The sequence below is a fragment of the Malus domestica genome, chromosome 15 (genome assembly GCF_042453785.1).
Source record: "Malus domestica chromosome 15, GDT2T_hap1".
Taxonomy (NCBI): domain Eukaryota; kingdom Viridiplantae; phylum Streptophyta; class Magnoliopsida; order Rosales; family Rosaceae; genus Malus; species Malus domestica.
In genome coordinates this window covers 26,214,946-26,282,159 of record NC_091675.1, presented here as the reverse complement: position 1 = coordinate 26,282,159, position 67,214 = coordinate 26,214,946, and the positions used below count along the sequence as shown (strand labels likewise).

The window sequence follows — 67,214 nt, the reverse complement described above, 5'->3', positions numbered from 1 at the left end:
TCTCTTTATTGCATGTTTTGCGGATTGTCACTTTGATGAGACAGTTTTCCTGTCATTAGGGGGAGATAAGCATGTTAACGTTCCTGGAGAACGCCGCGAATTGTCGTGGTATGCTCCCACTATGTCTCATTTAGATCTCCGCACTGCCCAGTCTGAAATTGTGGTGCGATAAATTATAGATCTTCATAGCATTGCTCAAAACATGCCGAATGCTTTTACTGATTTAGTTAAAGTGACAAGATCACATATACCTATTGCAAACGCACCTACAAGGATAGACATACCTCGTGTATGTGGTAATCTCACCTGGGAAGGCCGGACCATCCCCAAAGGTGTTAAGGCTGCACCTTCCACACGAACCTGTACATTGGCGGCTAGCCAATCATCTACTCCAACCCTGAAGCATGGCATACCCTTTGGTTCAAAGGATTCACAACCTCAAAAGCAGAAAACAGCACAAACTAGTGACCCTAGTCTAAATCCGACCACCATTCATTCATCTATTCCAACGCATGAGGTTATTCTAGATTACAGTGATGTCTTAGATGAGATAACCCTACCTCCAGAGAATCACGAGATTTTAGTCCACTACGCAGTATTAGATGAGGTTTGGAATCGGAATGAGATGATCGTCAACGATGCATTTGCGTACACAGTAGTTATTGACATCATGCTTAGCAATGACATTGAACCATGTTTCGTTGATGAATGTTGACGTAGAATGGATTGGTCAAATTGTAAACAACCAATCCAGGCCGAACTCGATTCGCTTGCGAAACGTAAGGTATTTAGACCTATAGCTCTTACTCCACCACATGTGAAGCCCATGGGCGACAAGTAGGTTTTCGTGAGGAATCGTAATGAGAAGAATGAAATATTGCAATACAAAGCATGCCTCGCAGCTCATGACTTCTCTCAGCACCCTGGGATTGATTACGAGGAGACGTATTCCCTCGTAATGGACATTATAACGTTTCGCTACCTAATTAGTTTGGTAGTTTTCAAAAAACGTAATATGCAGCTTATGGACGTGGTAACCACGTATCTCTATGGGGATCTAGATACGGAAATCTACATGAAAATTCCAAAAGGACTTCCATTGACTGGTTCAAATAGTTCTAAACCACGAAACACTCTCTTTATTAGATTGAGGAGATCACTCTATAGATTGAAACAATTCGGGCGGATGTGGTATTACCGTCTGAGTGAATATTTGACAAGTTAGGGTTATGTGAACAACGAATTATGCCCATACGTGTTCATAAAGAAGTCACATTCCGGATTTGTGATCGTTGCAGTTTATGTTAACGATATGAACTTCATTGGAACTCCTACAGAGCTTGAGGAAATTGCCGTTCACTTGAAATTAGAATTTAAGATGAAAGATCTTGGGAAAACTCTATATTGTCTCGGCTTGGAGATCGAGCATTGTTCATATGGAATCCAAGTACATTAATCAAACTACACCCAAAAGGTGTTGCGACATTTTAATAAGGATAAAGCGAAGCCTTCGAGCACTCCTATGGTCATTCAGACTCTAGATACTAAACGAGATCCTTTCCATCCCAAGGAGGATGAGGAAGATATTTTACAGCCTGAAGTTTCATACCTAAGTGCGATTGGGGCTTTATTGTACTTGGCTCAATACACTAGACTCGACATTTCCTTTGCTGTTAATATTTTGGCTAGATACAGCAATGCGCCCACACGCAGACACTGGAATGGTGTTAAAGACATTTTCTGCTACCTTAAGGCTATGACAGATTTGGGCTTGTTCTACACCCACGAATCCTCGAGATGAGCCGTCGCCCCCCTCGGTTCTTGGGTTGATTCCCTCCTTATTGGTTATGTAGATGCTGGATATTTGTCTTACCCACATAGGGCACGTTCTCAAACGGGCTATGTCTTTACCCAGTGTTCTAAAAATCGGCCTAGGTGGCCGCCTAGGCAGTGGGCGGTGGCTGGCCGTGGGATTAACTCATAATCGGGAGTGAAATCAGGACGGGGATTAGGCGGCTGCCGAGACGGCCTGGAAGGCCTAGGTGGGTGATTGAGTGGCCTAGGCGGTCCAGGAATTTCAATTTTGTTATGTTTTCAAGAATGCAGATGCCTTTCTGGGTTTCTGGTTCTCGGTTTGGCGAAGGGGAAAAGACGAAGACGATGACTTTCTCTCTTTTCCTTTCACACCACGTGACCACTCTACATATTTTCTTATTTAATTTTTTTGTTAGTTTCTCTCCAATCAAATTTGGACAACTAGCATCAAATTGCTTGCTTTTTGTAAAAAGCCATAGGCTGTCAGTCCTAGCATATTGATTTTTCTTATAAAAAATGATGGGGTGTCAGGCTGAAAATGTCATTACCATTAAGTATTGGTGCAGAGTCCCATCTTTATGCATCCTAGTGTGCCTTTTCCACATCCACATATTTGACACCTTTATTTCTCTTTAAATTCAACATAAATTAATATGATCTCTAAAAAATATTTTGTAAATTATTATGAACCACACATATTGACATCAGAATTTTCTCTTTATTATGATCCACCCAACCCACTACATAGGATTTTTACTTTTATTTTTTAAAAATTAGATATAATCATTCAAAATGTCTTAAGTTATATGGCATATATGCTTAATGTGTTTTTAAATTTTGGACTTGTTGGATACTCTTTTTGTATTTTATCATTCTTTTATTATCTTATCCATGAATTTCATACAAGTATAATTTTTTGTAAGTGTCAATATGCACTTATTTACAAGATATACAAGAAATTTACCTAAATCCACCTAGGCCGCTTAGACCCCGCCTAGCCGCCTAGGCGCTAGGCTTCAACCCGCCGCCCAACTAGCGCCTAGTGTTTTTTAGAACCTTGTCTTTACCGTTGGATACACCATTATATCTTTGAGGTCTACCAAACAAATGCTAGTTGCGACTTCTACGAACCATGCTGAGTTCCACGCCCTGCATGAAGCATCGCGTAAGTGCTTTTGGTTGAGAGCAGTCATGGAACATATTTGAAGCACCAGTGGTCTTACTTCCATCATTGACCTTCCTACGACGATCTTTGAAGACAATGCAGCATGTGTCGAGCAGTTAAATAAGGGATACATCAAGGGAGACAACACTAAGCACATAACGCCGAAGTTTTTTTAATTCTCACCAGCAACAATAGCATCAAAACATTGAAGTCAAGAAAATCCGTTCCTAGGAAAACCTGACCAATCTCTTTACCAAGTCATTGCCCAAGTTTGCTTTTCATATGCTTGTCCAAGGAATCAATATGCGTAAATTATTAAAGTTGAATTGCTTGTAGTTCTCTTATTTGGAAGTTATGTCTAACTCCGGGGGAGTATCCTGAAACATACTCTATTGATCTTAATGTACTCTTTTTCCTACGATTAGGAGCATTTTTCGCACTCTATTTTTGTTACCTAACAAGGTTTTGATGAGGCACCCATCCTGGGATGATTATACTCCATTGAGTTCACTACTTTCGTCCTATTTGACGTTTATCTTAGACATTATGCTTACTTCTCACTTTTCTCCTTAGTCTAAGGGTTTTCACTTATCTTAGGTTTTACCATAACGAGGTTTTGTGAGTTTTACTACCAATGCATACTTTTTTTAAATTTGAGAAGAGCTCAAAAGGACATGATGATGATGCCTACCCTAAGATGGAGCCTAGAACTGATCTGCTTTGGAACTATTTCACCCTAAAGAGGGTTGCCTGCACCGTTATTGATAAATACTATCTGCGAAGTTCTAGAACAACTGTCAAACTTTGGCATAACCCAAGGATAAGGGTTGCCTGTGCTAATGTTGCCCGATGAGGCACATGCTTGGTTGGATGAGTTTATGGACAACATTAGGGGCAAGGGGAAAGATCTACCTGGACCCAGCAACTTCCTCGTAAACATGACATATGTTTTATCAGCCATGTTTCGCGTCGAGCATGATCAACATCCCATGATGGAAGGTGATTACATGGTAGCAAAACCAATGATGGCGCATGTTAGTATCGAAGAAGTTGGACAAAAGTACCACCAGACAGGCCCGAGCAATCAGGAAGGAAGCCTGAGAGAATATACTCGGACAAAATGGTTTTTGTTCGCCCAAGTTTAACCCTTGCCAATCATCTCAAACCCATATACGTAATTGCTCACTTGGAAGGAGTACCTTTCAAGATGGCCTTAATCGATGGAGGGGCCGCGGTCAATGTGTTACCCTACAAGCAGATGAAGATAATGTGCAGAAGTGAGGAAGATCTTATTTCTACAAATCTTACAGTTTATAGTTTCTCAGGAGCCATCACCCGGACTCATGGAATACTGTCATTAGAGGTCGATTTGGGTTCAAAACAAATCATGTTGGCTTTTTTTGTTGTAAACAGTACTTCCATTTATGAAGCTTTACTGGGGAGAGATTGGTTTCATTAGAGTCTCTCTGTGCCATCTACTTTACATCAACAAGTGGCTGTCTACTATGAAGAAAGAGAAACAGAACCTAGGTTTTGGGAAATGGTGGAGGCCGAATCACGGCCATTCTTACCCACAGCCAACTTGTATGATCCCTATATTGGGATTCTTCGGTGTTCATGAGTTGATAAGAACGGTCGCCCAACAAAGGTGACGGCCCAAAAGCTTCTAGAACAAGGGTTATCCCTTACAAGAGAAGAATGAGATTAACCCTATGTCATCCCAAACCCCCAAAACCATTAATGTCAGAACAGAAAATGAAGGACTAAGTGGTTGCAGTCAGGTCATTAATAAAAAGAGTATTAGTGTAAGGGAGAGAGAAAAGATAAGAAAGGGAAAACTTAGCCATGGAAGAAGAATAGTGGAGCAGAGAGGCTTCAAGTAGCCAGAACAGAGAAGTAGAGTCTTTTGGGAAAGAGTTAGAAACAGCCATCCAAATGGCTGAATGTATATATGACTTAGATGGACCAGAGGATTTGCCCGAGAATCCAGAACTGGTTGAGTTTTTCTGTGCAGAACCAGACAAACCAGCTCCAGAAGTACAAGACCCCTTGGAGACCATTGATTTGGGAACTAAGGAGGATCCAAGACCAATACAGATCAGTGGTTTTTTGGAAACCGAGGATTAGGCAAGGATTGTCAACGTTCTACATGAATTCAAAGATTGTTTCGCTTGGCATTACACCGAGATGCCAGGTTTAGATCTAACCTTGGTAGAACATAGAATGCCTACTAAGGAGGGGTTTAAACCTGTCAAACAAGGCTCCACAGAGGATGTCCAAAGAAATTGAAGAGAAGGTCAAGGAAGAGATCGAAAGGCTGGTAAAGGCTAGATTTATTAGGCCTGCCAAATATGTTGAGTGGTTGGCCAACATTGTATATGCTTTGAAAGCTTTAATTAAGGCAGTTAGATGTTGTGTTGACTATAGAAACATTAATGAAGCTACGGTTGAAGACGAATACCCCATGCCCATGGCTGACCTATCCATAGATGCAGTAGCCAAGTACAAAGTTCTATCTTTTATGGATGGGAATGCAGGATACAATCAGATAAAAATGATTAAAGAAGATATACATAAAACACTTTTAGGTGCCCAAGCCATATAGAAGCATATGAATATTTAGTAATGTCATTCGGGCTAAAAAAATGTCGATGCAACTTATCAAAGAGTAATGAATGCCATTTTTCATAACTTAATCGGGCATAGTTTGGAAGTGTACATTGATGACATCATGGTAAAATCCAAAACTGAAGAGCATCATTTGATGGATCTTAGACAAGCCTTGACAAGAATGAGAATCCATAAGCTAAAAATGAACCCAAAGAAGTGTGCTTTTGGAGTAAGATCGGGCAACTTTTTGGGATTCCTCGTACATCAAAGAGGAGTGGAGGTTGACAAGAACAAAGCTCGGGCAATCATGGAAACGCCTCCCCCCACCAATAAGGTACAAATGCAAAGGTTATTGGGAAAAATCAACTTCTTGAGGAGGTTCATCGCGAATTTAGCGTGCAAGATTCAGCCACTAACCCTTTTACTCAAGTTAAAAAACAAGGAAGACTTTGAATAGGGCCCACCACACCAAGAGGCTTTCGACAATATAAAACTTACTTAGCCTCTCCACCAGTGCTCATGCCACCTCAAAGGGGGAAGCCGTTTAAGCTTTATATCTCTACCTCGGAGAGGTCAATTGGGAACCTGCTGGCCCAAAACAATGAAGGAGGAAAGAAACAAGCCATATACTATCTCAGTAGAATCCTTACTGAGGTGGAGACAAGATATACCTCGGTGGAGAAACTATGTTTGGCTTTGTACTTTATTACTTGCAAGTTAAGGCATTACATGGTGCCTTGCCACATCCATATCATTGCCAAGACCGACGTGATCAAATATATGCTGTCAAAACCAATGTTGACAGGAAAAATTGGAAAATGGATTCTGGCACTGTCCGAATTCAATTTTCAGTATGTGCCTCAAAAGGCAATCAAAGGGCAGGCAATTGCAAACTTCTTAACCGAGCACCAAGAGTCTCAAGAGGAAATGGTTAGTATCTCAGGAACTTTGGAAGTGGCAAATGTATGGATCCTGCCAAACATAGCATGTTCAGGCAATGAAGAATGGGTCCAGCAAGAAGTAAAAAGAATAACTAGCCTCTGGATCACTCCTTGGAGACTATATTTTGATGGATCTTGCACTCAGAATACTGCGGGAGCTGGGATTGTCATCATGGATCCCAAAGGCTCTCACCATTGTTATTCATTCCTCTTGGATTATCAAGAGATTACCAACAATCAGGCAGAATATGAGGCACTGATAATTGGCTTAGAAATTTTGATGGAGTTGGGGGCAACCGAGGTTGAAGTATTTGGCGACTCAGAATTGGTAATCAACCAGCTAAATGGAGAATACAAATGCAGACACATTACTATGGCTGGTTATTACTTGGCGACCAAGCAATTATTGAGATATTGGGGTGATGAAATTTCAGTCAGCCATATCCCCAAAGAATCAAATACAATAGCCAATGAAATGGCTCAATTGGCTGCTGGAGTGCAGATCCAAGAAAGAAGGTTCGAGATAGAAGTAGAAGTGTAAAAGAAAAATATCCCTTCTATCTTTAATAGAGGATTCAGCTTGGATGTAATGATCGAATATCCTAAGATAGAAGATTGGAGGTCACTCATTTTTCAATACTTGGAAGATCCTTCTTTTCCCACAAGTAAGAATAACAGACAACAAGCCACTAGATATGCGTTGTGGGAAAATAATCTGCTAAGAAAGACTCCGTATGGGTTGTTGCTGAAATGTTTAGGCCAAAAGGAGTCTATGAGAGTCATGGACGAAGTGCATAAAGGGATCTGTGGAGCCCACCAAGTCGAAACCAAGATGAGCTGGCTACTAAGAAGATATGGCTATTTTTGGCCTGAGATGGAGAAAGATTGCAAAGCTTATGCCTAAGGATGTGAAGAATGCCAAAGATATGAGCCACTCCAACATGTACCCTTAGTTCCTTTAAACCCCGTAGTCAAACCATGGCCTTTCAAATGATGGGCAATAGACTTCATTGGGCAAGTTCATCCAACTTCTAGCAAGGGACACATATTCATAATTGTGGCAACAGATTATTTCACCAAATGGGTAGAAACTTCAGCAGTAAAAACCCTAACCTTAGTTACTGTTAAAAAGTTCATTGAAACCAAGATCTTACACAGATTTGGGGTGCCCGAGACAATTGTCACAGACCGAGGACCATCTTTTATTTCAAGAGAGGTAGAAGAGTTCACAAGTAAGTTCAAGATAAAGATGATTCGGTATATGAAGGAAATCTTTTGGGAAAACATGTTCATTTGAGCAACATCATATAGCATGCAATTAACAATTAAAAGGCGGAATCATGCTTGTATGTACTCAAAAACAAAACATTACCAAGAAATTCAAAGCCTAGTAGATTGGTGAACCAATAAACAACTCAAAAACAAAGTGAGTTGAAATTTACCTTTGTAGATTCCTCTTTGCATAAACAAAGGCTAATCACCCAAAGAGATAGGGGCCTTCATTCCTTGCTTCTTATCACCATGGATTTGGATGGAAGAATAGGTTCTCCAAGTTCCCAAAATTGAGAACCTCTAATTCTCGACACCAAGGTTTGATTGAAGAAGAAATGAGTGACCTTGGAGTAGTAGGATTGCTAGATGTACCCTCCAAGGTGTTGGCCTATTTAGAGAGAAAATGGAGAGACAATTCTCACCAATTTTCCCCAAAAATAAACCCTTATTTTTCCTTAATGAATATTTGGCTATAAAGTCATTTATATAGTCACTTCTTTAAGTGACCTAAATAACCAAAACCCTAATTCATTCCATATGGCTGGCCATTTAGGGATTTTTGGGCTTTTGGGCTTTAATGAATCTTTATTCATTAAATTGTCATACAACTTAAGTTAATGGGCTTGACGTTCGAAGCCCATTGGGCCTTAAGGTCCAAAACTATCCCGAAGTCATTTAACGAACTTATTCGTTTGATTAATTAACATATTAATTAATCCTTACCATAAATAAATGATTAAACCATTTAATCATTCTTACTCATTTCCGTTTAATCTCCAATCTCTACCTTTTATGGTGTGCGATCCATTAGGTTCATTTTAGCGAGGTAGTGGGCGATTAAAACCATTTTACATCGATTGTGAATTGAAACTATTTTCAATTCTCCCTTTAGTGATTACACACGTTTAGGGCTTCCACAAACCATGAGTGACACCTAGCAGCATATCATGGTTACCCAAGCTAATCAGAAGAGGTGGAGAACCTATTCAGTTCGAGATTACAAATGCAATACGGTCTTTCTCTAATCTAATACTCTTGACCACATTGTTTGGTTTGATAGTTTATTTTCTCATGTCTACTATCCAATGTGTGTCTTGTGCTTATATGATTACCTTGAATGTGATTTGGAACGCATTCCCCAATCTCATTCATACTCTGGCCAGAGATTCAAATCATATCATAGAGTATTCTCCCTCAAACGGTTTGAAGGTTAGAGATCCCTTGTTGCGCATTCACTTGTCTCCATAGATAAGTGGCTTGACCCCAACGATGCCGTGGACACCCTCCTGATGGAGTGACTTTGACATAATCAAAGATCAAGGACTTAACCACAAGACAACTATGATGCCTCAGGTTAAAGGACTACTTTGCATTATCCCAACCATGAGTTCTCATGTGACATGGAATATGAGAACTCTTCGTTGATCGCGTTCAGTGAACTCATTCTCTATTGAGCACCTACCGTACTTGTCTTGATGTCACACACACAAATGACTCGAGACTAATCACTCTCCCTGAGAGAAGACATAGTACGTACTGATCTTAACGGACTGTCAACGCCCAATTGGCAATCCTATGATCAGGAACGTTTAGGATGTGTCTACGAAAGAATGGTCTCATGAATCTAACTTCATTAGATTACATTCTCCCAATCACATATTCCTTGGACTTTATCGTTTAAGCATATAACATTTATATGAGACGGCTCAAACAATAATCTTTGCCCTTTATATGTAAAACTAGATTAGTTTAACATGTGAAATGTCCGTAAAGTATCATCACATGATTGGCTTTAGGGCACATTTCCAACAGTATAGTCCTTACTACCCCCAGGCAAATGGTCAGGCAGAAGCCAGCAATAAGATCTTGGTTAACATTATCAAAAGAATAGTGGTAGATAGTCCAAAGAAGTGGCACAAGAAGTTATGAGACACATTGTGGGCCTGTAGAACTTCAAAGAGGGCAGGAACTGGGACTACACCTTACACTCTAACCTTTGGGCAAGATGCCGTGATTCCCATAAAGATTAACGTGAGCTCGGTCAGAATTCAGAACCAGTTCGGGCTACACAGTGAACAATACATTAAGGCTATGTGTCAAGGAATTGAAGATTTAGATGCAGCCCGAATTGAAGCCTTAGACAAGATTCAAGAAGGAAAAAGAGTTGTTGCCCGAGCATACAACAAAAGGGTAAAATTGAAGACTTCTGAGGAATGAGGCTTAGTATGGAAAGCGATCTTGCCCTTAGGAGCCCAAGTAAGAGGCTTCGGGAAATGAAGTCTGACTTGGAAAGGTCATTTCATTATTCATCAAGCACTGGATATGGGGTTATTATTTGACCGATTTAGAGGGAAACTTACAGAAACATCCAGTTAATGCTAAATTTCTGAAGAATTATCATCCAACCTTATGGGATGTTAGGGATTGTTATGTTGAAGAAGTTGAAATGATTTGAGTGATCTAAAGACAATTAACATCTTCATCACAGTTGATTACAAGTTAAAGTAAAGAAAAGAAGACATTTTCATTTCATTAAATGATGAAGTTACATGGAGATTCTACTCAGCTCCTCTGAAGCAACTATCTTAAGACGGTGTGCCGGCGTAAAAATAAAGATTCTACTCAGCTCATCTGAAGCAATAGAATCTTTTTGCATCCATGCTTAAAAGACCCATGAGGCTATATGGGTGCACTAAAGCCTCTTTGTGGAATGGAAAATTTAGGGGCAGCTATTGAGGCTGAGGCCCATTACCGATCTCATGGTTGAACCCGTCATTTGAATGAATGAGAAGCTGATGGATACTTTGACACTCAAGAAGAAGAAGGCTCATGCTAATGATGGTCATCCCAGAAACTTTGATATTGATCCCAAAGCATACAACTGTGATGATGAAGTGACCAAGAATGTAGAAGCTAGGATTAGCCTTAAGCATGTTGCTTTTTAAGGTTACTAAAGCCTGAGATATCCATGCAGGTCCCAAAGAAAACACTCATCCCTCATCAAAGAAAAACTCAGTACGTAGGTCAGACCAAAAGCGGTGAGGGCCACATGACAAGTGGCACATGGTGGAAATCTCCTCACCAATCTAACAAAAGGGCTGAGTTCAAACTCAAGGTGCTATCAAAAGCTGTGACAACCAGGGAGGATTTTCTGGAAAATATAAAGGTTCTGAAAATTTGGGAAGATTAGGAAATTAAAAGCTTGAAATTATTAAGGTGTTTAACCAAGTAGTCGAGAAGGAAATTTATAGTGGACAATCAACTTAGAGATATGATTCATGGGTTAGCGCAAGGGTCTAGAAGTGCAATAGCTGTTTTAATAAATGAAAGTTCCGAGGAAGACGCACACCGATTTAATCATTATTAGCGTCTCGAGGTGCCGACTTAACAAGGATTAAAGGGGGCACTGTTTGGGTTAACATTTGAACTTTGGACCGAAAGGAAGGAAAGCCCAAAAAGACTAAAGAAATGAGGCTTGCTCGAAGCCCAGCACCAAGCCTAGACCGTCCATCTGAAGACCAATTGGCGCTCCCCCATTAATGCAAAGATTAGGTGCTTACAAAGGAAGTGACAACCAATGGAAATCCACCAACTCTCGGCCCAAAAGCACTTTACGAATGGCATAGCATGTAAATTACTAATGGTTCCCTACCCTCCAAATTGCTTTCGAGTAAGAACAGAAACAGCATAAGTCAAGTTAATTCATTTATAAAAGGAAGAAGAGGACCCAGAGACAAAGACACTCAACCAATCAAACAAACAAACATACCCTTGTCTCTCAGCCAAGCAAATACCCAGAAAGCCATGCTTTGTCCATACTCTACACCTTTTTAGCCGTAGATTTCCTTAGAAAGACATATTTTGTCTATGTAAAAGCTCTGCTACCTTTTCCTAAATGTTGTAGTATCAATCCCTCTTGTATAAACTCTTTTCTAGTCGTCCCCTGTAGTATTCAATCCTTTGTAAACTGCAAAGAGAAAAGATCGCAAGTTGTTTAACCTTGCCCGACAAGGTGAAATCTTAATCGACTCTCTTTGTTTTTGTCTTTCAATTAACAGATCTGGTGTTATAATGTACTCCCTAGTTTATATTCAAGTTATTTCCAGTCCTTTATTGACTCAAACCCCTATCAGTTCTCAGATCTGGTTCACTTAGTGGTTTTATCAAGATTGGAATGAATTAAACTGATGCCTTGATCAGATCTAAACCTTCACCCCTCGAGCATGCAAGATAACTAAAAGTCTTTGATCTCAAGGCATAGAAAAGAACTTAATGTAGACTTAACATATCTACAACAATCCTTTGATAAACAAGAAGCCAGAAATAACTTAGGGCGCAAGTAATCGGCTTAAAACACACTTGTTCTACATCTGCCATACAGAGATGGCAATGGCACGCCTAAGCACCTAGTTGGTTTTGATTGCGAGCCTCAAGGCCTACACCTAAGGCCCCACAAAGGCACATTTCAGAACTAACTTTGTTCTTCTCTTGTAGTATTGTGACAAGCAGGAGCCCGACAGTCAACCAAAGTGCCAACTCCTCGGGGAGCTGTGTGCTCGAGCCAAGAATGCCCGCCAGCCAGATTTCCTGCCCGAATAAAAATATAATCTATCTAGCATCTTCCCGTCGTAAAACTCAAATGCATAAATCCCTCACTTTTTAAAACTCAACTATGAAAACATAAGTATAAAATTTGAGTCTCCACATCGAAATCGGATTTGAGAATCTGCAAGTTGGTTGTTTAATTATCACTGAACACGAAAATAATATTTTCTTGACCTATCTAGCTAGTTTTACAAGGATGGATCGTAGGGATCTGTGATCATATATATACATATATATTTTTGAATTTTTTTGTTTTTGGGCTGCGAAAAAATTCGGAGGGCGAGGTCATGCAGTTTCTGATAAGAGTAATACAAGTAAAATTAAAATTTTAGATCAAATTAATAAATTATTTAGTATGTCATTAATGAACAATAAAATATTAATGACATTTTAGTAATAATTCGATCATAAATAACAATGTCGTAAGATTTATAAAATATAGTTCAAATAAAATCATCTCTCTAGCATTATCCACTTAAAAATTTTGTTGTTGATCTTGTCCATAACAAAATACCAAATTGTGGTATCTAAATGGTTACGTGTTTAAGTACCAGAAAGATCAAATTTTAAATAATTAAGCAACGACAACATATATCATTAACGACTCAACTTTGCGGTTTGCATCAGAGCTACCAAATCACTCAAATGACAAATTTTTATTAAGGGGTTTTTGAATTTTAATCCTTGAAGAAGATTAAAATTTAATAAAAATCTGGTGTTATATTGGATATTGATTTTAGTCCTCTAATGTGTACTTAATTCAAATTTATGTTATATTTTTGTTTTAATATTTAACATATATCTTATTTAATGTCATTGCATTAAAATTAAAATTATTTATTATTATACACATTTTTATTCATTATATTTATTTTTCTTCCTCTAATTAGTGTACCTAAACGTCCGTATCATAATATATTTTACTAAATTAGTGTCCTGATGAAATGTCTGTACCTAAATATATTGTAGTGAATTAGTGGCACATAAGAAAATATGCAAAAACATAAGTGTACCGAATTTTTTTTTACCAAAATATATGATACTAAACTAGTGCACCGAAATGTTGGTACCTAAATATATTATAATAAACTAGTGTACCGAAATATCCGTACCTAAACATATTATACTAACCTAGTGTACCGAAATGTTTGTACCTAAATATATTGTAATGAATTAGTGGCACATAAGAAAATATGCAAAAATATGTGTACCGAATAATCTTTACAAAAATATTTTCTTATATAAGATACTTACTATAATGAGAACATTAAATAGAGTTTAGGGATTAAAATCAATTTTTAATCTTGTATAAGACATTTTTCTAAACTTCATCTTATTTAATCAATCTCATCTTTGTTGTTTATGACACAATAATTTAGTCATGTACTATTTTAATATAATAAAATATTACAAATTAAAAATTCTTACGCTATCGCTCTGATTCCATCTAACAATTTGTTAATCTTTGGCAAAGATGACTTTTAGATTAAAACCATGAGTAAGATCAAAATCTAATTTTAGTCTCTTGATATATTAATAACCTCATTTATTAATTATATTATATTATTTATTATTTATTTCTCTTTTTCTTCTTCATTTTTAATGTATTAATTGTATTTCATTTTCATTTTCATTTCATTTATCCTAATATATTTTATTGCAAACATTTAGATAAATTAATTTTTGTTATACAATATATTTCGATGTAGTTTGTCTTCCTCATTTAGGTACATTAAATTCATTATAATAGATTTCCGTACATACATTTAGGTACATACATTTCTATACAAACATTTAGGTACATTAATTCAATATAATACATTTTGGTACTAACATTTCGGTGCATACATTTTGGTACACACATTTAGGAACATTAATTTAATATAATACATTTCAGTGCATATATTTCGGTACATATATTTCAGTACTAACATTTAAATATATTAGTTCAATATAATACATTTCGGTACTAACATTTACGTACATTAATTGAGTCTTTCAAGTTTGAAGAATGTTAAATAAAATTAATAAATTAAAAAACTCTTTTTTGGTCAAAAAATAAATTAAAATTTGTATATTAATAAATTTAAATATTTAATAGGAGACATTAAATAAAATGCACATTAATTATTTTGAATTAAGGACACATCGAGGGATTATAATTAATATGTAATCTAACACTAGGTTTATTTTAAATTTCAATATTATTTAAGGATTAAAGTTAAAAAAAACCCCAACAACAAATAATAACTAACATGACATAGAACAACAAATAAGAAGGATTTTAGTTTCTAGATAGGACGAGTCTAAACATGATTCACAATCACTCCAATCCAGTGTATATGTATGTTGAGAATAAGGTCATCAATTTTCACCTGAAGAGACAGATCAACGACAGACAAAAATGTCGAGTAATGTAAAATTTTGTTGTGGTGTCCGGCATGAAGTTCCAGGATATATTTTCTCCCTTGCAAGCAGAAGCTATGGTAGCAAGGGCTTGTTCAGTTTGGGCGGACTCGAGGGGTTTCAGAAATTTCTTATTGGAATGAGACTTTCTTCAGACTCTGACGGCTCTTTGTGATACCTTTACTAACATGTCAACATCAATTGGGCAGTTAGTAGAAGACACGAAGAGCATTCTCGGCGCACTCACTAAAGAATTATGCACCCATGTCCGTCAAACTAACACGGTTGCTCATAGACTTGCTAGGTTTGGTTTAAATATTGGAGATGGTGTGAGTGGTTTGCTCAACCTCCTAGCTTTTATCATTGACCTCCTTGTTTGAGGATACTATGTAAGGTCCTGAATGAATGCAACACTATCGCTTTTATCCAAAAAAAAAAAAAAAAAAAGGGTGCGTCGTATTCTCACCTGAACCAAGACTACCATGTCAAAGTGAAAAGCATAAATCTTCCCTAGTACTTTCAGCCGTTCTAACAACTGTCGGTATGGCAAATATGAGAATAAAAAGAATAAAATAAAAAAAAAAAGAAAAAAAAAAGCGCCATAAACATGGAATCCATGCAGAAAGCTCTATCTCCTGAATTGTTATCCCCATTCTTCGGGTCATGTGGAAAACGAGCTTATTTGGGAAAGTAGACACCCTGTGTTAAACGGACAAATATGACAGTTGTTATGAAAACATAGACGACACACATGTTCTTCTGTTTCCGGTGCCACGTGTGCGCCCGATATTGATTGTTTGAGCTCCGACAAGTCTCCGTCCTATGCATCGTAGAACTGAATTTCTCCCCTTGCACTCCTCCACGTCCTCAAGTCGTTGAACCTTACGAGTGAGGATCTTCGTCGGATTTTTTTGTTAAGAATCTTCGTCGAATCTTTTTTATGAGGATTTCGGAAATCTTCCAAATTATATCCGTTCATTGTACATTATATGATCAGAAATTATTATAAATTCTTTTATTTAAAATTAAATATAAACAGTATCTGATAGAAACTGACTACACGATTTACAATGAACGAATGTGATTGAAGGATCCCCGGGATCCTCGAACCTAACCCCATGGCACCCCCCGCCTCCTCCCTTTTTTTGATGATGTGGCACCAACATAACCCAAATATTTCATCAAATTCATAAATAAATGGCATATTTGTCGATTTGCCTCATGAAGTTGTAAACAGCTAATTTTTCTATGAACTCTAATTTTAGCTAATTACTCTCTTGAACTTTTATAATTAGCTAATTTCCCTTTTAAATTTTAATTTTAGCCGATTACCCTCGTGAACTTTCACAAATAGCCAATTTCCTCCCGGAGTTAGATTTTAAAATTTTCATCCAATTTTCCATTACGGAAACAACACATGATAACTGTATAAGGGCAAAAAAGATGAAAAATTGAATGAAAGTTTTTAAAATTTAACACCAGGGAGGAATTGGCTATTTATAAAAGTACATGAGGTAATCGGCTAAAATTAAAGTTCAACGGAAAATTGGCTAATTAAAAAAAAGTTCAAACGAGCAATCGGCTAAAATTAAAGTATAAGGGGGGAATTAGTAGCCGCATACAAGTTCAATAGGCAAATCAACAAATATCCCTAAATAAATTACACTTTTTATTTTTATTTTTAAAGATGACGTTCAAATGCTATTTTTTTCGCTTGTAATTGTATGCAAGAAATCTAGGTTCAAATCTCGTCCATGAAGAGTTTAATATCAATTGATTCTCCCATCTCTTAATGTAAAAATAATTGTTATGTAAGAAAAAGGAGAAGAGGATATTGAACTAAAAGATCAGAACAGCTGGCTAATTGAATAATTATTTTCATCATTTGTCAATGTTAGATCCCACATCGCCCAGGGGGTGGATCCTCTATGCCTTATATGTACATGCCCACCTCCATATAGCACGAAGCCTTTTGGGAGCTCACTGGCTTTGGGTTCTGTAGGAACTCCGAAGTTAAGCGAGAATGGACCAGAGCATTCCTAGGATAGGTGACCCAATGAGAAGTTCTGCTAGCGTGAGTTCCCAGAAACAAAACCGTGGAGGCGTGGTCGGGGCCCAAAGTGGACAATATTGTGTTACGGCGGAGTCAAGTCTGAGATGTGGTGGAGCCCGGGTCGGGATGTGACAATTTGGTGTCATAGCCAATTCCTGGCCAGAAGTGTGTTGACGAGTACGTCGAGCCCCTAAGAGGGGTGGATTGTTAGATCCCACATCGTCCAGGGGAGTGGATCCTCTATGCCTTATATATACATGCCCACCTCCATATAGCACGAGGCATTTTGTGAGCTCACTAGCTTCGGGTTCCGTAGAAACTTCAAAGTTAAGCGAGAATGGGCCAGAGCATTCCTAGGATGTGTGGCCCATTGGGAAGTTCTGCTCGCGTGAGTTCCCAGAAATAAAACTGTGAGAGCGTGGTCGGGGCCCAAAGCGGATAATATCATGTTACGGCAGAGTCGAGCCCGGGATGTGGTGGAGCCTGGGTCAGGATGTGACAGTCAACTATAACTATTTAACCACAACAAGTAACCCATTGATAAGAGTGTGAACTAGGGCTCCCAAATAAATAAATAAATGTGGGAGGTCCTGGGTTTGATGCTCCAAGCTGGTGAGTTTGGTTGACTTTGGCCACAGTCAGGGTGAATTCCTCATAGCCTCTCTGGGCCCAGAAAGGGTAGATAACCGTAACTTGTCACTAGTTGTCCCCTTTATTTAGAAAAAAAAAATACTCATCTATAACTATTTGGTTTATATTATTGACAATGACGCTATGTAGTATACATATTTGCCGGTATCATGTTAATATGTTTGCAACTATATCATCCAAAAAATTCTAATCTAAAAGCATTAATAGTGAAGAGACTCATATTTAAAATAAGAAATTATTATTGGTATTATAAAATTTTCATTTTGCAATTCTCACAATTATATTTTTTTCTTAAATATAGAAAGTTTGCCGTGCAAAAAGAATATTTTTGAAAACCAATAACAATTTCCAATTAAAACATATAAAGCTTTCCTCTACAATTATGAGAGAGACAAACGTAGGCTTTTGCTCCAAGATAAGGTTATACATTTTTTCTTTCTCTTGGAAATAAAAATAAGAAATTGTTATTGGCACTCCAAAATCTTATTCTACACTCCTCACAACTGTATTTTTTTTCTTTTTTAAATATGGAAAGTTTGGAATGCATAATAAAAATTTTGGAATGCCAATAACAATTCCTTAAAAATAAGCATGTAAATGTACATAAGTATTACATCTTTTGGCCAAGAGGGTTTTTTTATACATTTAAAATTGGTTTTTGCAAAGTTAATATTCGAACCAATATGACAGATAATGCATAGTCACATTCGACCCAATATTATAAGCTCAAAGATATCAGATATGTGTTGGTGTCCGTTTCCGTTGAGGATAAGAAGAGATCCAAAGGAGGCCACGTCATGAGTGGTTGCAATGCCAGCTATCACGCATTTTGGGTGGCGAGGTTATCGAGAAAGACAGCATCTCTTCTGGGTTAGGGTTGGGTGTTTGGTGTTTCGGGATTTGGGTGAAGTGGAAGACTGGAAGTGGAGAGATGCATATGCATCTATGATTCCTGCCTTTTGAAATAAGACCGTATGCATCCATCGTACACAAACTTTACTTGTCCCTTCGTACATGCATGTACTCGAGTGTTGTAATGCCAACGGTGTCGTTTTCGCAACGTTGTTGTATGGCGCTTGGAGTAAAGGGGATGGGAGGTTTTGGATGGGTTGCAAGCAAGGTATAAAATATCGATGATATCGAAAATATCGGTAGTTCAAAAATATGGAAATTTCGATGGAAATATCGGGATATTATCGATATCGATAAAAATTGAATAAAAACCATAGAAATTGTAAGAAAAACTTGGGAATTTTTATTGAAACTTTGTAGGATGTTTATTTAGTCAATTATCTATTAGTTTATCATAAAAATTGGATGGAAATGCATTGCATGATAGATATAACTGATTTAAGTTGATTATATAGCGAGCTGGCAAATATTATGAATGTAGAAAATATGTAGTAATTAATAAAAGAAATTTAAACACACCATAATCATTTATATATAATGAATTAGTATAATATTTTATACTTTATACATTGCATGGTAAGATACATGAGTGACTTAATAAGGTCTAAAATATCGATGATATCAGTAGTCCAAAAAAATATCGGTAGTCCAAAAATACCGAAATTTCGATGAAAATATCGGGATATTATGAATATTTTAGACCATGGTTGCAAGAAACTTCGCTTGGATTTTAAAGGCAGCAGGTGGTGTCGGCAAGTACCCACGCGTGTCCAGCTTGGTGGCGGAGGCAGAGGCAGTTAGAGCCGCGGTAGAGGTGTGCGTAGAACACGGCTTCTAGTCTGATCCAAAAATCTTATTGCGATGATAAATAGTAATTTGCAGAGTGAGGTAACGATAGAAGGCATTCTTTTCGATATTCGAATTATGCAGTAACAATTGAGGTCTGTTGAGTCTTGTTATGTTTTTCATGATTGTAATAAGGCTGCCCACTAAGTAGCGTCCTTTGTTTATAAGGAAAACTAATGAAAAGGGTTTGAAAACTTTGAGTTTTAATGATAAGAACAAAATAAAGAGTAAAGTGAATAGTAACAGGATTGACTTTTTAGTGTAAAAATATGGTTTTTTGTTAAAGTGAACAGTACCGGGTGCTTTTCATTAAAGTTCCTTGTTTCTAAGGAGGGTGGCTTTCATGGTTGGTTTGAGTTTCAGTCAGCGTAGTTATTCAATACCCTGGTTGCTTATGTAAATGTTTTTATTCGTATTTAATGAAATTTCTATCGTTTAAAAAAAAACTGTAATTAGTTATCAAATGAGTTTTCAATTTTTTGAAAGAACTAAAAACTAAAAATTGAAAATAAAATAATTATCAAACAGCCCTTTAACAATTTAGTGTATCACAATATTTCAGTTTTATATGTTAAATTTTTTTTTTTTAACAAACAATATTATCTACACTAGAGGGTGGGGGAGTAAGCTAAGTTTCACAATAGTTTAGCAATAATATGGTTCAAATTCACCTTGACGAGAATATAATCCAAAACCTCTCACTTATAAATGAAAAAAAAATACTATTAAATCATAATGCTAAGTAGCTATATGTTAAAACTTTTAAATTAGTAAGATATAATCATTTTGCATTATATAATCGTCTTATCGCATACGTAGTCCTTTTTTATTCTTTTCAGTTAGTAGAATAATAGTATAAATTTATAATATGTTTGTTCTTCTTTTTTCTCGTTCTTTGGCTTTTTAACACTATATATGGAAAATCCCTTAGATATCATTTATTTTAAGGAAAACTAATGAAAATGGTTTGAAAACTTTGAGTTTTAATGATAAGGACAAAATAAAAGGTAAAATGAATAGTACCAGATTTGATTTTTTAGTGTAAAAATATGGTTTTTCGTTAAAGTGAACAGTACTGTGGGCTTTTCGTTAAAACTCCATTTATTTTAACTTCTGTGTAGTATTTTTTTTTCTCAATACAAGAAAGAGGGAGGGGAGACTACCTCGTCTAAAGGGCATAATATACCACAAACCTCTTTGAGTACTTACAGAGAAAATCTTAACTCTTTTGATTTTTATAGATTACCCATCAAAATGGTTGCCGACAACAAACTCGAACCTAGGCCTTGTCTAGTGAAGAGAACGGTCTCAACTAACTCAACTAGCCTTTGTTACCAGCATTTTTCATTAATTCGGATGCTTGTTGACAATATTTGTTTTTTCTCAATATTTGGCATTTGATGAATGGTAGGTTACATATTAACATCATACTCGAATCTCCGTACAAAATACTATCAAAGTATAGAATTTTTTGGAATATCTCTAGCATTATTCTTCTTTGATTATATGAGGTGAGATGAGATAGGATGAGTGTTTAGGTTATACATACTCTATAAGAATTATATATGCGTATAACTGTATGAACTAAAAAGTTTTGTCCAACAAAATAGAACATCAAAAGTTATGTGGTACAATATACTTTTGTTTAGTTTATCATCCAAAGATGCGTGAATACATAATGAATGACTTTTTATATTTATCTTTTTACCACTTCAACTAATATTGTTCATTTCTACGTCAGACATATATTTTAATAATATTCATCTTAACCTATGATAAGACTGTTATAAGTCTTAAGTTTGACTTGTGTAAATAACAGATTCAATATCAAATTGATAATATATGGCAGACATTGTGTGCGGCTTAGCAAGTTCCCTTATTCACTAATATTAATATACTGGAATATTCTAAACTGCCATCTCCAAAATAATTGACCACTACCAAAAACAAGGACATCCCTGATATAATTGACTGCTCAACCAATTACTGGTTTCTCTATCTCTATAATTTTTGCCCGGCCTATTTCACAGAAAAATGTTCATGCATATATATAGAGAGAGGTCACCATCTTAATGCTCTCCTTTTGTTTTTATAAATATATACAATTGACAATTGCTTCTAATAATTCTGGTTCACTAATTATCGTAGTAGGCCATGCAGAAAAAATAAACTGCAATTGTTTTCATGTGAAACAGAAACTTGTTTTTGTTGTTTCTCTCAAAAATAGTTTGAACCTTTCGTGCGTTATTCAACGGCAATCAAATTTTTATACATATCGCTTATCTAATTAGTTAAATAATCGTGAGCCACACATTCATTCAACCGTCGAAGGAGACTTGAGGTGGGCTAACATTATGGTCAATTCCATACTATCTTTGTCGTAAACACTTACCCTTACAAGTACTTATAATTGACAAAAGTGGAAAAGAAAACTATGCAAAATTTAAGTACATTTTGAAGAGGCATATGTATTGTATGTAGTTGATAAAATACTAGTCTAAAATGCGTTCGTTACTCATAAGCATTTGTAAAATTTGTTGTCAAACACTACTAAAACAATTTTGGTTATCTAAAAACAGTTTTAGTTTGTTTAAAAGCATTTTCAAAATATGGCATCGATAACTAAACGCAAAAATGAGAATTATTCGTAATGTGCTTCAAATAACAGGTGTAATCCAAATGGGATTATCATATTAATTAATATTGCTTTTCATGGATATAAAAAGTAGTTAATTGATATTTACATATGACAAAGATGGTCAAACGCATTCAAGCATGAAAGGAAAATATATGTAAGATATTCATATGATCATGCAAACAGATGGCACAATATTAATTGATTAATTGGACTACTCCCGTTGAAAATTGCCTCCACTTAATCTATATATCCATGATAAAGTAGTCGAACCACCTTTTTCGATTATTTCTAGTGTTTGCCAAACCATTTTATTTCTTTATATTAATTAAGCTTGGCCTAACCATATTTCGAATAAATAAAAATTCATGTACATCTTCCTGAAAACTATTCGATAGTAGCACTACTTGTCATAATATATACATATTTGTTAACAGGATTAGCTTAAGTAGTTAAGCTGTAAGTTCAATTCTTTTCAAAGACATTTGAGCATAATTCGATATATTTGAACATAGGAGAGTGACCCTACCTTGTAAGGATGATTGAACCTTTGCTCCACTCTTGCAAAAGCTAATTGTACGATGATTGAGCCTAGATAGAAGCTACTTATGAATTATGATCATCACCCAGATACTCTAACGATAGAATTTTACAGTTGTATGGCATTTTGTATGACATTGAGAAATAATGATAATATATTCTATAATTTAATAGGAAAGAAGATTTGCGAGTGGGTTTGTCATTAAGTCTTCGTGCTTTTCACATACTAATTAACTAAATTACTATATAGTTGAAGGTTACAATAATTATATTATAACTGATTAATTACTGAAATCACACCAAGTTGAAGCTTATGATTGACGAAAGATATGCGGATTACTTTTCTTTTTAATATAATCATCTTCTTCCTTTTATTCTCCTTTATTGTTTCCAACTCAAAACTTGGTGGCCTTCCCTTCCTAGTTCCTACCACAACCAAAGGAATTATACACATTGATGGAATCTAAGCAACATTACTTCCCCTTAATTTATGGCATATTTAATTTATTCTTTAGTATTGTGCTTCTTCATGAAGTATTGTACCTTAAATAAGACTATTCAAATTAAGTTTTAGTAATAATAGGAAACGTTATTCACACCTCAAGGGATGTCATTTGTTTATGCAAAGCAATATGACTGATCGCTGACACACCCCGATCTTAGAATTAAGGCGTGCTGACCGTCACGTGAGTGTGACGTAACCAAAAGTGCGACGCGGAAGCAATAGATAAGAAAAATACGAAGGAATAAAAACCAACTACTAGCAATAATCCAACTAGCATGCTAGCGTGACGTAACCAGCATGCCCTCATTCGGGACGGGGTGAGTCAATCGCTATAGTAACATACGATTCTTCTAAACAACTTGTAAGGTCTACTAAAGGTATATACCTTAGTTAATTTAGAGGGAGGTGAGAGTACGTATATTATAGAAAAAAAATACCTGAAAAAAGATTATTATGTTAAAGAAGGTGCTATACGAGAGAATTTAGAGGCCCCTAATCACCCAATGATTTCTGGTATTTGTCAAATGCGTGGATCCCGATCTGTCCCTTTTTCTTGGGGCCTCTGGTTAGGTTGGAGGTCAGTGTATTTAGACAGCCTCCTGCAAGCTCAATGGCCGGCCGGTCATCCTTACCCACATCAAACTAAGCATCTGAAAATAATACAAATATATATCCATTGATCGAATGCAATTATTGCAGTTGAGAAACACGCAAAAATATTTCCAGAATATAAGTCGTTAAGTGTGGCCTATCTTTTGGAAGTAGACCGTACCCTAATTCCACTCGTGTTTACAGTTAGAGTCAATATGGCAAAACGAAATGTTTTCTGGCTCCAACCGTTCACATTGCAATTTCTACATACCCATCTGGACCACTCAAATGACGTTAAATTATGTTATCAAACTATTAATTTGAACCACGTTTATATGCATAAAGTTGGTTTTGGATTTTTAGCTTCAATTTGAGCTTTAATTCGTAGTGTCTTTCTATGTATCCATAATAGCGACTAAACACCTTTTAATTTCATGCACGTACGGATTACTGACAACATACGGTTTAATTAAAGTCGTACTCGTATCACTTAGGGAAAAACTGAAGAAGTGGAAATTAAGAAGTTAGTTCAACGTCAAGTTTTTTTTTCTTCTTCCTTTCTGCTTTTCACTGGTGATCTGTACTTAGTTGGAAACCAATTAGTGCTAAACACTATTAACAAGTCAAAGACAAGAGCCGCCTAATAGCACCAAAACTTATTGGTAATGAATTTTTAATGTAAGCTATTGGACGGTGGCCCGTTTGGTCTGGTAGGGACCTGCGTGGAAATTTAAAAAAAGAAAGAGAATTCTTCACAAACTTCAACTTGTGATTCTTTGTTGTGTTTGGAATGTATGTAGGGTTTGAATGTCTGAGATGTTCGTCCTTGTTCGTTTGTGGCTGCTTGCTGGGCTTTCCTTTTAATTTTTATTAGGGTTTTCATTTTTCTTTGTCTCTTGATTACGACTTCTAACTGCTTATTTACTTCATTTTTTTTCTCTTTAGTTTCCAATTTGCATTTTAAATGATGCTACAATATTGCTTTATTATTCTGTCGTAATTTTCTTTGCTTTTTTTATGCTAAGAAACCAGGTGTAATGGCAAAGAGCTTGACAGGAACAAAAGCACGACAACTTCAATATGCATAGAGAATATTTCTTATTGAATTAGAAAACAATCATGGCTATTAAATAACCTTGAAAACAAACTGAATGGGAAATAACAACCACGACTTTACAGCCCTAGAATTGTGGAGAAAGACTAAGTCCAAAACAGAAGATAACATGTCCCTTAAGACTAGGGATTATTATGCATGGCTTCAAACCACTACGGCCTAGAAACAAGGAAAACCTAACCCTATCAGCTAGGAGATCTTAACAACTTTAACATCCTCCCTTAAACTGAATTCTATCAACATTCAGTTTACCCCTGGACATTCGTAGATACCCATGAGATCACGCATCTTCACGAACACTTCGAGCCTTAGTGGTTTTGTCAGGATATCTGCAATTTGCTACTGAGTTGAACATTGCACTAATTCAACAACTTCATCTTTGATGAGATTTCGAAGAAAATGAAATCGTACGTCAATATGTTTGCTCTGACCATGCATGACTGGATTCTTTGACAATTTAATTGCTGAAACATTATCGCAATGAATCACCGTTGGTTTGTATTGACCATGATTAAGCTGCTCCAAGATTCTTCTTAACCATATAGCTTGACAAGCACTAGATGCTGCAGTGATGAATTCAGCCTCGGTAGTTGAGAGAGTGACTACTGGTTGTTTCTTTAAAGACCAAGAAACTGCTCCTAAACTCAGAGTAAAAACATAACCAAATGTGCTCTTTCTATCGTTTTGATCATCGACATAATCGCTATCTGTGTAGCCAACGAGTTCTTCAGTTCCTCCCTCTTTGTAGAACACTCCAAAATTGACTGTACCCTTCACATACCGTAGTACCCTTTTCGCTGTTTGCAGATGTGTTTCTGTAGGTCGTTCCATATATCTGTTGACCAAACTCACGACAAACATTAGATCAGGACGAGTGGCAGTCAAATACATGAGGCTTCCTACTATTTGTTTGTAGAATGTCTCATCAACTCTTACTCCATTTTCATCCCTAGTTAATTTAGAACCAGGAACAATCGGATTGTGCACCGGATTGAACTGATCTATACTGAACCTCTCCAGAACCTCCTGAGCATACTTTTGTTGATTGATAAAATACCATCCTCTCTTTGCAAAACTTCAATCCCAAGGAAATACCTCATATTTCCAAGATCGGTCATGTCAAATTCATCCATCATGGATTTTTTAAAGCTTTCAAACATGGTCTCATCATTACCAGTGAATATAAGATCATCAACATAAAGGCACGCAACCAAAATTTACCTCCATCGCCCCTTTTAATGAACAAGGTGTGCTCATAAGGACACTTCTCAAAGCCTTCCTAACCAAAGTAAGTTTCTATTCGACTGTACCAAGCTCGATGGGCTTGTTTGAGCCCATACAGCGCATTCTTCAGTCGATATACCTTAGCTTCCTATCCCTGTTGTTCATAGCCCGGTGGTTGATCCATGAATGCTTCATCATCTATTTCTCCATGCAGAAATGCAGATTTAACGTCTAGTTGGTAGATGTTCCAGCTCTTGCATGCAGCAAGTGAGATAATTGCTCGAATGGTATCCAAACGAGCTACTGGTGTAAACACCTCGGCATAATCCACTCCATACTTTTGACTATACCCTTTCGCGACAAGTCGAGCCTTATATTTGTCCACTTCACCTTTTTCATTGAGCTTCATTTTAAAAACCCATTTGACTCCGATCGTTTTTACTCCAGGTGGAAGTTCAACGAGTTCCCATGTGTTATTCTTCACGATAGCTTTGATCTCTACATCCATGGCCTGTCTCCATTTGTCACTCTTTATTGCTTCCTCGTACGTCAAGGGATCACTGTCAGAAAATAAGGCTAGATGAGCCATATCGCCGTGTTCTTCATCAGATAGGCCCTGACCACTTACATAATCCTGCATCCATGTTGGTGGTCTTCGACTTCGTCTAACACGAAAAGTGTTCCCATCAATTGAAGACTCTCATTCTTCGAATGAGTCACCTTGAACTGACCCCATGCTTTCTTGTTCATCACTTTCTTCGCCAAGACTTTCATTCGTACCTTGTTCTTCTTCTTCCTCCCACTCCAGATCCGCCAAGATAGTTTCCTTGTGACTGTCATCCCAGTTCCACCTTTGGTCTTCTTCAAACACCACGTCTCGACTTACAATTATTTTTTTGGCAACGGGATCAAATAATCTGTAGGCAACGGGATCAAATAATGAGTTAAGAGGAACCCACATGGCAAGGAATGAAATAAAAACCGTAAGATGAAGTCGTTGCTAAAGAACTAGGATTTGTAGAGAACTAGGTTTCCAGTAAACTAGTTTTGCAGGAAAGTAAATATCGGACAAGGTTTTTCTTCATTGTATTGCATGCCCTCAACAACATAGGGTGCAATCTATTTATAATCAACTTCGGATTACATCAGGACTTTCAAAATCCTATTTACAAGCTATAATTCAAAATTCAAAAAATAACAAACCATCACCTCTATTCACGATGGAAACTAATTACAACAACTTTGAAAAATCAAGTAATAATAACAGAAAAGTTATCTAATCAGAACTGCTGACCAAGTAAACAAACTCAAGAGTTTGTACTAGAAGAGGATTCATGACTCAGTCTTTCAGCCCCCCGCAAGCTAACAGAACGAGGAATGATTAGAAGTTTGGATATAAGGGTTTGAACGTGCAGAGGACAACCCTTTAGTAAACAAATATGCAATTTGGTCTTGAAAACATATGTAATTCACAAGAAGTTCGCCACAAACCACTTTTTCCCTGACATAATGGTAATCTACCTCCAAGTGTTTTGTGCGTGAGTGAAAAACAAGATTGGAAGCCAAGAAAATCGAAGAAATATTGTCACACCATATCTGCGACCGAGCAAGCTGTAGTTACAAATCCTTGAATAAGGATTGCAACCATGATAACTCTGCAGCAGTATATGCTAATTGTTTATACTCAGCCTCAGTACTAGAACGAGACACCGTCTTTTGCTTCTTCAAACTCCATGAAACCAAATGAGACCCCAAATAAATATAGAAGCCACCTGTAGAATGCATGGTATCTGGATCACCAACATAATCTGCATCAGAAAAAGTACTAAGTTGAATATTACCAGGCTTATACACCCAACCATGATCATAAGTGGCCTTTAATTACCTTAGTATTCATTTTACAACTATCTAGTGAGTGTTCTTTGGTGAATGCATGAATGGACAAACCTGGTTAACGGCATAAGACAAGTCAGGAAGCGTTATCGTCAAATACTGCAAAGCACCCACAATACTCCTATACATTTGTGGATGAGGGTCTCCATTGTAACGATCCGTCCCTAAAAATTATAGTTTTTATAAATTTAAAAGTAAATTTACGAAAATGCCCTTTGAGGCAAATGCGTTGACTTTTGTTAACTGTCGTGTCGTGTCAAGTAAGACTTGTTTTCTTGGTGTATCCTCATAGTACTCGTCGTTGCGGATGCATGTGTGTAAGATGAATGTAATTTGGAGTTATAACGAAGATTCTACGAACCTTTAAATGTTGAGGGCATTTTGGTAATTTTCCATTTGAAACACATGTGGTATTTTGTCTGACCATTGGATGAAACTCCCACTTTTCTAGAACACTCTATCTCTTTCTTTTTCTTCTTCCGTAGCTTTTCTCTCTAACTCTCAAACTCTTTTTCGGCTCTCCCTTTCTCCCGTGAAACAAACCACTATCATCACCAAAAATTTCGGCTTGCTGAACATCAAAACCGCCATTATCTGCATGGCTTCAACACTATAAAGCCAGTTTTGAGTTTTGCTTCATTGAAAATGAATCCTAACCTCGAGTTCGAAGAACAAGGTTTTGGGCCAAAACAGGTATAGATCGATTCCTCATGTTGTGTAGATGAATTTTCATGTTTGGATCGTATGATTTGGTGGAGAAATGAGAAAGTTATAATGATTTAAAGTTTGCCCAGTTTTTGGCGACCTCCGCCACTTTCGAGGTGTTTTTCGACCAAATCACAGCGAGATAGTCATCTTGCAAGGTACCAATCTCTTCCTCTCGTCGAGAAATATGATTTCTATTTTTAAATCACTTGATTTTGTTGAGTGTTGACAAAGTTATGGACGTTGAAAGATTGCCCAGAAATTCAGGCTAATTGCCATGTTTTCCCACGGACAGCCGTCTTTCAGCCCATTTTCTGGCCATCTCTGGCGACCCTTTGGACTCCAAGTAGGTATATCATGTTCTACACTTCTCTAGCTTCGTTTTGGTATATTATGGGTCGAATTTGGTTGACAAACAAGTGAGATATGGAGTTCCAAAGATTGCCCAAAAAATCTGCAAAATCTGCAGAATCTGGTGAAATTTCGTTAAAGTCCGCCACTTAAACATTATAGTAATCAACAATCCGACCGTTGGATCGTCACTAAAATTTAATATGTTATAGTACGTAATATTTGGGACCATAGAAACTTACGGATTGGGAATCCGGCATACGGATCTTCCTGAATTGGATTTGTAAGTTCATAAAATAAAACATTAACCGCCATTTGGTTTTGGCAATTGGCGGAGATCCGATCGTTGGATCGTTCCGAAACTTTAGAATGTTATTGTAGAAACATAATGTGGAACTTTAGAATTTATGGATCGAAAATCTGATATGTGGATCTTCCGGATCGAGTTACGTAGGGTTGTGGACCCTAGCGTCGATCTTTGACCGATGGTTGACTTTTGGTCAATGGGTCTCAAATCATTCTAAATCTTCCTTGGGGTTGTGTTTTATATAAATTACGTATTCTATCAGTAAGGATTCTAAGATGTGATTTGATATTTGCTCTAGGCGACGATCGTTCGAGACATCTCGATATTCGTGCTAGGGAGTTGTAGCGCGGACTGCTGGTGAGTGGGCTTTTGGGTTTTCTATATATATACGTATGTATGCTTTACGTTTTTCCCAGAAATTGTTTTAAATGAAATATGATTGAAATGCCATGTCATACTTGTGTTATATTTTAATATATGCATTAGTGTAGTTATGCATAATGTTGCATGATGCTGCAGAGGCCCAGGCAAGCTACAGGTGAGTACAATGTGATGTTAGTGGTTGTGATAAATATGGTTATGCTTGGATGCATTTAGTGCTCATTATCCTGCACCCCGGTGTTAGTGTTCACGCCCCGTGGCTAGGACACAGTCATTCACATTATGTTCACCTCCCGCACCGCACGCTCACCTTGGATCCAAGTTTAGTGCACAACCTTGTCGTACATACCACATTAGGTGGTTCCGACTTGTAGGTGACCCGCGATTATTCGCACAGCCTTCACGTGATCGTTGCACTTGAGTGTACATATTTACACATAGCCCTATGGCACAGACCACATTTGGTGGTTCCGACTCGTGTGCAGGAATAGATTATAAGCTATAGGTTCAGCCATACAGGTCACGTTAGGTGACTTCGACTGACATAGCATTTTACATTGATTTATTTCACATGGCTTACATATTTATTGTTGCGATAGTTGGCATGGCATATATCTTGTTTCCAATGCTCTCGAGAATGATTTCTATATACGTATGTAGTATTATTTTCTGGGAAATTATATAGGTTTTACGGTGAGGGGTTATTATATTTTCTAAAGAGAAAGATGTTTTCAAAAACTTTGTTTTTGCCACTTACATTTTCTGTTTTGTGCCTCTCCAGGTTTTAGCTGCTGAAAGTTCGTATTGACGAGGATTCTTGACGAATCTTAGTATAAGTGGCTACCTCTGAGGGTATGATCTTTACCCACACTACTGTACTTTACTTATGCTCTGACGACACGTGTGAAGTGGGTGCATACCCGCTTACCAGCGCACTCTGGTATTTAGGTGCTTTTAGGTTTAAATTTACTCACATTTTTCATATCACTGCACTTTATGGCTTCGTCACCTTCCAGGTGTCGGCCAAAATAGCTCGATTCGAAGTCCTAGTGGACATTCCGGGTTAGGGTGTGTCAGTTTGGTATCAAAGCATAAGTTGGGCAGTATTGCATCCATCACACGCGTGATGAAAGCATTCTAGGTTGTTGAGCCTAATTATCGAATGTTGCCACCTTGTCGAATACAAAAAAATGTGTTAGTTTTCCTCAGTTTTAGGCATTTTTGCTAACTTGTTGACATTTTGGAAGATTACTTTGTCGAATGCTTTTAAACTTAAAGCAAAGATCTTCCCTGCTAAGGAAAAATGTAGATTCGAGACTAGTTGATGGCCTTAAAGCAAGGTCACTGTATTGGTAATGGTGTATCACCAGGGATCTATACATCAATTCCATCACTATTCTTAACCATCATTATTAAACCTTTTTAGATTGGAAATTAGAAATAGTTTTGGTTCCTTGGCAGTGTCACCTATTAGAATTCCTACGAGGTCTACTCTCTTCAAAACTCCAGAAATGTCTTGAGTGACAATGTGGTGCTACAAGAGTAGCACTTGATGGAAGTACATCTTGGGACAATCACTTTTGGTCCCTGATAACACTAATCTTCCTAAACGCATTAGTGATCAATCCGGATCTTCAGGAGGAAGATCGACTTCCGTTTCAGTCTGTCCTAAAGTAAATTGTTAGAAAATTCTTTCTCTGGCCTTAGGACGTTCCAGCCAACGCTAGTTTCCGAGTTATCTTTTGGTGCTATACTCGTCATTTCGATGAGTATAGGCATAGGTGTACGAATTAATGAACCATCTCACAAGACCAATTCTTTACCAATCGTCCAAAACCAACTGTTCGAGCGAGCTCTAGCCTGTACCCACCCTATGGTGGCACTACTAATTGGCGACACTATCCGATATCCAGAAGCTGTTAACTAGTAATTAGGTGGTATGATTTCTGATACCGACCACATGCTAGTATCTGGGAGTGATACCTTTATGCCAAGACGCCGGTTTACAGTTTCAGGGTAGCGAACAATATTAAAATATCGTATATGCATCAATTAGCATCGCAACTGGTAGACTGATTAACAGTGACTATTTGAGCCTGAGAAACTAAACCGAGGAAACTTAGTAATATACCTTGTATTAAGACAGTAAACTCACAGTTATGTTAACCCTATAACCTAGTTAGATAATCAAAATTTCTTTGACTAGCCACCTTTCGATCTTTTCTACAGGTAGACAGTAGGATCGAAATACAAAATGACATCTCACTGGTTGAATGTTTTGGAGTGACAAGAAAACTGTGAAGACTTTTTAGTTCGTGTCGTAAAGTTAGTAGTTTAGTACGTTTCGAGGATATATATCTTTGGCGTCTCTTCTCAAAATTCTACTTGGGATGCCGCTAAATGCGAGAAATAGAATACACCAATGAATTACTTTGTTAACACCATATTTATTCTCCCTATTTCTTATCGAACCACTCATATATTAGTTTTCCTTGTAACTTTTCGATCAAATCCTACCTTATTGAAAGAACTTAGTCACTAAAGCTTACCGATTATGGAATTACCCAATCAAACACTTTATCTAGAGAACTTCAAACCTATTCACAAAAGCGAAAGACTGAACCTAGGTTTGTACCTACATTTTAGCAGCTTGATCGGGTGACGATTGAAAATAAAAATAAAACCGTTAGTCAGCTTTATACCAGATTCCTCGATTGTAAACTTTGATTAAATTGGTACTTTCCTTGGGAGACGTGATCTCAGTGGACGAGATTCTTTTCTTTTCCTAAAAAGGTCGTAAAAGAAGAAAGTTGAAATTCTCACAAAGTATTGTGGAATTACGGGATATCATTGGTCTTGTCGATTTTATCGACAATTTGTTAGTGATTCCTCGACTATAGTATCCTTCTTCACTTTTCGACCGAGGAAAGTTAGCTTAGTTTGGGAAGTTGGATATGAATAAAGTTTCTGATAATAGAACCGTTGTCTCATCTCACCATTGCTTACACTCTTCAATGACGTTGACCTTTTTGAAAATTCATGATGACGTTTTCTTGGATGTTTCGGGTGTGTAAAGGTAGCATGACGGATTATCACTTATATTTCTAATGTGTAGCACTGTTTGGAATGAGCCATCTTATCCATGACTTAGAGTCAACATTTATCATCTTTGCTTAAAAATCGAATGACATTTCTCTGTGGAGAACATGCCCAAAATCTTTATCAACTTTAGATTTCTTAAGTACATATGCATTTGAAAAGAATCAGATTTCTGACTATGACGGTGGAAGAATCTGGAAAACGTCTACTCTTACACTATTGTACATTATCCTGTTTATGCAAACTTAGTTATTGTTTATCACCGCAAAAGATATAATTACCCTTTAACATTTCAGCCATTCCTATTCTATTTTAGTTGGAGTTCACCAACTTGATTTGACATTATTTTTGAATTATCAAGAATGGTTCGAATGATTATAATCACTTCTTGTATCCGATCGGAAATGAGGAATCATCACTATAAGCTCCCTATATGAGCTATTTTGTACATGTAGAAAATGTGAAAATCAATAACCGTGATGTTGAATCAATGCTATGCTTATGTAGTGTTTCAATTGGTGGTAGCTTTAGTTAAGTGGGAAGCTGTATTCTTCCAGCCCTAAAGCTTAAAGTATTGACGATGTTTTCTTTTCTTAAAATGGGCGTTAGACAACAAAACACTTGTGAAGCCAACTAAGATAGAAGTGGGCTGTTGTTAACTTTTCCGCACGCCGTGATCTAAAAGCCCTTGTTCACGATCTAATCAAATGTGGAGATATGAAAGGAATTAAAACTGAGGCTCCACTTGAGGTGTTTGAAAAGAATTCTTAGTCTAGGCACGCTACACCTTTGGTTAGGGTAGAGGGGATGTTTGAGGATATACAGTTCAAACTTCCTGGACAACCATAGTTTCTTCTATGTTTGTTTTTGGAGGATGATGGCATTATGAAAGAGTTGCTTCTAGACTTCTGTGCTAGTTCAAGCAAACAGAAACCCGAGAAGATTATCATCTTGGCGTATATATATCTCACCGTTTTTCGTCCCACCATTAGTTGGTTGCAACATAACACTATCTTTATTTTAGTTGCTTGTAACTACGGTTACAATTTTGGTTTTGCTGTGGTACCACTGGGGCCGATATATAGAGATTTTACGCCTAGAACATGATTGGTAGACACTTACTTTTATTAGAGTTATGCGTAACTGCGGTTACATTCCTGGTTATGAGCATATCATCGTTTAAGAAATGATTTAATATTTATGCGTAGTATGTGCTTTATAGAAGCGTATTGAACAGGTATTTGAATGATCGAGATTGTGACATAGAAATTTTATGATATTAACGATGTTACCTGAGAAGGTAGTGCGTGAGCGCAAATAAGGTTTTATTTAGGCGATGTATGTGTATTTCACAATGAGGGGCAAAATGGTAATATTGCACCCTCGTGAATTCTTTACTTGCTTGTCGAGACAACAACAAGTTATTGGTATTGCGGGCTGCAGACTGTAATATCAATAAATTATTGTTGGGTTCGTTAAGCAAGTAGGCAACTAGGTTCGTTTACGAGAGCATAGGTGAAATCTTTCTATGTTCGGTCTTTGATTTCAATACAGTTACTTTAACTTTATGTTATTATTTATATATGCTTAATTTGACGTGATGTTTTTACATATCTATTTTTGACTTGATGTTTTCATAAAAGATTTTAAATTGAAGTATTGTACTGAGGGAGAAGAAAAGTATGAGCTTGGAGGCATGAAAGAGGAATAATTGCAATCCGATCGCGACGAAATGGCATTATCTTTTATGCAACCGCTCTAACTTGATATCTCCTTCACGTATTTATTTTTCTACTGTCTGTTCACTACTTTTGTCTAGCAAATGATTTTAAATTTCGGGGAAGAAATTTTTTAAGGTGGGTAGATTGTAACGACCCGTCCCTAAGAATTATAGATTTTATAAATTTAAAAGTGAATTTACGAAAATACCCTTCAAGGAAAATGCGTTGACTTTTGTTGACTATTGTGTCGTGTTAAGTAAGACTCGTTTTCTTAGCTTATCCTCGTAGTACTCGTCGCTGCGGACGCGTGGGCGTAAGTGGAATGTAATTTCGAGTTATAACGAAGATTCTACGAACCTTTAAACGTTAAGGGCATTTTGGTAATTTTCCATTTGAAATACATGTGGTATTTTGTCTGACCATTGGATGAGTGCCACGTCGGGCCACCCCCACTTTTCTGGAACACTCTCTCTCTTTCTTTTTCTTCTTCCGTAGCTTTTCTCTCTAACTCTCTCGGCTCTCCCTTTCTCCCGTGAAACAAACCACCATCATCACCAAAAATTTCATCTTTTTGAACATCAAAACTGCCATTATCTGCATGGCTTCACCACCATAAACCCAGTTTTGAGTTTTGTTTCATTGAAAACGAATCCTAACCTTGAGTTCGAAGAACAAGGTTTTGGGCTGGGACTTCTAGGCGTGATTCAGACAATTCTTAGCCATCTTTTGAACTCAAAATAGGTATAGATCGATTCCTCATGTTGTGTAGATGAATTTTCATGTTTGGATCGTGTGATTTGGTGGAGAAATGAGAAAGTTATAATGATTTAAAGTTTGCCCAGTTTCCGGCGACCTCAGCCACTTTCGAGGTGTTTTCCGACCAAATCACGGTGAGATAGCCATCTTGCGAGGTACCAATCTCTTCCTCTCGTCAAGAACTATGATTTCCGTTTTTGAATCACTTGATTTCGTTGAGTGTTGACAAAGTTATGGACGTTGAAAGATTGCCCAGAAATTCTGGCGAATTTCCCTGTTTTCCCGCGGACAGCCGTCTTTCAGCCCATTTTCTGGCCATCTCCAGCGACCATTTGGACTCCAAGCAGGTATATCTTGTTCTACACTTCTCTAGCTTCGTTTTGGTATATTATAGGTTGAATTTGGTTTACAAATAAGTGAGATATGGAGTTCCAAAGATTGCCCAAAAAATCTGCAAAATCTGCAGAATCTGGTGAAATTTCGTTTGGCCCGCCACTTGAACATTATAGTAATCAACGATCCAAATGTTGGATCGTCACTAAAATTTAATACTTATAGTACATAATATTTGGGACCATAGAAACTTACAGATCGGGAATCCGACATACGGATCTTCCTAAATTGGATTTATAAGTTCATAAAATAAAACGTTAACCGCCACTTGGTTTTGGCAATTCGTGGAGATCTGATTGTTGGATCGTTCTGAAACTTTAGTATGTTATTTTAGAAACATAATGTGTGTCTTTGGAATTTACGGATCGGAAATCTAATATGTGGATCTTCCGGATCGAGTTACGTAGGGTTGTGGACTCTAGCGTCGATCTTTGACCGATGGTTGACTTTTGGTCAATGGGTCTCAAATCATTCTAGATCGTCCTTGGGGATGTGATTTATGTAAATTATGTGTTCTATCAGTAAGGATTCTGAGATGTGTGACTTGATATTTGCTCTAGGCAATGATCGTTCGAGACATCTTGATATTCGTGCCAGGGAGTTGTAGCGCGAACTGCAGGTGAGTGGGCTTTTGGGTTTTCTATATACATACATATGTATGCTTTACGTTTTTCCTAGAAATTGTTTTAAATGAAATGTGATTGAAATGCCATGTCATACTTGCGTTATATTTTAATATATGCATTAGTGTAGTTATGCATAATGTTGCATAATATTGCATAATGCTGCTGAGGCCCAGGTAAGCTACAAGTGAGTACAGTGTGATGTTAGTGGTTGTGATATATATGGTTATGCTTGGATGCATTTAGTGCTTATTACCCTGTACCCCGGTGTTAGTGCTCCCGTCCGTGGCTAGGGCACAATTCTTCACGTGATGTTCACCTCCTGCACCGAATGCTCACCTTGGATCCAAGTTTGGTTCACAGCCCTGTCGTACATACCACATTAGGTGGTTCCGACTCGTAGGTGACCTGTGATTATTCGCACAGCCTTCACATGATCGTAGCACTTAAGCGTACATATTTACACCTAGCCCTGTCGTACAGACCACAAATGGTGGTTCTAACTCGTGTGCAGGAATAGATTATGAGCTATAGGTTCAGTCTTTCAGGTCACGTTAGGTGACTCCGGCTGACATAGCATTTTACATTGATTTATTTCACCTGGCTTACGTATTTATTGCTGCAATAGTTTGCATGGTATATATCTTGTTTCCAATGCTCTCGAGAATGATTTCTATATACGTATGTAGTATTATTTTCTAGGAAATTATACGGGTTTTACGGTGAGGGGTTATTATATTTTCTAAAGAGAAAGATGTTTTCAAAAACTTTGTTTTTGCCCACTCACATTTTCTGTTTTGCACCCTTCCAGGTTTTAGTTGCTAAAAGTTCGTATCGACGAGGATTCTTCACGAATCTTAGTATAAGTGGCTACCTCTAAGGGTATGATCTTTACCCATACTACTGTACTTTACTTATGCTCTGACGACACGTGTGAAGTGGGTGCAGACCAGCTCACCAGCGCACTCTAGTATTTAGGCACTTTTAAGTTTAAATTTACTCACATTTTTCATATCACTGCACTTTATGGCTTCGTCACCTTCCAGGTGTCGGCCAGCACAGCTCGATTAGGAATCCTAGTGGACATTCCAGGTTGGGGTGTGTCAGCTTTATCATGAGCACTCAACTTGTGTCCAAAAGGTACTGGAGTTGAAATAAGCTTCACATCAGTAAACTTGGTTTTCTTCAGTAAATCAAGAGCATATTTTGATTGATTTAGATGCATATGATTCTTAAAATAAGTAACTTAAAATCCCAAAAAATAATGTAGGGGCCCCTAATTCTTCATAGAAAACAAGGTGCCAAGCTTCGTTATTAAATTCTTCATTTAAACTGGACTGTTTCCCGTTATCAATATATCGTCCACATAGATTAATAAAATCAAGTAAACTCCACGATGATTAAACACAAATAAAGAATAATCACATCTTGACTCTTGGAACCCTAATTGCAGCAAAAAATCTGAAAACTGTTGAAACCAAGCACGAGGTGCTTGTTTCAAACCGTATAAACTCCTCTGCAACTTCCATAAATGATTGGGAAATTGTTTATCAATAAAACCCGCTGGATGCCTCATGTAAACATCCTCTGCAAGATAACCATGCAAAAATGCATTCTGAACATCCAGTTGACGAACGAACCACTTATTCGAAACTGCAAGACTGAGAACCAACCGAATGGTACTATGTTTGACAACTAGACTGAACGTTTCATTGTAGTCAATCCCTTGTTATTGGTGAAAACCATTAGCTACTAACCTTGCCTTATGATGTTCAATTGAGCCATCAGCACGTTATTTGATCTTATAAACCCATTTATTAGTAAGCAAGTTCATGGAAGAATGATAAGGTACCAACCTCCAGGTTCCACATCTCTATAAGGCATTGAACTCTTTCACCATTGCATCCCTCCATTTCTGATGCTTTACTGCTTGACTAAAACAAGTAGGTTCAAGCATTTTTTGATTAGTAGTCACATGCAATGCATACTTAAATTTGGGTTCTTGGACACCGGCTTTGCTGCGAGTTGTCATAGGATGCATTGGAGTTTGTGCAACAATGGAATTGGTTGATGCACTCATTGGTTCATTTTGTTGGATGGATGACACTACTTTTTGCTCATTCAGGGATTCTAGAGGTGGTCTATTGTTCGTAGGATTGGAAGGCACTACTGCAGGTTGTCCTAGGATTTCATATACAATAGGTTTTGGTTGTGGAACTATGGGATTTGGCATGGGCTCAATGGGGTTAATGATCTTAGTGGAAGCAGGTTGAGAAGATAGGAAACTAAAAAACAAATCATGTGAAGAATTCATACTTGTTTTATCGACGCAACCCTCGGTAGGTGTGAGTTCCTGGAAAGGAAAAGAGTCTTCATCGAATAGGACATGGCGAAACAAATAAACTCGTCTCGTCAATAAATCCAAGCATTTATGTCCTTGATGGTTAAGTGAATATCCTAAAAACACATAAGACTTTGATTTGGACTCAAGTTTATTATTAGTATACTGTCTCAACCATGGAAAACAACGACTGCCAAACACTTTAAACATCTCATAGTTAGGCTTCCTTTGAAACAATTTTTCAAATGGTGAACTATTTGAGAGAACACGAGTTGGAAGTCTATTTATAATATAAGTGGCTATTTGAAACGCATCGAACCAAAATTTATTAGGAACATGAGCATGAGACAACATGACTAAACCCGTTTCAACAATATGACGATGTTTTCATTCAACGAGACCATTTTGTTCAGGGTGTTTACGGCACGAAAATCTTTAAGAAATTCCATGTAATGCAAGAAATTGAGTAAATGCAAGAATCTTATACTCTCCTCCCTCATCACATTGAAGAGTTTTAATAGTACAATTAAACATATTTTCCACTTTCATTTTAAACATGACAAACACTTCAAAGACTTGAGATTTTTGCTTAAGGGGGAAAATCCATGAATATCATGAAAAATCATCCACAAAAAGCAAATAATATTTATATCCTTCAACTGAAACCACGAGAGAACACCAAACATCATAATGTAAAAGTTCTAATGGAAATTTAGAAATAGACTTAGAGGTTCTAAACGGCAATTTAGAAATCTTGCCTAATAGACATGATTGACAAAACTTTACATCATTGGTGCCATGAACTGACACTTGATTATTTGAACGGCAGGATGGCCTAAACGAGAGTGCCACTTTTGTGCCAAGACACGAACTCCTACGAAATGGGTATAAGCCATTCTCACACCTCCCTTGGAAAAGCGTCCTCTCGGTCTTGAGGTCCTTAACAACAAAATGATATGGAAAAATTAGAAGGTAACAATGGTTATCTAGAGTAAATTTATGGGCATATATTATGTTTGTTGAAGCAGATGGACAATGCAAAATATTATTAAGGTTAAACGAGCAAGAAGTAGTATTTATTTGATTCAAACCAGAGTGAGCAATAGAAAGTCCAGTGTCATTACCTACACCTCCAATGTTTTCATTACCATTGTACTCTTTGGGATTCATCAAGTTCTGAATATCAAGAGTGATGTGAGCATTTGCTCCTGTATCGAGCAACCAAGAGCCATTGTTTTGGCGATTCAAAACGATTGGTGAAGAGGCCATTGCACTCAGACGCTTGGTGGTAATACGGCCTTCATACGCAGCGTTCATGCGTTGGTAACAATCATGCGCTGGTAGTAGTTGTTGTTGAGAGAACCAGATACTCGTGGATTGACACCTCCATGATTGGATGGAAAACCACAGCATCCAGTACCACGAGAACATCCACCACGTCATCTCGCTGCTACAAAAGCATTCACTAGGGCTAATTCAACTAGTGGGACAGTTTGTTCCACCATTCTCCTTTCCGTAGTCAAGAGTAGGGATTCAAGAGTTGGGTACGTGATAGGTGTATCACGTGCCTGAGCAGCATTGACAGTCATTTCGAACGCAGGACCAAGGTTGTTCAAAATGATTTGGACGAGTTCATCATCGTCCACAGGCTTACCAGCTAAAGCCAAATTGTCAACAATTGCATTTAGGGGTGGGTTCGATACAGTTACCGTACCAAAACCCTTGTACCAATTACCGTACCAAACTTTCGGTTTGGTAAAATCTATTACCATTACCGTACCAAACTTTCGGTATACCGAAGTTCGGTATTACCAAAAGTTTGGTTGGCATGGTATGGCAATGGTAATTGCTATTTTGTTTTGGGACAAAATATGTTTTTGTTTTTTAACCCAATTCAAGGGCAAAACTTTTTTTTTTGTACCTTTATCTCATACATTATAGATTAAATTCATCTATTATTCATCATTCACAATTCACACACATAATAATTCAAATGAAGCATCAAGATTCATCATGAAAATTAAGCTTATAATCCAAATAGAAGTTACGAACCAAAACAAATAGAAGTTAACAATCCAAATAGAAATTAAAGTTTCAAACCAAATGAAAATTGGAAGTAAACTTCAAAAAAGAGAATTCATTGATCAGTTATTCAAGCTTGAGATGTCGAAACTTTTGGAGGAGGCATTGAACTTGTAGAAGATTGAGTTTGTGTCAAGCCTACATTACAAACAAAGAAAACATATTAATTAGTAGCAAGAAGAATTAAAGTTGAAAACCATTTAATAACAAATTTACTAAAAAAATTAAAGCATATCTTTCTTGTTTTCTCTTCTTTTATTTCCTTGTAAAATTGAAGCATATCTTCCGTTGGTCCTTGTAGAAGTTTACTTCACCTGCCCTAAGCCAACCACTAGTACACACTAGTGCCTCCATTATTTTAGGAGTCAAGGATACCCTAAAAGGGTTCACAACCCTCCTCCCTAGACTAAATGCATTTTCACTAGCAACAGTAGAAGTGGGGGTTACAAAGATATTTTGGCTATTTGTGAAAGAATTAGGAACTCTTTTGTGTTTGATTTCCACAATTTTAAGAGATCAAAGTCAACAACAACAATGCTAATATAAGTAGGGTTTTATTTTCAAATTATTGGAATATTATAAATATGTGTTATATAATTATGTATTATATAAATTATAAATTATAAATTATATTGTATTTTTGGTATGGTACGGTAATACCGTGGTAATGGTATCCATTACCAATACCGTACCATGAAATTTCGGTACAGTACAATACTGTACCATTACCGATTGGTACAAAAAATTTGGCACAAAATCGGTATGGCACGGTTGACAATTCGGTTGGCATGACAATTTGGCAAAAAAATCCACCCCTAATTGCATTCATCTTATCAAGATAATAATAATAGAAAAGTTATCCAATCAGAACTACTGACCAAATAAACAAACTCAAGAGTTTGTACTAGAAGAGGATTCACGATTCAGTCTTTACAGCTTAACAAAGTACACTGCCAGATTTAATAATTAATATATGCCGTTACCAAACATGTTGTATATGCAAACCTTCTGTCTCCCAAACATGTTGACATTATTCGGAATAGAATTTTAATTTAGTGATGTATATATATATATATATATGTATGTATGTATATTAAAAAAAAAAACCGACCATTAACGAGTAATCCTAATGTGAGTGGATTGGATCTGAAAGATGCAAAAATGGTACTTCCAGATCTATCAGGTGTCCAAGTCTTTTGCTATACTTGGCATCTGTGATTTTGTCACAAATCTTTAAACTAATGGTAAAACTCACATCAGATGATCAGACTCTTTCAGAGGATGGCTTTATTCCCTATCAGAAAGGAATTTAGTTTCCCAATAACAAATGATATAAGCTGCACTAACTGTGACATAATGCACACCCCATGTTTGTTAATCCCTAATATGCGAGAGAGTGATCTAGCAAGCAAAACCATGTTGCTCTTCATCAAAAGTCACAAAGCCGATTTATCAAGTTAAATACATCTCGACTGCTACTATTGTAGGATACAGCATCTTAAACAGATGCAAATTTGAGATGCATAAGTTATATTTATCTCTTCTGTTTTATATATTTAAAAGATGTAAATATAAGTCTTATTCTAATTTTTTTCTCTCATTAACTGACGGGGTTTACATTCTAAATATGTAAAAAAAAAAAAGTAATTTTATATTTTTCGGCCAAAATGATTATTTTAATTCTGTTTATTGACGAGATTTTCAACCCAACAAAAATGTAAAATGTACCTACATTTTGCATCTCTATTAAAAATGCTATTAATTAGAGTATTAAAGCAATTAATTAAATTAAGGAGTAGGTGTTCTGAGTTAGGTCATGGGGGATGAGTTGTTGTGACTTTGTGCTCACGGGGTCGAGTCGACTACTTCACTTATCGAAGCTTGACCACTTCATTTGCATATCCCTCACTCCAATGCAATGCTTTGATGTTCAACTTCAATCTTCATGCTAAAAAGCGTAATTTATAAGTGAAAAAGCACGTGCTGTTACAGCTTAGATTAGTATTTCTTTTGGATTCACATTCAACTGGGGTGGTTATTAAATTGCCAGGTATTGACAAAATAAAAAATAAAAATTGCCAGGTGCATTCTTGCATCTCATTATTCTTAATATCTTATCATGTAATTTGGTTTGATGATCGAAACTGCTTTGTCTTTGAGTCAAACTCAATGTTGACATGAATTTAACATTAAGAAACCATGCATGTATTTATATCAAGTTAGGTTACTTTTTACATTGTTAATTGAGTGACATGAAGTACGTTTGACACAAATGACAAACCCAAGTTATTGTATTAGGATAGGTTGGTTAACTCACATGCCATCACATCGTTCAATATATATTGTTCACATGTTAGGATCAAATGAACTCACACGTGAAGAGATATATTAAAAGTGTGAATCCTAGATTAGAGAGTTAAGAGACATTTCCATGTATGAGTTAGACTACTCTCCGTATTATCAATTAATTTTATTGAAAATATGATTTTAGCCCTTCCAACTCAATTTTCTTCATATAAAACCCTACATAACTTTTTTTACTCAAAGAAAACCCAATGACTAGGATCCACATAAGCAAATTTATTAATTTCATATTACTTCACACATTTTACATTTTTCACATGCCTAAATATAATATCTCTTTTTTACAATGATACAAAATAATGTTTATACCAATAACAAAACGTGCCTAACATATGTACTAATACATGGAAAATAATTTACCTATATTAAGAAGAAATGTAGTTCGATGCATAGTATTAAAAATACTATGTTACACCCATGTTTATACAAAAATAAAACATGCCAAACATATCTAACAATACATGGAAAATAATTTACCTACAAGTTAGATAAATGTTATTTGGTTGGGTGTATATAAATTTTTTTAATAATTGGAAAAATTAAATATAACTAGGTGTAGTGTAATTTTTTTTTATATAATTAGAACAAATTAATTTACCTACCTACTATTTGAAATGTTCATTTCTAATGATGTAAAATGTTCATTACCTAACTACAAATTAATTTCCAATAATTTACCTACAACAATTATACCATGGGTGTAATGTAATATCTTTCTTTACAATGATACAAAATATTGTATGTATACCAACAACAAAATGTGCCTAACATAAGTACTTGTACATGGAAAATAATTTACCTATAACAAAAGAAATGCAGTTTGATGTATAAAATCAACAATAAATTTACCTATAAGTTAGAGAAATGTTATTTGATTCAAAATATATAATATAGGTGTAGTATTTTTTTTTAATAATTGGAACAAACTAATTTACCTACCAATTAATATGGGTAAAATTGCTACAAAATATATCACGGAAAAAAAAAAACTACTTTTCTAGTTTGACATGGATACAGTTAACGCAAACACTTTTTACATTTTGATTCACTTTTTCTACTACTTTTAATTTGGCATAAATATAGGAATTTGGAAAAGGGACCATAAAGCATGAGTGGCATAAGTGTAAATAAATTGTATTAATAGGTCAATTGTGTTCCCATATGTTCGCAAATTTTAAATTTGGGCTTAAACTGGATCTTTAAAGATAGATGAGTTTTTATCTAGAAAATGAAACCTCAATTCCTTTATTATATTGTTAATAAATGGCTACAAGTGACTTCTGATTTTGTTAATATTTTGTAGAAATAATCTTTGAGGAATTACACCAAAATTGAATGATTTTTTATTTTAACTTTTACTATTATTAAGGACTAAGGGAAAAGGGAGAGTTCAAAATTATTACAATAATTTAAGAGATGAAAGAGTTTCAAATCTGGAGCGCGTAGGTAAAAACTTAACGCTTTTTTACTAGAATATTGTATGAATAACAAAGAATGTTGTAGAATGAAAAAAGAAAAAGTAGCATGGATATATAAAAGATCAAGGTACAAAAGGACACCATTAACGATTCTCTTTTATGTTTAATAATGTGCAAAGCATCACTCAATAGAATAATTCAAGTGCTGTTTAGTCAAATTTACTGTAAAGTAATGAGCAAGAAGTGGTTTACGATTCGACTAAAAAAAAATAAAAAAAAGTGGTTTACAAGGGAAGGCAAAGAAGCAAGGACAAAGGCAAAATCCACTGCTCAAGCATCTGAGAGTATCCTACCGCCATACTTTATGGTAGACTTGGTAGTTTCTAACATGACACGAAAATAATGGGTTTTGGATTAACACGATAATTAATCGAGTCATTATCAGATGACCCGTCAAGAACCCGTTAATAACGGTATACACGCGGATAATATGTGGGTAACCCGTTAAGAAAAAAATTATTTTGATAATTTTAAAGTTTAATTACTAAAAGATTTATTATAAAATACAATAGCCATATTAATATATACAATATATTATATATTAAATATATAGTTTTGTATTATTATTCTATATAATTAAAAAAAAATTAGTCATTATTTATTTTTATTATGAGAGTTCCTTATTATCATTACTAGGATAAATTTTACTTAACATGTTGTTGTCCAAAATTAAAATAAACTAGTATAATATTTGTATAGACAAGAACTAAGAAGAAATACATACAAGTATGAAAAATGTGAAAGAATATATAAACACTCGTGATTCATCATTATTCATCTACAAGTAGATAATGGTTACACTTATATTATTATTTAGATTTTTAAAATCCTCCAAACCCACGTGAATAATGTTTTTTATTTGAGGGACTAATTAATAAAATTATTGTAGAAGTGACAAAAATGTAAAAAAAATAAATATACAATCACTCATAATGACAAGCTTTACAACTTTCATGAAGGAATCAGCTTCGAAATCCAACACTATAATCCATAAACCTTAAATTTATATTTAACCGTCGATTGATATTTGAACTTTATTCTTCTTACTGAATTTCATTTTTAAAATTTTCTTTTTTGAAAACATGATTATCTGGCGGATGTAAGAAGATGAATGGTTTAAATCTTTGATATCACATTTTGATATTTACGGTTAACTGAAATATGAGTCGATGTCATCTAGTTTGTAGAAACTTTATAAGCATCAAGCAATATTTTCACTAATCATAAAACTCTGAATATAATATCAACAATCCACACCATTCATTTTTCTACATTCTCTAATAGATCATGTTTTCAAAAAAGAAAATCTGAGAAAACAAAATTTGATGAGAACAATGAAGCGTAAATGTAAACAACAATCAACGGTTAAATTTTGATCTATGATTTATATGATTATAGTGGCGAATTTCGAAGTTAAGTTCTTCATGAAAGTTGTAAAACTTGTCATTACGAGTGTTTATATATATTTTTCAATATTTTTTACACTTCTACATTAATTAAAAAACTATTAAAGACTTTATTTAAATAACAGCCGTAAGATAAATGAGAGTAAATCTGTGTCGTTAGATTCTATTTCACTTATATTCTTATTACTTTTTCGGACGAAAAAACCCCATCTCTATTCCAATATTACCATTTGATCAATTTAGGTAAGTGAAAATATACTTAAAAGAAAACTGCGTTTTTATGTTTTGGATGTGACAATATGGTATATATATACTTCTTTAGTATTATGTTTTTCATTTGATTATTTATTGGTTTAAAATATATTTTCTTTAACGGGTAACGGGTCAAGTCATATTACCTGTTAATATTATCGGGTCAGGTCATTTTACCTGTTTATTTTAACGGATATTACACGACACGACCCGTTAAGATATCGGGTATGACACGAACACAGAAAACACGACACGAATGCCAGGTCTACTTTATGGTTTAAAGTAGGATTCTTGCCCCTTTTTTTCCCTCCTCTTCTCTTCCCTCCTATTTGAACGGTCACGGTTAAGCTATGTCACCATCTTATATTAATTTTTTTATAAAGAGAGAAAGACAAAATAAATAATTTGAGAGGAGGAGATAGAAGAAGATTGAAAGAGCATAGGAGAGAATCCTAGTTCTTATGGTTTAGGGTTTCCAAAAGCTCTCTGTTAATTATTGTTAATGGAAATGTTGTGTTGTCCAATCTTTTGATTTATCTGTCCCTCTTAATCAATCAGTTTACTCACTCTTAACTGTTTTTCTTACCAGGTGGTAAGGTAAATTTTGTACTTTTTTGATGATTTGCATATCATTTTTGTATGAAATGAAGCAAGAGGGTAACTGAAAGAACAAGCATCATTCTTTCTCAATGGAAGGTGATATCAAGAAATAATTAATCTTTTATCTTGGGTAGTGTTATTTACAATCATTTTTACTTTTCACACAGTCTTTTCAATTTTTGATAGTCAGATCGAATGAATTGAAAATGATCAATGACCAAAAGTAAATAAGGTGTGTAAGATATAAAAATAAATGTATAAATAACGTTATCCTTTATTTTTCCCAACAGTGAGGAACAATTTAAAAACTTTAACTTGTAAAATATATCATTAACTTGTGTTATTGAGTTGATCATCCTCTTTCTATCGACCTCTCTTCTCACATGGCATGTTTACACTATTTTTTTTTATATACTTCTCTCTCCTTACTTTTTTATTTTATATACTTCTTTCAACCTTTTGTTTTTAGTACATCGAGGTGTTTTCACTAAGGGAATTGAGAGTTTGGCTAAGCCACACAATGGGCAGCCTAAATTGGTATCGAATTCGCCATCCACGATAATCGAACCTAAGACCTCTCACTTCAAAGTGAAGAGGAATACCACTAGATCGTAGTACTGAGTGGCTTCTATCCTTACTTAATATCACATTACTTCTTTCCTAATTTGTTTCTCTGTAATAACCACTTAGTATTACGGTCTAGTGATATTCCTCCTCACTTGTAAGTGAGAGGTCTTAGGTTCGATTTTTGCCAAAGGCGAATTGAACCACATTATTGCTAACTCATTATGACGTTAACTCTACCCCTCCTCTTTACTGTAGATAATATTGCTTGTTAAAAACAAAAAAAAATCTCTCTCTGTAATATGATTTATCACAGTACTATTTTTTAGAGAGAGGAAGGTAAAGAGACTAGGGCAATGAAACTAATGAAAATGGCTTCAAATCTTTACATTTTAATCAAAAACCATACACTAACTTTATTTAATGATAATGACAAAAAATAAAAAATAAAAAATAAACATAAAAAAATCCAAGTCGCGCTGAGCGCGCGTCCCTGCAACGCAGCTTCCTCTCATTTCCAATGTACTTATTCTGCTGCCTTGCTCTGCCTATGCTGCCTGTGACGAACTCGACCGCGATGCTCTCTTATCCTTGCTCTTCAAGGCCCTGTTGAATTGGTTTGCTTCGGATGACTGCTGCTTTTGGGATGGAATCACCTACGACCCACTTGACCACCGCCGCGTCATCCGGCTGTGGTTGCCAAAAAGAGGCATATTCGGCGTCATCTCTTCGGCCATTACCAACCTCACCCGTCTCACCTACCTCAATCTTTCCCACAATTCCCTATTGGGTTCTCTCCCAGATGACTTACTTTCTTCCCTACCAAATCTTCAGGTCATTGACTTGAGCTTCAATCATCTTGTCGGCCCCTTTCCACCATCTTCGAATGGAAGCAGCCACCTTCAAATTATAAACTTGTCCAGCAACTTCTTCAATGGAACAATCCCGTCTTCGGTCCTTGTCCCATCAATATCAATTTTCAATGTCAGCAACAACAGCTTTTCCGGGTCAATACCGATGAGCAACCACAGTAGCCACACTTCCCTTACATTTTGAATAGTCTCTCTGGACCCATCGGTGATGGTATCATGAACCTCACCAATCTCAATATCCTAGAGCTCTTTTCGAATCTATTCGCTGGTCCAATTCCAACCCATATCGGTAGCCTTTTCAAGTTGGAAACGCTGCTCCTCCACATCAACAAATTCACAGGTCCTTTGCCTTTTCAAGTTGGAAACGCTGCTCCTCCAACTTCATATCGGTAGCTTTTTAAGTTTTAGTTTCATAAACAGTGTAGTAAGTTTCATAAACAGTGTCGTAAGTTTTCATAAACAGTATAGTAAGTTTCATAAACAGTGTCTTAAGTTTCATAAACAGTATAGAAAGTTTCATAAACAGTTTGTGTGAGGATTTGCATGGGTCCGCGTGTCATATTTTTTTTAAAAAAAATTAATATTAAAATTATGTCTTTTTCATTAAAATTTAAGTTCTTTTGTCATTTTTATTAAAATTTAAGGGTTTTTCATTAAAATTTAAGTCTTTTTCATTAAATAAAGTTATAGTATGGCTTTTTATTAAAATAAACTTAGTCCAAGCCATTTTCATGAAAATTCCCTTATTATAACCCCTCTTTAATTAAGACTTTCGAACAAACATCCTATTAGTTTATTACGAACATCATGCATGCATAGGGGTGGGTTCATTGTAGTTACTGTAAACGCTTATACTAACTACCATATTAAATTTTTTGATATGGCAGAATCTAGTACCATTATCATACCAAAATTTTGACATGACATAAAATTTGGTTCGCATGATATGATAATAGTATTGTACCGATTTGCTATTAAGTGTTGCAGTCATATTTAGAATAGGAATTTGATTATGTAAATCCTAGTGTATCTTAGGATATCTTGGAATATTCCCTTTAGTAGTTATTATCCTATTATAGTTGTAATCCTATCAGAGGTAAGTATTTAACAAATCCTACTACTATAAATAAAGGCACAATAGGGTGATACAACACACTCCTCACAATTAAATCTTTTCCTATCTCTCTCTTGCAGCCGACCTCTCTCCCTCTCTAGTCCTAAATACAGTTCAGTCAAATAGGTTTACAATACGTTATCAGTACGCTCTTGCCATAAGCTAAGGAACTGAAGGATTGTAGGAGGAGGTTTTCTTCTACAAATTCCAAAGGCTTTTATTTGTTTTATGCCAATCAAGTACACTTAAAATAAAGTAAGATATTTGAAACGTCCACGAAGCATGAAAACATAATTGATGATGCATGAACCCCCTATATTTATATTTTCCTTTCGATATATATATATATATATATTATATAACTCATATATTTGTCAATATATATACGTTTCATGCATTACACAATTATTTTGCTATGTGAAATTTGTGAATCAAAGCATAAAAATAAATTAGAAGGAATTTAGGGTTCTTTAAACCCTAGAAAAGTTAGAAAAAAAAATATGGGAATTTAATGCAGCATGGTCGCGACTCACCACCGCTGGCACCACCGCGCTAGCCTACAACCCAGCCATGTCGAACACGCCCCAGGACGACATCATTTTGACGTCTGACCCATGGTAGCAGCCCTTTGGGCTTGCTGCGAGCAAAGACAACCTGACCTCCTTAGCCTGGGTTTGGTTTGGATTGTCTTGCAACCTAACCCATATTCCAGCACGGCTTGTAACCATGTGCTAGGCTCTACCTTCACACCCATAGCCCGTCACCAGCAACCCGTGTGTTGTTGGGCCTTGTCCTACGTCCTTGGCCTGCCTGCAGCAGGCCCGCGTTGGTTGCTGGGCTTTGCCAACCTTTCGCCCAACTCGTCAACAATTTCTACTGCTGGGCTTGGCATGCCCTGACCTAAAAACCCTAAACCTAACCTCGATTGGGCTTCCCCACACCAACCCGCAAGCTAGCCTTGGGTTAGGTTTGCTCCCCGTGCCCGATTTTAAGCCCAAACTAGCAGCACTTGCTACTGGGCTTATTCAGATCACACGGCCCAAAGGCCTACAGTCATCCCCATGGCCCAATGGCCTGCAGCCGTGTTGGATGGCCCATCCCCACATCACAGCCAGCCCACTTTTGGCTGGGCAGCGTTAGGTTTTCGACCCAATGCCAATTTTTGGCATCCTCGCGTTATAAATCATGCCCAAATATATATGTTTTGGGTATTTTGGTTTATGCTAATTAATTTTAATATAATTATCACTTGGTTTATCACCAACCTAAGCTAATATGACATGTCTATCATTATTTTGCTTCCATAATCGACCCCGTTTGCTCTCGATCTATTGAATTAATTAAAAGTGACCTGCAATCCATTAATCTGACAATTAATCCAAAAGTATTGACCTGAATATCAGTTTTGGATATTAACGATTCAATAATTTATTTTTCTACTTTGAACCGTTGACATTTTTTCATAGTCCTGAAGCTCTCACACTTGAGTTCCCGAAGCAATTCAAATCCACTACACTTAAAATCAACATATCGCATTCTGTGTTATTGCAGGAACCTCTCCTTTATGAACTAATCATTCATAAAACTAAATTGAATATGTAGTTTCATATTTAGTGCCTTTGAAACTCGAAGTTTTCATTCAAAACTCACCACATGAAACCTGTAGCTTTCATGTTTAAATTAAATCAATACATGTCTATCGAACTCGAATGTTCTACAATGTATGTCTATAGATTACCATATGACTAAACTACGTTTTGTTGTACCCTCTGTTTTAGGGACATGTCAAACTTAAAAAAGCTTGATTTCACTGCTCTGGAAGTATCTGGAAGAAATTACCTGAAGTGGGTTTAAGACGTGAAGCTTCATCTTATTGCAAAGGGTATTAGAACCACCATTGAGGAACCTATCGACGCCAAACTCGTCGATGAAGCTCAGAAAGCCACTGCAATGATCTTCATTTGAAGACACATCCATAATGCACTGCAGACCAAGTACCTCGCTGAGGAAGCTTGCTTTGGTTGATCGTTTCGATAACTAGAAAGACATTTACTTGCCTGAAGTAAGACACGATTGGCAACATCTACGCTTCCAAGACTTTAAGTCCATGAATGAATATAACTCTGAGGTTTGTAGAATCTGACCACTGCTTAATTTCTGTAAAGTGGACTTAACAGATGCAGATCTCCTGGAGAATACCTATTCGACCTTCCATGCTACCAATACTATCCTGCAGCAACAATATAATGCACATAAGTTCACCAACTTTTGATGAAAAATCATCAAGCTCGACTCACTGGCTCCAACGTTGCGCCTAAAATGCATGTGACTAATTCTAGCAGCCACAAATGACGAAAACATTGTTATAGCCATGGTAATGGGCGGCAAGCCCACCCATAAGCCCAAGGTCAACAGAGCCAAAGCCCACCCAAGGGAGGAAATTTGACCCAGAAACGGCAACCCCTTACACCTAAGGCCTTAAACTTCAAGAACAAGGGAAAAACTATTGTTTAATCGACCTCCACTGAAATGGACATGTGTTACCGCTATAGATCAAAGGATCATTGGTCACACGTATGCAGAGCTACCCCTGAGGCTATTGCCAAGTATCATTCCCGTCGTGAGTCTAACTTTGCCAATGTGGAACATCCCGAATATGCTCTTACATCCATGGAGATATCAGATTTTTAGGAGGCATAAACTCTTATGGACGAATAAGTTTTATTCTTCCAAACATGGTTTTAGGGTGTTTTTTTTACCCTTAGTGGCCAAACCCACTAGGAGTGGCCCCGAACCCCTATCCCCCCTAATTTTTAGGTTTATGGTTTTATTTTTTGACAATTTTTCTAAGTATTTGGAATAATTTGTTTGGTTTTGGTTTGTTTTGAATTATGGATAATTTTTTTATGGATATTATTTCTCAAATTGATTAATTGAATGAATGGAATTATATTTATGCAGGTGAATAATTCAATCAATTTATTTGACCAATTCGATTAATTTATTTATAGGTATGTCTAATGGGGAAGTTAGTTGTCTGGCTGATAGTGCTACTATGCACACCATATTGCGTGAGTGACACTATTTACTAACTTTGTACCTAAGAAAACACCTCTAACAACCCTCTCAGGCTTATCAAACTTGATTTAAGGAAACGAAAAGGCCTGTACAGTCTAATGGTACTGTCTTAACCATTAAAAAGGCGTTTTATTCTCCATGTTCCGGAAGAACATTGATGAGTTTTAGAGACATTCAAGATAATCAATATCATATTGAAACCACTGAAGAGAATGGTTCTGAATTTCTTTGTATCATGTTTTATGAGTATGGCTAGAAGCGTATTTACGAGAAGCTGGAACGTCTCCCAAGTGGATTGTACATCACAACCATTCGCGACATAGAGACCCACCATGTGGCCGGCCTTAAGCCCGGGTTCCAAGGCACTTTGCTGTTTTGGCATGACCGTATGAGACATTCCGGACGTGATATGATGCGCCGTAGCCTCAAATCATCACATGGGCATCATTCACCTCCCTATGTTAGATTCCTGCCATGTAAAGCTTGTTTTTTAGGGAAGTTGATTACTCAACCCTCAATTACAAAGATTATTCACAACCCTCATAAGTTTCTTCATAGGATTCAAGGGGATATTTGTGGAGATATCCAACCAACATGCGGATCATTTAGATACTTTATGGTGTTGGTTGATGCATCGACACGTTGGTCACATGTCTACTCCAATGCTGCATTTACGAAACTCCTAGCACAAATTCTTAAGCTTAGGGTTTACCACCTTGATTATCCGATCAAGTCAATTCGATTGGATAATGCTGGAGAGTTTACTTCACAGACTTTTAACGACTATTGCATGTTAGTTGGGATTGAAGTCGAACATCTTGTACCCCATGTTCACACCCAAAACGGCATCGCAGAAGATTTCATAAAGCGTTTTCAATTGATAGCTCGAACTTCAGTTATGCGAACCAAATTGTCGGTATTTGCCTGGGGTTATGCAATATTGCATGCAGCTATATTGGTCCTCCTGAGGCCCACCGCTACTCAACCTCATTCACCGTTACAGTTGGTTACTAGATACAAGCTTGACGTCTTGCAGTTATGTGTGTTTGGGTGCGTAGTCTATGTGCCCATAGGGGCGCCACTACGTACTAAAACGGGTTCTCATTGAAGAATAGGAGTCTATGTCAGTTATGATTCACCATCAATTATTCGCTATTTAGAGCCCGTGACAGAAGATCTTTTTAGCGCACCTTTTACAGATTGTCACTTTGATAAGATCGTTTTCCCGTCGTTAGGGGAAGATAAGCATGTTAATGTTCCTGTAAAACGTTACGAATTATCGTGGTATGCTCCCATTATGTCTCATTTAGATCCCCGCACTGCCCAATTTGAAACTAAAGTACGTCATATTATAGATATTCAAAGCATCACTTAAACCATGCCGGATGCTTTTACTGATCTAGCAAATGTGACGAGATCACATATACCTGTTACAAACGCACCTGCAAGGATGTACATATTTCAAGTACGCGGAAATACTGTCTGGGAAGGTGAACCGTCCCCGAGGGTGGGGCGGTAACACCTTTCACGCGGCCCGGTACATTGGCGACTAGCCAATCATCTAATTCTACCCTAAAGCATGGCAGACCCCCTGGTTCAAAGGATTAACAACCTTGAAAGAGGAAAACGGCACAAACTAGTTACCCTAGTTTGAATCCAACCATCGCTCACTCATATATTCCAATGCATGAAGTTATTCTAGATTATAATGATGTTTTAGATGAGACACCCAACCTCCTGAGAATCATGAGATTTCAGGCCACTACGCAGTATTGGATGAGGTTTGGAATCAGAATAAGATGATCGTCGATGATGCATTTGCGTACACAATAGCTACTGACATCATGCTTAGCAATGACATTGAACCACGTTCCATTGATAAATGTCGACATCGAACAAATTGGTTAAACTAGAAACAAGCAATCCAGGTCAAACTCAATTTTCTTGCAAAACGTAAGGTGTTTGGGATTGTAGCTCATTCTCCACCACATGTGAAGCCCGTGTGCTACAAGTGGGTTTTCATGAGAAACCGTAATGAGAATAATGAAATAGTGCAATACAAAGCACGCCTCGTAACGCAAGGCTTCTCTTAATGCCCTGTGATTAATTATGAGGAGATGTATTCCCCTGTAATGGACATCATAACTTTCCGCTACCTTATCAGTTTGGTAGTTTCTGAAAAACTGAATATGCAACTTATAGACATGGTAATCGCTTAACTCTATGGGGATCTAGATAGGAAAATCTACATGAAAGTTCTAGAAGGACTTCCATTGAATGGTTCAAATAGTTCTAGACCACGGAACACACTCTCTCTATAGATTTAGGATATCACTCTACGGATTGAAACAATTCGGGTAGATGTGGTATAATCGTCTAAGTGAATATTTGACAAGTCAAGGTTATGTGAATAACAAAGTATGCCCATGTGATTTTATAAAGAAGTCACATTCTGGATTTGCAATCGTTGTAGTTTATGTCGACGACATGAACTTCATCGGAACTCTCGCAGAGCTTGAGGAAATTGTTGTTCACCTGAAATCGGAATTTGAGATGAAAGATCTTAGGAAAACTCGATATTGTCTTAACTTTGAGATCGAGCATTGTTCGGATGGAATCCTAGTACATCAATCGAACTACACCCAAAAGGTGTTGTGATGTTTTAATAAGGATAAAGTGAAGCCTTCGAGTACTCTTATGGTCGTTCGGACTCTAGATGCTAAACGAGATATTTTCCGTCCCAAGGAGGATGAGGAAGAGATTTTGGAGCCTGAAGTTCCATACCTAAGTGTAATTGGTGCTTTATTGTACTTAGCTCAATGCACTAGACCCAACATTTCCTTCGCTGTTAATCTTTTGGCTAGATACAACAATGCGCCCACACACAAACACTAGAATGGTGTTAAAGACATTTTTTGCTACCTCAAGGGTACAACGGACTTGGGTTTGTTTTACACCCATGAATCCTCGAGAGGAGCTGCCGCCCCCTCGGTCATTAGGTTGATTCTCGCCTTGTTGGTTACGTGGATATTGGATATTTATCCAACCCATATAAGGCACGTTCTCAAATGGGCTATGTCTTTACCATGGAGACACCGCTATATCTTGGAGGTTTACCAAGCAAACGCTAGCTGCGACTTCTTCGAACCATGCTGAGATCCTCGCCCTGCATGAAGCATCGTGTAAGTGCTTTTGGTTGAGAGTAGTCATGGAACATATTCGAAGCACTAGTGGTCTTACTATCGTCGTTGACTTTCCTACAATGATCTTTGAAGACAATGTAACATGTGGCGAACAGTTAAAGAAGGGATACATCACGGGAGACAACAAAAGCACATAGCGTTGAAATTCTTTTATTCTCACTAGCAACAACAACATCAGAAATTGAAGTCAAGCAAATCTGTTCCCAGTACAACCTAGCCAATCTCTTTACCAAGTCATTGCCCAAGTCTACTTTTCAAAAGCTTGTCCAAGGAATCGGTATGCGTAAATTATTTGAGTTGAATTACTTGTAGTTCTCTTATTTAGAAGTTGTGTCTAACTCAAGGGGAATATCCTGAAGCATACTCACTTGATCTTTATGTACTCTTTTTTTCCTACGATTATGAGCATTTCTCCCACTGGGTTTTTGCTATCTAACGAGGTTTTGATGAGGCACCCATCCTGGGATGATCATACTTCATTGAATTCACTACTTTCATCTTGTTTGATGTTTGTTTTAGACATTGTGCATACTTCTCACTTTTCTCCTTAGTCTATGGGTTTTCACCGGCTTTAGGTTTTACCATAGCTAGGTTTTGTGAGTTTTACTACCAATGCATACTTTCTTTGTATTAGAGACTCGCATTTACCTGTTGTGCCGTTAACTTTATCAATTGTTCTACCTTATCTGCTGAAGATCTGATGCGATGTTTTGTTTGACTATTTCCAAACTCAAGGGGGAGTGTTGGAATATTCCTTTAGTAGTTATTTTCCTATTAGAGTTGTAATCTTATTAGGTTAAGGATTTAACCTATCATACTACTATAAATAAAGGCACAACGGGGTGATACAACACACACCTCGCAGTTAAATCTCTCTATTCTTTCTCTCTTACCGTCGGCCTCTATCCCTCTCTAATCTTAAATAAAGTTCAGTCAAATAGGCCTACTGTGACAACTAGTCCCTAATTTTACATTTTATAAATTTTAAATGAGTGAATTAACGAAAATGCCCCTAGAGGCGAAATCGTTGACTTTTGTTGACCAACGTATAGTGAGAAGTACGAAATATTCTTTTAGCATATTGTTGGAGTACTCAATCATACGAACATGTAAGTGCAATCAAAATTGAAATCAGAGCTATGGTTAAAGTTTTACGGAGCTACAAATCCGAAAGTATTTTTGAAGAAATCACTATTTTGATTATATTATATTATTTTATATCACTAAATTGTTATGCCACATGTGTGTTGCTGAGTGGGGAAAAGAAAGAGATCGAGGAAAAGGGAAAACAGAAGAGAAGGAAAATGGGCTGCTGCCCAATCGAATGAGAGAAGTGGAAAACAGAGAGAAAGGAAGGGGGAAGGGCCGAATGGCAAAAAGGAGAAAATGGAAGGGACCAATCAGGAAAAGGGTCAAGAGGGAAATGAGAGAGTGGGAGACGCAGCCAACCTAGATCCACCTTGACCCGTTTCCCGTGCGTGACCCGGTCGACTTCCACCATATTTTTTGATGCCCTTTTGGGTGGTTTTTCTGGCGATTCGCAGCCACCCACCACCTAGAAGTCACTTAACATTAGCACCTCTTCCATGTCCACCCAAAATCAAGTTCCTTTAACCCCAATTTGAGGAGAACGGAGCCATCAAACCCATGGAGGTTTCGAAGGGTGCCACTGTGGAATCCGCCATTCTTGAAGCAAACTTTGTCAATCACCACCCCTAATAGACTTCTCACAACCACAGGAACAAGACCCAAGCATTGAATGAGGCGGCGGAGCTTCGGATTCGACGAATCGAAGCACACCCACCTTAGGGTTTCTGGCGGGTTCGAGCTAAATTGGGGCTTTTCCCGACCAAATTGGACTTGGCTACAGGTATGAAACTTGCTCTACTTGTTGAGATATTCATTCTTGTAAAATTTGGGAATTTTTGGAAATAATTAAATTTTCTGGCGAGTTTGGGGCGGTCGACAACCGCATGCGGCGACGCGTAGGCCAAGGCACCCCCTGACCTTCCTAGGCTAAATTTTATACCCCAATTCTATATGGGAAGTCTGATTGATGAAATCTCATCATTTGAGCATAGTTTTGATAGAGACCGCCACTTGATCCTTATATGAATCGACAATCCGACCGTTGGATCGTCACCAAACCTTAATATATTATAGTACATAATATTTGAGAACAATAGGAACTTAAGGATTGGGAATCCGACGTACGGATCTTCCCGAATTGGATTTGTAAGTTTGTAAAAAAAAACATCGGCCGCCACTTAATTTTAGCAATTGGCGGAGATTCGACCTTTGGATCGTTCCAAAACTCTAGGATGTTGTTCTAGAAGCTTATTGAAACACTTGGGAAGTTACGGATCAAAAATTCGAGGTGTGGATCTTCCAGATCAAGTTACATACCCTACTGTCGACCTTTGACCAACGGTTGACTTTTGGTCAATGGGCTTCAAATCATTCTAGAACATCCTTAGGGATGTGTTTTATGTAAGTTACGTGTTCTATCGATAAGAATTCTGAGACGTGATTTGATAATTGTTCTAGGCGCCGATTGTTCGAGACACCTCGATATTTATTCTAGGGAGTTGTAGCACGGACTCCAGGTGAGTGGGTCTGTTCCTTTTTATAGTATGTATATATATGATTGATAGTTCCACAAATGATTTTGAATTGATTTATGCATTTCATGCCATGATTAAATTACGTTATGTGAAATGTTGCATTGTGGTGAGATGCTAAAATAATCATACGAGATGTGCAGGTAACTTCAGGTAACTTTATTATGTTGATTGCACTCATTGAATCATTATGACATGCATATATTCATGTAGTGCTCATTATTATTGCACCCTGGTGTTAGTGCTCCCGCCTCAGGCCAAGGCCAGCCTTCATGTGATTCACCTCCTGCACCGCACGCTCGCCTTGGATCCAAGTTAGGTGCTAGCCTGTTGTACAAGTCATATTAGGCGACTCTGACTCATAGGTGACCCGCGCATACGCTAGCCTTCATGTGATCATAGCACTAGAGCATATATTATTACACCTAACTTGTCGTACAGATCACATTAGGTGACTCCGACTTGTGTGTTAGCATAGATTGATGAGCCATAGGTGCAGTAATACAGGTCACTTTAGGTGACTCCAACTTCCATGCTAGTATGGATTATTGAGCACATGATTATATTTTTATTGCTAATGTGATATCGTATTGTGGCATACTTCTGGATTTACTATCGATTTGCATTTGATATCATACCTATACGTAGTATGATTTTTTAGAAACTATACATGTTTTACGGTAAGGGGTTATAATGTTTTCAAAGGTTTTTATTAAAACTTTATTTTCAGGCCCATTCACCCTTATTTTTCGCCCTTCCAAGTTTTAGCTACTGAACGTTTGTATCGACGAGGATTCTTGGCAAATCTTAGTATAGGTGGCTACCTCTGAGGGTATAATCCTTATCCATTCTACTATACTTTACTTATGCTCTGACGGCACGTGTGAAATGGGTTCGTTCCCGCTCACCAGCGCACTCTTATATTTAGGCACTTTTAGGTTTAAATTTATTCACATTTTCCACATCACTACACTTTATGACTTCGTCACCTTTCAGGTGTCAGTCAGCACAGCTCGATTCGGAGTCCTAGTGGACATACTGGGTTGGGATGTGTCACCTACAACATTAAGCTATTTTTTAGGGCCCAAGAAGTTTTTTTGCTTATTTTTTTATTTGTTAAGCGTGTTGCCCACATATTAAGATGAACTTTAATATCATCTTTAAAATATGAAATAATCTAATATATCTATAACCTGTCATTCAGTTTACAGTCTGGTAATATTTCTCTTCACCTGTAAGTGAGAGGTCTTAGGTTCGAATCTCGTGGATGACGAATTCAAAACCAAATTAGGTTGCTCATTGTGTGGCTTAGCCGAACTCCCGTCCTTTTTGTGTAAAAATATATCATTGTGCTAAAATAAATAAATAAATATATCAAGAATAAAAGATAAATATAGGTTACAAATCAAATCGAATAGAAGCTAAAGACTTCAAGTTGCAAATTAAATGAAATATTTAAAGATAAATGTTAGGAATTAGTATTACGTAAATTTACATATAATTATTAAATATAATACATACATATATATATATGTATTTGGTACGGTAATATCGTTTGTATTGGTTTTGGATATTAATACAATACCAAATATCTTTGGTTTTGGTATAATTACGGTATCATTACCGTTTGAAACAGAAAAAATGACACAAAATTGGTATGATGCAATAAAAAATGGCAAAAAATTCCACCCCTGCATGGATGTGTTCAAATGTACTTACAAGTCCATAACCCTCTAAATTGTTCAGGTCTTCTTTCCAGTGGCTGTCGTACTCGACTATCAAGAACTCAACAACTTCCAACATTTCGTTGTGTAGAAAGTAGAAAGTCTACAAACTCGGACTTTTCTTTGTTTTACCCTTTACCCACCGACTACACGTACAGAGTTAAACACACACACACACACACACACTTTTTCTTCTTTACAGGTAAGATTATAAAATAAAAAGAAACTTTTATATAAGAATGTCACAATTGCGGGCAGAAAGAGAAAGGAGAAACATGGTCCCGTTCATTGGGACAAGAAAAGTAGACTGCTGCTGCGTTCGCTTTAAGTAATAAGATCAGATATACATGGAGTCCCAGGTCTAATTTATGTTTTTTTTACCTTATAGTTAAAGTGGATATTACTCAATTTGTGGGAAGATTAATGTTCCTCAACGACTTCAAAATGGCAAGAACATTTTCTTCTAATCGGCCGCAAGACATAACGAAACTCAAACTTGTTTAAAGCGAAACTACATAATACAGACAACTTAATCTGAGTTAGGATTCATGACAAGATAAACACCAACCGTAATTCTAATTAAGAACACCTTGCTACCATGAGGTGCCACCAAATCTAAGCATGAACGTACCATAACCATACAACTTTATCTAGAATAGGCTGACCTACCCAAAATCACCTAAACTTGAGACATCATGTCAAATGTGAAGAGAAGAACATCAACACATCACAAACCAAAAACCAGTTGATGCCTTGCCGCGACCCACAAGAAGATGAAAGTAAAAACTCTAGAAAAATAAGTTAAAGCATCTGAATTTGACCCCAACACATGAAATACATAGGGCAAACCACAAGAGAGAATAGAGAGATGGTAGAGGGTAAGGGAGGGGTTGCCACTGACTCCATAGTCAAAGGGAGGGACCAGTGGCTGAAGAATGATTTTTAGAGTTTTCTCCCACTTAGTTATTCACTAATTTTGTAATTACTTGAAATATATTTGAGATACTTATAGAAAGGTTTTGAGAAAGATAACACGCATTCGTATACAAATCAGTGCAGATGATGTAACACAAATATCTCTGGTAGTCAGTCTATTTCCTTTAGCCATCCGGTGGGAGCGAGAGGTTTGGGATATGTTTGGTGTTTCTTCCATCAATCATCCGAATTTACACCGTAAGTTATCCTTCTTCTGACACAATAATACAATTTCACTATTAGTATCGAAATTAAGCATCCATGGCTGAATTAAAGCACCCAACTCATATTTGGCGAATTCGTAGTTTCAATTCCTACTGAATGCACGCCAATGAGACCCTCCAATAAGTTTATTGGAGTTGACTCTGTATGAATCTCATCATCCATTCTTGCTAAAACTTTACTTTGTAGGATTGCACTTGAAAAACCTTTAGAGAAAGAGATGAACTTGCATACCAATATATTTAAGCCTTCCCTTCCACTTGATGAGAAACTTAAGGTAAGTGATTAATATGTAATCGATTGAACACTATTTGAAAATGAAAATAGCTTTTCTGCTCATAAATGATTGAGGCTGAAACACACCCTAGGACCAATGTGAAATACGATATGAAACAACTCACATGCTATAATGGGTGTTATCCTTTACCAATCAGAACAACAAGGAATAGCGGCTTTGTATTGGGAACCAAATTTTGAGTTTAGTATGGATAAAAGATCGTCCTATTTTATACAACGGCTCTGTAGTGATGAACAGTCACGTGATAAGTGATAAGAGGTGTTAGCACAATTGTGCCATTAAATATAATGCATCACGGAGTCCATGGTCTCCCTTAGTGTTTTACCTTATAGGTGAAATTAACTCCTTTGTGGCATGAGTATGTTTCCCCAACATCAAAGATGACAAGAACTATGTAAAACCAAGTCACATGCTTCTAAAAAGACCTTGTGTTGTGGAGGTTTCCATCTCAAACCCACCTCTTCGTATACGATACTATTGTGCAAAGTTGGAAGTTTGAGACTAGACTCTAATTAAGGATGTTTTATGGGTTCTAATCCACTTGATGAAGGCTAGCTAATACCAACAGAACTGAATTGATACCATATAAATCACTCTTTATTGACTTGAACACCAAAGAGCCTTTTATGGAGGCTCCTAATTATGATTATCTTTCTTTGTCTTGCAGGGTTAATTTTGTGACATTATGATTGCTCATTGCTCTGAGCAACCTTTAATGTTGATAAATAAGTAAATTTTAAAGAAAACTAATGAAAAGGGCTTGAAAACTTTGAGTTTTAATGATAAGAACAAAATAAAGGGTAAAACGAATAGTATCATCATTGACTTTTTAGTGTAAAAATGTGGTTTTTCGTTAAAGTGAACAGTACCAGGTGCTTTTCGTTAAAGTTCCCAAAATTGTAAGTATAAATATAGAAATCTGTAAAAGTGTCCGTCATACTTAGCTGGTAATGAACATCAAAATAAAAACAATTTGTTTTAAATAACTTGATGACTGGACAAGAATGAATATTGATGAGATTATGAGATTTCCTTTGAGAAGAATATTTATATTTGTCTAGATGAATGGAAACATTTCATTTTAATTATTTAGTGAATATAACAATTACTTGACACATATTTGTCTTCAAAAGGGCTTGAGAAGGAGAAATACATATCCTGTTCTGGAGTGATCACAATTGTTCTTAAGTATTAGCATTGTAAGAATAATTGTCTCATTACTTGGTTGCACGTAAATTTATCTCTCAAAAGACACTTAATTTTACGAAGTTTTAATATCTTTGGTCTTCATCAGTGTATTATTATGAACATGGGTGGATTCAGATTGGACTTTTGAAAAGTGACTTGTTCGGTATCTTTCCAAACATGCACGACCACCTTCAACAGTTTCTCTACTCTAATGTAAGTTATTTGCTTTTTAACGTAAAGAAAAGAATGAGATTTGGCTGTTGAAAAATCAACTGCAATCTCTGTTGATGATCAATTATAGCTAGATATGTGTTCAAATTGTTGATTTTTTAATCTAATTTAAACATGTGTTCAGTTGTGATTGGTCATCAGCAAGGATTGCTGCTAATTTTTTCAGCAGCGAAGTTCATTCCTAAACAAAAGATCAATGCTTTAAAGCTTTTCGACCTATTTTATTCTTTGTATGTTACAAGGAGATGGATCTTAAAGTTTAAGGAGCAAAAAGGAGCTATTATATATATATATATATATATATATAGATGTAAATAAGATTTTTGAAAAAAAGATGAAGATATATATATTATATATAAGAAAATCCCTAATCTAAAAGCAGGCATTTTACACTTTAAAGCTGGGATTAATTAATTAATATGATACGGATCACCTACTCTAATTTGTTGATTAATTTTTTTTTTCATAAAAGCCCAAAGTGGTCAGTAAATGAAGTTGTCCTCCCAGTTAACAATTTTAAGGCTGATTTGGTATTAATGAAATTATTTTAAAAGTAGATTTTTAAAAAAAAGTTGGGGCTAAATTTGTGTTTGGTAAAAAAAGAAAAAAGGTTTATATCAAAATCATGGGTCAAAAACAGCAGAAAGCAGAAACAACACTATCCCAAACTAGTCCTTAGATGGGGATAAAACAGGTATAAAAAAATGAACAATGCTTGGCTCCTCCATGACGTGGAGGAACTTCTCTTTAAAACACATTATTGCCAATTTGTAAATTTTCGTACTAATAATCAGAACTGTTCATGTTATAAACCAATTTGTAAAGAGCATCTCGACAAAAAGTCAATTACAACCAAGGTCGTTTAATTAATCAACTATAGCAAACAACTAAATAGTTCATAATAATTTTATCGAATTCGACCAGTTGTTTGTTTACAGTTCGAAGACTAAATGTTGAGAGACCACATCAAGAAAATGAGGGATATTCCATGTGCTTATAAGTAATTGAGATATTCCCCATATTACAAATTGGTTTTATGGTGGAACCTCAATTTCTTCATGAAATCAAAGCAAGTTGTCCCGCGTGAAAAACTCACCAGCCACATGTCTAACATCTCCATGCACCCGATTTGTGTTGTCCACATATATGTTAGGCTTGAAACTTCGCCACACGTGAGGGGGCGTGATGAGAGTACAAATCCCACATCGGAAAAATGAGGAACTTTGCATGTGCTTATAAGTACTTGGGTTACTCCTTATATTGCAAATTAGTTTTATGGTGAAACCTCAATTTTCTTCAACTTCTATTTAAACACTAAACGATCTCATGTTTTATTGACTTATAGTAGAAATGATCTTTACATCTTATTTATAATATAAAACTATGAATTGTCTGATCATAACTATGAAGTTTCATGAATGAATCACAAAGTATTTTGAGAAGGAATTTTACCTCATTATTTGAGGAGCCAAGTTAATCCAAAAAAGATTAAATGGTGATGGCTGAGATTAATCAATGCATCTGCATGGTAGAGATTAAGTAAAGATTAATTAGCTTTTGGATTTATACTTGATTGAAGTAACTTCCTTAGTGCAGTGGAGGACCAAAACGCAGACCCAAACATAGCTTGGTGCCATTACAATTATAAATTCCATGCCAAATTTACAGCTTTGTTTTGGTATTTCAGAAAAGTTGTTCCAAAAAGAGACGTGGTGGTCCGGCTAAGCCTCTTGATCATTAAAATGTGGACAGCTTGGGTCCCAAAAGCTGAATTATATGGAATGGATTTATTATTACTGCAACATTTTGATTCATTAATATAGTGTTATGAGTAAGTTTATGTCCCCTTAACATTGTATGTTAAATCAGAATACCACATGATAAAATACCATTCTAATGTAATTTGCTCTCGTCAAGGAGTCTCGACGCTTGAGCAACATCAGAAAAGTTTTTATAGACAAATGAAAATAAAATTTCACCATGAGAGATGTAGATAGAAGGTGAGATATTCTCCAAGTTAAACAACAAAATATTTCCCCTACACTACCCTATATATTGTAACTATGTTAATAAATAAATGTGGATGGTTTATTACCCTTGATAATGCTGAATTATGAGAAACCTATGCACCTTTGTACCCTCCATACGTATCTAGGAGATCCTCATTTGATATACTTAGCTACCGGTCAAAATTGTAACCAAAACTTCTCAATCCAATAATTATGTTTGTGATGGGATGACACTTGATCACTATACACTGAAATTTAAAAAAGAATCACACAATTATTGGTGTATAGCCGACGTTTTTATGTTAAGTTTTCGTACAAGTAGATATTAGAACCATTGTTCGTGGTGAATTTAGTACCTATATTTTTGAGCCCGACTCAATATTTTGAGTTTTTATAAAAGTATGAGAATTGTTACCCACATTGAATTTCGTACATTTTATTTTGGAATTCGACTTAATACGTCAAGTTTTTATATTAGTACATACAAATCGTTACTCACAATGAATTTCGTATTTTATATTGTAGAATTCGGCTCAATGCGTTGAGTTTTCTTATTAATATGTACGGATATCGTTACTCAAAGTGAATTTTGTACCTTATATTTATGAATTTAGCTCATCGTGTGATTTTTCATTAGCATGTATAAGATTCTTCCTCATCATATTGTATGCATTATATTTCACACATTAATTCCGTACGTTACATTTTAGAGTTCGGCTCTCAACTGCTCAATGCAAGATAGAATGTAGAGTGAGATGGTGCAAAAGTTTATGTGCCACATTTATAGGAGAAATTTTTTATCGTGCTCATAACACAAGTAGTACACCATATGTTATTATATAAGACTATATCCAAATGAGATGTCAAAAATACCACATAAACATATAACAATAACAAATGACGTACTATTGACTCCAACTGAGATGTCAAAGCTGACATGGAAAAAAAGGCTAAGAGCATCTCCAATGGAGATGTCAAAAGATGAATGTCAAATGTTAATTTGATGACTGATGTGGCAGTGTCAAACTTTCTATTTTTCTGACCGATATGTTTTTTTTTTGTTATAAATGATATTTGTAGAATCCATTTTAAAGAAAAAAAAAATCAATTAAAATAAGTTTTCATGATCTATAATAGATGCATTAATGAGATCCATACAATAAAATAATTAAAAATTATTTGATATCACATTTTCTCATATGTCAAATTTGACATATAAAAACTCGTATGTCAATCCACATAGGATTGACATATCGGTTGTAGCTTGCTTATACCTTCAAATTTGATTACATAGTATTCAACATCTTATTTGGAGATGGTCTACGCTGACATGACAAAGAGATATCAAATTTGAAGCAACCTTCAAATATGGTTTTTGCTATTTCCAAAAGCATGTCACTTACTTTACCTTAAATGCTAACATACTTAAGCATTAATTTATTATTTTTAAACAGCTTAAGTGTCAAAATGGTCCCTGTGTTATAATCTTATGGCCAATTTAGTCCTCGTGTTTTCGATTTAGCTAATTTAGTCATCGTGTTTGTCTATGTTAGCCAATTAAGGACATTTCATTCATATTCTTTTAAAAAATTCATAAGAAAAGTTATATGAGATATAATTACCTTTTCTTTTTACAGAAAAATGAAAATCAATGAGAGATAATACATACAAGAGATAAAATTTTGAATCTGAAAAATGATTAAGGTATAATTTTATAAATAAGTTTATACTAATTTATAATTTTTTTTTATAAATTAGATTGAATTGTTTTTAATTGGAGATAAACACAATGACTAAATTGACTAAATTGAAAACACATGGACTAAATTGACCCAATGACTAAAACACATGAATCATTTTAACATTTAAGCCTTTCTAAACCAACAACCCAACTTTTATTATTTTTGTTTACAAAAAACATAAATGAAAAATAAAATTTTGGCATATCGGATAGAAGGAAAATATTGATAATATGTCAAATTGTTAAGTCAGCCATCAAATTAAAATTTGATGATTTGAATTTGACATCTCCTTTGAAGATGCTTTAAGTGGTGAGAAACTTTACTTTTTATTTTATTAATTTTTAACACAATAATCTTACTGTTTGTTTAAAAATATGTAATATATCATTCCATCTTCTAATCACATTAAAAAATTTCTCAGCACCTGTCATATGGGAGATTTAGGTCACTAGCCTATTTCACTCGAACGTTAAACTGGCAGCAGCAATCCTATATAATAATCCCAAAAAACCCTAATTAAAATAAGAGCAAATGGTTTTGTAAAGTCAATCTAACAGGAGAAAAGCTTTTGTAACTCCCCAAAATCCACCTACATGTCACGTACCAAAAGATGCCATTCACTTCGCCTCCATTATTTATTTTTTCTTTTTCTTTTTTTTTTCTCTAGGATTTCTATTTCTTTTGTTTCTTAAATGTTGACATGGCAGGGAGATGAGGCAAGAACCCAAACGGTGAA

The 67,214-nt window shown here is 36.2% G+C and overlaps 3 protein-coding genes and 1 long non-coding RNA gene across 7 annotated transcripts in view; 3 read left to right on the top strand and 1 right to left on the bottom strand.

The window, feature by feature from the left end:
* Positions 1–6,109: 6,109 nt before the first annotated feature.
* Positions 6,110–7,072, top strand: LOC139191810 (uncharacterized). Its single transcript, XM_070812833.1, has one exon. The coding sequence runs from the start codon at positions 6,110–6,112 to the stop codon at positions 7,070–7,072; it is 963 nt and encodes a 320-aa protein (XP_070668934.1).
* Positions 7,073–25,000: 17,928 nt separating this feature from the next.
* LOC139191809 (secreted RxLR effector protein 161-like) lies at positions 25,001–25,888 on the bottom strand. The gene is made up of 2 exons (XM_070812832.1): positions 25,883–25,888; positions 25,001–25,696 (listed from the first exon to the last, which is right to left on the bottom strand). Exons 1-2 carry the CDS (start codon positions 25,886–25,888, stop codon positions 25,001–25,003), a joined length of 702 nt encoding a protein of 233 aa, XP_070668933.1.
* Positions 25,889–34,491: 8,603 nt separating this feature from the next.
* Positions 34,492–39,676, top strand: LOC114821466 (uncharacterized). 4 transcript variants are annotated; one of them, XR_011575810.1, is made up of 6 exons: positions 34,492–35,083; positions 35,185–35,253; positions 35,346–35,445; positions 36,052–36,110; positions 36,926–37,254; positions 39,285–39,676. It is a non-coding gene; the product is annotated as an uncharacterized lncRNA (long non-coding RNA). The 4 variants fall into 4 exon arrangements; XR_011575811.1 differs by having other exon boundaries at positions 34,492–35,253; positions 36,926–36,996; positions 37,161–37,254; XR_011575812.1 differs by having other exon boundaries at positions 34,492–35,253; positions 36,926–36,996.
* Positions 39,677–67,144: 27,468 nt separating this feature from the next.
* LOC103401411 (probable LRR receptor-like serine/threonine-protein kinase At4g37250) overlaps positions 67,145–67,214 on the top strand; it is a 3,394-nt gene continuing 3,324 nt past the window's right edge. Inside the window, exon 1 of the mRNA XM_029094340.2 lies at positions 67,145–67,214. This exon is cut by the window's right edge and continues 1,980 nt beyond it. The gene's annotated coding sequence lies outside the window, so the exon portion shown is untranslated.

What these genes read in the sequence shown, in the direction of transcription:
- LOC139191810 (XM_070812833.1), top strand. Translation starts at nt 6,110, where the DNA reads ATGCCACCTCAAAGGGGGAAGCCGTTTAAGCTTTATATCTCTACCTCG.